General features: G+C 43.4%; 1 protein-coding gene across 1 annotated transcript; it reads right to left on the bottom strand.

The window, feature by feature from the left end:
- Positions 1-26241: 26241 nt before the first annotated feature.
- On the bottom strand, positions 26242-48282 carry LOC116510953 (transcription factor SOX-5-like). The gene is made up of 4 exons (XM_032220630.1): positions 48178-48282; positions 47165-47338; positions 38839-39055; positions 26242-26849 (listed from the first exon to the last, which is right to left on the bottom strand). The coding sequence occupies exons 1-4, from the start codon at positions 48209-48211 to the stop codon at positions 26543-26545; spliced, it is 732 nt and encodes a 243-aa protein (XP_032076521.1). The 5' UTR covers positions 48212-48282; the 3' UTR covers positions 26242-26542.
- Positions 48283-72089: the final 23807 nt, after the last annotated feature.

Genomic DNA, 72089 nt, shown 5'->3' on the forward strand with positions numbered 1-72089 from the left:
TCCATCCTTCCGAGGTGGGTAAAATGAGGACCCGGATTGTTGTTGGGGGCGATATGCTGACTCTGTAAACCGCTTAGAGAGGGCTGAAAGCCCTATGAAGCGGTATATAAGTCTAACTGCTATTGCTATTGCTATAGATTTGCTTAACAGCCTCGCTTAACAGCTGCAGGGGTTCAGAAGAGCCGAGGTGGCGCAGTGGTTAGGGTGCAGTACTGCAGGCCACTTCAGCTGACTGTTATCTGCAGTTCAGCGGTTCTAATCTCACCGGCTCAAGGTTGACTCAGCCTTCCTTCCATCCTTCCGAGGTGGGTGAAATGAGGACCCAGACTGTGGGGGCGATATGCTGACTCTATAAACCACTTAGAGAGGGCTGAAAGCCCTATGAAGCGGTATATAAGTCTAACTGCTATTGCTATTGCTACTTAACAACTGTGGCAAGGAAGGAGGCAAAACTCACTTCACAACTGCCTTGCTGTCTTTATACCCTCTGCAGGCAGCTGGTCATTTGCATTCTTTTAGAGAGTCATTGAGGCCACTTGGAGGTTCATTTACATCCCCTGAGTAGTGCAAATGGCTGTGGAGTGGCCTCAAGGACCCCCTTAAAAGAATGCAAATGACCAGCTGTCTGCAAGGAGGTTAAATCCTTCCATTCCCAGCCAGAGTTGAAGAAGCTTCTTGGAGGAGAAGCGAAATGTCTTCCAAGAAAAAAACAACAAGAAAGCCAGTAGCCTCCTGTGGGGGAAAAAAAGCACTTTTGGGTTCCTTCCCTGATTTTTTTAAAAAATCTCATTCCTGTCATAATTCACAAAGAAACAAGCTGGGTATTCCCCCCCACTCCACCCTCCCTGCTTCCAACTCGGCGATATTAAAATGTTGCAAGGCTGACAGGCTGCATCAGCCTCTCGAAGCTAGATGACACGAAGAGAAGCTGCAGCCTCATCGAAAGACAACGATTGCATTGCTCAGATGGCTATGAAACAGATCCCATGCCAAAGGAATGACAGAGAGTTAACACTAATTCCAAGCGATTAAATCAAGAGCGACGGGGCTATTGCTGGCTACTTTTGGCGGGCTGCTTCTGATTGACAGATCGTACGATTAGGCTGAACGAAGAGAATTTGCACATAGAGATGTTCCCCCTCCCCACCTCCATCAAGAGAAATGGCTAAGGGTGAACTCCAGTTTGCCACCGCACGCCAAAGGCTTTCCGAATTCGGAGGGTTTTGCCAATCGTCTTGGGCTTGAAGGATTGTCCGATGGCGGGTGGGCAATTAAACATCCCTCACATAAAATCAAAAAAGTTGGAGGGACGGCAAAAAAATACAGCAACAAAAAAACAGGCTGCTTCTCCTCTCAATTGGCCACAATGGTGTGCCCGAGTTTGAAGGTCTTAATGGTGACCATGATTAGGTCGCACATCAAATCACCTGGATGTTGTTGAAGCATTTTGGGGAGGAAAAGACACAAACACAAAAGGGGCAATTCTTTGTAACCAGGTCTACAACTCGGGCAGTGGTGGGTTTCAAAAATTGTTCGAACCTACTCTGTGGGTGTGGCCTCCTTTGTGGGAGTGGCTTGCTGCCCATGTGACCGGATGGGAGTGGCTTGCCGCCCATATGACCGGATATGAAGATGCCGACGACACTTGTCAGAACCACCTTAAATTACCTCACACACAGCACTGGCATGCATAAGAATATGATGTAAACTTGTTTTTTAAAAGGCATCTTTGCTTTGTGTTAAAACAACTTCAACACACGCAATGTTCTGATTGCACCACAAACACAGTAGTCATCCTTACCTTTCACAGAGGCACTGAGTTTTATAAATGTGAGCATGATAGTGTAGAATAATCCTATCCAAGGACCAGTGGTGGGTTTCAAAACATTTTGGACCCTCTTCTGTAGGTGTGGCCTGCTTTCCGGGTCCACTGGTGGAACCTCTTCTAACCGGTTCGGTAGATTTGATGAACCGGTTCTACCGAATAGGTGCGAACTGGTAGGAACCCACTTCTGAACTCGGGCAAAAATAGGCTGTTTTTTTTTTTTAAAAAAAAAAGCACAATGACTATATATGTATACCTTTTGTTCTCTCTTTTTTTAAAGGAGGAAGATATATGTCAAAATTAAATGGAATTATAAACACCATTTAGATAAAATGGAGCTCGCTCAGAAGCTGAAATATACCAAGTAAATGAGATGAAGATTGGGAAGTAGAGGAGAGAGGTCAGGGAAGAAGAGAGGGATAGGAGAGAGGGCAGGGGGAGGGAGAGGAGGAGTGGAAAGGGGAGAGAGGAGAAGGAGAGAGGAAGGGGAAGTAGAGAAGGGAAGGGAAGGATGACAGAGGGAAGAAAGGAGGGAGGGAGAGGGAGGAGAGAAGAAGAAGAAAGTGGTGGATAAGGTACAAATATGGTGTATGGAGAGCAGAAGAGCCAATATTGTTTCCGGGAGTTGATGGTAAGGTAAATTGATGTAAACAGTTAATGATACAATGTGATGTTCCCGATGTAACAGTATACGTGTGATTATATGTTATGAAAATGGAAAAATAAAAAAACTTCTTTTTTAAAAAAAGGGTCAATTCTTCATTGCTAATGGCTTTTTATTATTATTATTATTTGCTAGCTTGGTCAAAAGAGTGGGAATTCATGACATCTTGAAATGCCCTACCGTTACGATAACCATCAAAGCACAATATTTATGACTATAGGATTCATTTTCTCTCTCCCTTTCTTTCCAAAATATGCGTGAGCTCATGTTCTCTTGAAAAAAAACCAATGTAGCTACATCGGCCATGATTTTTTTTTTAATAAAAAGATTAAATTGGGAAATACTTTATTATGCCCATCAAAATGTCACAACACGACGCGCAAACTCTTCAATTTCTGAGATGAAGTGTTTCCAAGTGCTTAGATGTTTGGACTCGGAGACGTTTATTTAGTCTAATCCTTGGGCGGCACCGATAGAGATTTGTAAAGTTTCGAACGCATATGCCAGCTCCATGTTTGGCACATCCCCCTCCTTCTTTTCTCATTTGTATTTCCTACTAGCTCATAACCCAGCGTTGCCCGGGTATTTATTTATAGGGGGAAATGTCTGGACCAAATGTAAATTTTTAATGTTGGATTTTCCCCCTTACCAGAGGGAGCTCCTTTGTGGAGCACTGTGAAGTTGTTACCATGGCAACTCCACTGCACTGTACAGTAGAATCCATTTTACAGAAGTACAGTAGAAACCATTTTAAGGCACAACAGGCTGTATCTTAACAGAACACACACCTTAAGGGGTGTTAGGGGTGTCTTACCCCCCCATAGTATTTTTCTCCATAGTGTAAGTCATCTGTGTAGCAAGTTTGGTTTAAATTGCCCTAGGTGTTCCAGAGTTAAACTGGAACATACATACATACATTCATACCTACATACCTACATACATTTTCAGCTTTTTAAAGTATGTTTTCTGCACACCTCTGCCATTTATTTTGGGCCTGTTTTGTTACTTGAGCCACTTGCTAAGAGAATTTGGTTTTCTTCGCCTAGAAATGCTACAGAACAGTCGGCCTCAATCTTTTCTTCACCACAACCCCCCTTTAAATACCTTTTTTGGCTACAAACCATGGCCATGGACCACTAAGACTTCAGATTGAAATCATAACGTTTCCTCAAGACTTTGTGGACCCCCTGTGATGACATCACGCCCCCTCCCAGAAGTCCATAGACCACATGTGGAGAACCACTGCTACAGAATGCTGCTCCACAGTGAAACCTATCATAGACAATTCATATACTCTGCCTGGGAAAAGATAAAGATGATCAGGTAGTTGGACTTCCACATCACTCATAAAATAGATTCATGGAATTCGAAGAGACCATTAGTCCTGTCTCTGGTGCTTACTGCAGAATCCAAATTAAGACATTCCCAAGACAGGGAGGCTACATTTCTCTGTTTTCAGAAACTAGTGGACCTTGTTTTAGCACTGGAAAGGAGTCTTTTGAATTTCAAACATAATCTTTTGCAAGGTTAGGGTTTCTTTTTCATGTTGCACCATTCTTCCAACTTCGAACTGCCATTCTGGTATTCAAAACTTTTTATTAAATTTAAAGCAAGTTCATTTATAATCTTTCAAGACAAGGCTTTGTTTTCACTCCACTCCAGCTGTCAATAAAGCTCCGGAAGAGTACTTGTATAAACAATCCATGCTCTTCTCACTATCACTCTCTGTAAACAAGCTGAGGAACCTTGAAATGCAAAGTCAAATGATCAAAGAGAAAAATGAAACCACAATATTTCCAAGCCTTCCAAGTCTCCAGCCTCCAAGTGGCGGTGTTACTTCCTTTCCCTCTGTTATTATAGCCCTCGTTGTATTCGTTTTATATCTTCTTTATATTTTAGGCTTAAAGAAAACAAAATTCTTAAATGGAGCAAAAAAACCCCCATCCAATCCAGCATTATAAAAATAAGGAAAAAGATTTTAATCCATAGGTATAAAAAAAAAAGAATATAAAAAGTAGTAGAAGAAAAACTAATCCGTTCAATTTAAAGAATAGGAAACATTTGCAAAAGTTCCATCCGTAAAAGAAAATTTAAAAGGAAGGATAACACACTGTCTAATGTAGCTTACTTTCGCCGCTTGTTCTCTTCTGTTTTCAAATTTAATTTGGCTTTATTTTTTGCGGGGGGGCAAGTCTCTTTTATAATAATAAGATTTCCTCACCAGATGGACACACTTTCTCTTTCCGTTTTCCTCCTGTTCCAGAGCTGTCCCAACTTCAGCAGCTTCAATGGCTGCGCTTTTGTCGCTGGCAAAAAGAGATTCTCCTGGATCAATCAGGGACTTTGCAGTGTCCCTGAGAGAGCAGGATGTACTCTTTCCTGTCACCATCTCTTTGGGACGGTTTAGGTCCAAAAGGACCGTCCAGTGGCAAAAGTATTGACTGCGATCTTGGAGCTCCAAGATGGCACATTGTGTCGTTGCGACGTCAGCTCCTCCTTCCCATATTTATTTGTTTATTGTGGCTTTCCCCCCCTTTACTAGGGCTCTGGATTGTGTTTTATTGCTTTGCAAATCCTAGCTTGCACAGAATAGTGTGAGCAAAATTGGCTTTGGTTACATTTGTGGACATCCTGACCAGTGTCTGCCAGAACTAACCAATAATTACGTTCATAAGCTGTATGCCCTTCATCTTATTAAAAGATAGCTTGCAGGTTTAATTACATTTCTTGTTCTCTCTTCTGTCATGCATCCAGTGCCTTTTCCTACTTTGAATTTTTTCCCTGTGTTTTGTGTTATGTTGTGAAGCCTGAAAGGGAATAGCTTGATAGGCAGGTGAATAGGTAAGCATTTTTTTAAAAAAAAACAGCTTTAGATTGAGTTGAGACTGTGGCACTGAAGAAGCGGGGAAAATACACATAATTATTTCCAAATTTATAAGCTTTTCTTAACGGGTCATTTAGCAGTGATTTACAATAGATCAATAAAATCTCAGATTTAGGACCTTTCCTCTTCCTTAAGTGCAATTGTTCTTTCCTTTCCGTCACCTCTGCTTCCCTCCACTTGTTATAACTTAGAGGCAAAAATTGAGTCATACTTTGCAGTAGAAATATTTTAAAAGTTTTGTCAGTAAAGTGTCAATGTAGGACAATTTAATATGTTCACCTAAAACATATATCATCTCTCTTTCTCATTTATCTACCTAGATCACCTATTCTCTCTCATCTATCAATCATTTATCTATTCTCTATCATTTTTCTCTATTTCTCTCTCTCTCATCTATCTATGGCATCATCTATCTATCTATCTATCTATCTATCTATCTATCTATCATCTATCTATCTATCTATCTATCTATCTATCTATCTATCTATCTATCTATCTCTATCTAGTGTAAGTGTCTAACATCAATTTTGCCATCATTTATCAATCATCACCATCTTCTTTCTTTCTTTCTTTCATCTCTACCTACCTACCTACCTACCTACCTATCATCTATCTATCTATCTATCTATCTATCTATCTATCTATCTATCTATCATCTTTCTTTCTTTCTTTCTTTCTTTCTTTCTTTCTTTCTTTCTTTCTATCACCATCATCATATATCTATCTATATCTATCTAGTGCAGGTATCTAACCTCTATTTAGCTATCATCTATCAATCATCATCATCATAATCTTTCTTTCTTTCTTTCTCTACCTATCTGCCTGCCTGCCTGCCTGCCTGCCTGCCTGCCTGCCTGCCTGCCTGCCTATCTATCTATCTATCTATCTATCTATCTATCTATCTATCTATCTATCTATCTATCATCTATCTATCTATCTATCTATCTATCTATCTATCTATCTATCTATCATCCTATCCTATCATCTATCTATCTATCTATCTATCTATCTATCTATCTATCTATCTATCTATCTATCTATCTATCTATCTATCCTGTCCAATCATCTTCTATCCTTATTGGCTGTAAAACTTTTATGTACTTTTCCCTAGGATCATCTGAACAAAATGAGGCTCTAATTGTTCTGTTTTCTCATTGTCAAGCTGAATTCAGCAAGCATTTTGCCTTGCCTGTCTTCTGCACAAACACACACACACACACACACAAACACACGCCCCACAAAAAAAGTAGCAGGCGCCCGGAGAAAAATGTAAGAAGTCCATCATCAGCCTTCTTCAGCTGTCACTTAAACATTGATATGCCTGAAAGAAAAGCAAAGTTTGATGAATGTTTTGATCCGGCTGTCAGAACTGCTTTTATTGTCTGCCAGGAAGTTGTCTGCATGATTCGCCCCTCCCTGATAGGATAATAAAGATTGCCCCTTTTCCTATTCATCTGGGGGAATGTCGGTTATCTACTCAACCTGCCTCCTACACAAAGCCGAACTCAAAAGAAGAGCTAACAAAGCATCAAAAACATTGGGTAAATAAGATTGGTCCCTGGTGGTGGGATTCTAAGCGTGCTTGTCAAGAGCTGAATTCTGTGAAGCTCACTAGCGGTTTACATCATTGTGGGCATCGCTGTTTAACCTTGTGTTTCACCAATCCCCAGGCACGGAGACTTAAAGACTACCTACCAACCTATCAAAAGATCTAACTACAGTCATCAACGTACAACCATTTGCATAATAACTGAAGTTACATCCTGCCAATTCTAACCTCTTCTATAGAAGAAGTTCCACAAATCTACAGTGCCGTTTAGAACTGGTTCCAGCTCCCTCCCCCCGCCTGTCCAAACATCATCAAGATGAAGAGCGAGAGGAGGAATTCTGGGAGTTGAAGTCCACAAGTCTTAAAGCTATCAAGTTTGAACATCCCTGGGGTTTTTTCCCCTAAAGGGTTAGGGGTGCAAGGGTCTTGTAACTTGACAGCTTTAAGACTTGCGTGCTTCAAATGCCAGAGTTTCTGAGCCAACATTTTGGTTGTTAAGCAAGAGCGTTGTTAAGTGAGTTTCACCACATTTTACAAGTTGGCCACGCCCACCCAGTCACATGGCTGACAAGCCACTCCCACCCGGCCACATGGGCGGCAAGCCACTCCCACAAAGCAGGCCACACCTACAGAAGAGGTTCTAAAAAAATTTGAAACCCACCACTGATCAGCACTGCAAAAAGTGAGTTATAACCAGGGGTGGGATTCAGCCGGTTCGGGTGAATCTGTAGTTCCGGTGAGTCTTTGGCCCTGCACTTTCCTGTCCTATCTTTCCCTGTTTTTTAGCTCAGCTGATTCACGGGGCACAGCTAATTGCCACCTGTTAGTTGTTTTACTCATAAGCATTGACATAGGCGGTAAATTTCAAAGCTTAAAAAGGTCCTTTTTTGAATGCTTCACGCATGCCCAAAGTGCGCACTCACCGAGCCAGTTGTTAAACCGGTTGCATCCCACTTACAACTGTTAAAGCATCCCCATGGTCACATGATCAGAATTTGGATGCTTGGCAAACTGACTCACACTTATGACGGTTGCAGAACCATCTTTGTGTTGCATTTGTGCTGATAAATAAATAAAGGGAAACTAGTATAGATCTATTTCAAGCTATTTAGCTCTCATCAGCTAGCCATACCCTTACTGGGATTTGAACCTGGGCTGTATTATATATTAGGCAGTTGTATTAGCCACTAGGCCACAGGCTCTCCTCCTAAAGAGTTTCATTTGAATAATTACTTAATTTTTAAATCAACTAGTACAATCCAAAATTTGAAAAAAACAACTATTTATAAAAATATTATTGTATCAGAAGCCTATGAAATTTACTTCAATTAATCGACTAGCCTATTAAATTATCAAACTGTTGCTCAATATTGCAACATTTAGGGATATCAATCCGCACAGTCACCTTCAGCATATAATAACTGACATCGTTAATTCTAGCGACTCTTCTCCTCAAATGGCTTCTGTTTGTCAAATAAGGTGAGATAATAGTTCCAATACTGAATGAAAAATAAAATGCGATAAAAAGCAGTTTGACAAAGCACATCGCAATAGATGAACAGATTATTCCCACTATAATAACCTTGGGAAAGGAGGGGAAATGCCCCATAGTGTGATTCATATCCCCAAAAGAAAAGAAAAGGAAAATCCATATTTAAGCAAAACTTGCTTCAAAAATCCAAAGGCCTTTTTCATATTCAGAAGAATTGCCACCATTAATTACAAGTTTTCTGAAAGGGCATCCTGAATATCAATTGGGTATCTAACACAATGAGATGCTTGGCAAACTATTATAAAACCAGATTCTACAGCTTAGATAATCAAACATAATATCTTGTTTAACCTCTGTGCCAAGGTGACTGTCAATACTTTTGAGTCAATATTTAACAAGGAAATTGAACAACAGTTTACCCAATCAGCAGCCTCTTTATCTTTAGCCTTTCAAAACCACTCTTATATAAACCTTACTGAAGGACGTTGGGAAAACGTTATTTAAAAAGAAATTGTTATAGACTTCCAAAAATATAGGGCCAAGGACTCAATATTCAACTTATAACAGTCAATGAGATAATCACTTGGACCAGGAATGTTTTCTGTTTTCATACATTTAAGGATAAATATTATTTCTTGGCAAGATAGAGGTAAAGGTTGCCCTCGCACATATATGCTAGTTGTTCCTGACTCTAGGGGGCAGTACTCATCTCCGTTTCAAAGCCAAAGAACCAGTGCTGTCTGAAGAAGTCTCCGTGGTCATGTGGCCGGCATGACTAAACACCGAAGGCACACGACATGCTGTTACCTTCCCACTAAAGGTGGTCCTTATTTTTCTGAGGTGATTTTCAGCCAGTTCTGACAGTTTCTAGAGAACCGGTAGTGGAAACTTTGAGTAGTTCGGAGAACCGGCAAATAGGCTGGCCTCGCTCCCGCTGCCTCCCAGCTGATCTTCTTTGTTTCCCTGAACAGGAGAACGGAGCTGGAAAGCCGGTTAGTGGGGTGGGATGAGAATGGGATTTTGCAGTATCCTTCCCCCAGGAGTGGGGAGGGAATGGGGATTTTGCAGTATCCTTCCCCTGCCACACCCACCAAGCCACACCCATAAAACCAATAGTAAAAAAAATTGAATCCCACCACCGGTTGAATGGTGTATCTGCTATGTCCTTCAGATCGGTCTTAGGGCCAGAATTAGTCCGCCTTTATATTAAAAACCTGGATAATGGGATTAATGAGCTACTTATCAAGTATGGTGGTGATAAATTCATATTGAGGCAATGTCATGTGTGTGTGGTGGGGGAAAATCAGATTGCAGTTCAGTCTGAACAAATAGGGACCCTGGCTAAGAGGAAGATGTCCATCAGCAAGGAGAAATATAAGGTATGATATTTAGACAGGAAATATGTAGACATAATTGAAGGGATTCATGGTTTGGAACAGAGATGGGTTGCATACCCTTTTTTTGAAAAAAAAAATGGGGCCGTTTTCACGAAAAACAGGCCATTTTTGGGAGGTTTGCAGAGTGTAAAAACTTCTTTTTAATTTGCCGCTTCAAAACCTTGAGGCATCTTATACTCCGAAAAATACCGTAAATGTTGGGCTCCATTGTGATTTTAAACCGAGGAGTAGCTAATAAATATGTGAGCCACTTGTACTGTTGAGTGCAGACTGCAGTGTTGTTCCTACCTCATTGCTAACAAGTGAAGAGGTAAAGAATCAAAAGATCCAAGAGAGGAGTAAGACAGACCAATGGATTTCGTTTGTGATAAAACACTGGTGGAAATGCAGTGTCGCTGTGGCTCTCCAGATGTTGCAGTGCAGTGTTGCCCTGAAGCTGATGAACGGTAGTATCTAATATTCCCAACCTGTGACTATAGCACCGTGATGGCGAACCTATTCCATGTCTGCGGGTACTCCAGATGTCACCCCAGCCCATCTCCGCCATGCATGCATTGCGTGCCTACTGCTGGCCAGCTAGTCTTTGGCTCTCTGCCATGCATGCGTGGGGGCAGGGCGTATGCCTTCATGCACAGGGGGACGCATGTGCGGTGGGTGCTTGTACTGCATTTTATATCCTCACCCAGGCCCCCGCATCCCATTTTGGCTTCCACAATGGTGCAGGAGGCTTTCCAGGCCCAGAATGGGGCAAAGGGGGGGGGGTTGCATGTGCAAGGGGGCGGAGTGCAATGGGGATTGTCATGCAGGCATTGCACTATGGGTACAATGCTTTCTGCACACGACGACAAAAAGGTTAGCCATCACTGCTATAGCAATAATACCATACAATAGCAGAATTGGAAGGGACCTTGGAGGTCTTCTAGTCCAACCCCCTGCCTAGGCAGGAAACCCTCTACCGTTTCAGACAGATGGCTATCCAACATCTTCTTAAAGACTTCCAGTGTTGGGGCATTCAAAACTTCTGGAGGCAACTTCTGTTCCACTGATTAATTGTTCTCACTGTCAGGAAATTTCTCCTCAGTTCTAAGTTGCTTCTCTTCTTAATTAGTTTCCACCCATTGCTTCTTGTCCTGCCTTCAGGTGCTTTGAGAATAGCTTGACTCCCTCTTCTTTGTGACAACCCGCAAGATATTGGAACACTGCTATCATGTCTCCCCTGGTCCTTCTTTTCATTAAACTAGACATTCCCAGTTCCTGCAACCGTTCTTCATATGTTTTAGCCTCCAGTCCTCTAATCCTCTTTGTTGCTCTTCTCTGCACTCTTTCTAGAGTACCCACATCTTTTTTACATCGTGGTGAACAAAACTGGATGCCGTATTCCAAGTGTGGCCTTCCCAAGGCATTATAAAGTAGTATCAACAGTTCACATGATCTTGATTCTATCCTTCTGTTTATGCAGCCTAGAATTGTGTTGGCTTTTTTGGCAGCTGCTGCACACGGCTGGCTCATATTTAAATGGTTGTCCACTAGGACTCTAAGATCCCTCTCATAGTTACTACTATTGAGCAAGGTACCACCTATACTGTACCTGTGCATTTGGTTTTACTTGCCTAAATGTAGAACCTTCCTTTTTTCATCATTGAAGTTCATTTTGTTAGATAGTGTTCAATGTTCAAGTTGGTCAAGATCCTTCTGTATCTTAAGCCTATCTTAAGCAGAATGACCTCAGCTGTTAGAAGTATGAAGCCATCTTCCATTGGTAAATAGTCCTTCTGACAGTGGCCCAAAAAACTCCCTACTTTACTCCCAGTGGTTCAAAACCTTTCTATGTGTTGCATGGAAACTATGGAATAAGGAAATCCAATTCTGTTTATCTGTTAAATCTGTGAATCTATGTGTTGCATGGAAACTATGGAATAAGGAAACTCAACTCTGTTTATCTGTTAAATCTGTGAATCTATGTGTTGCATGGAAACTATGGAATAAGGAAAGTCAACTCTGTTTATCTGTTAAACCTGTGAAACATGGGACATGGTAATGCTCTCCCCTTCCCCCAAATCTACTTCTGGAGTTCTGCAATAGGAGGACACATTTCAGCACGAAGAATTTAGAAACAGACACACAGTCTATTTAAAGAACACATTTGCTGTTTTTATTGGTGCCTTGTTGGGCAAATAATACTGAAAAAAGGGCAATGAAAAAAATAAAAACAAACCCCTCCCCTCCCACCAATAAACCAGATTTCTAGCAACCCACATTTTTTTTTTAAAGAGTACATCCACTCTTAACTTTGTTATTTACTGTGGTGTGAATGATAACATAAAACCGAAAAAACATGAAAATATACAACTTATATTACACTATGTGTTATGAACAAAATATAAATCTATAACTCTATGTTATATTTACATAATTCTTTTTTTTCCTCTTTTCTTATTAAGTTTCAAGTGAGATGGTAGCGTCGCACACACTTTGTTTTAAGCTCCGAGCGTTTGATTGTCTTTTTTTCTCTTCTTCTTCTTTTTCCTGCAATTTTTCTTCCCCTCCCCCCATTTATAATAATAATAATAATAACAATAATAATTAATTAATTAATTAATTAAAAAAGTTTGGAGAGATAAGCGCTTTTAGAACCAACAGAGTTATGGAAATACATTCACCCGGATTAACACGCACGGCCAGTGAGACAATCTTTTGACTGCAACCCCCCCCCCCCCCGATTGATCTTCTCGATTGCTGATTAAAAAGAGACACGGAACAATCCTAGTTTGTGTTGTAGGGCCACCAACTCAGTTTAGGGAGGCGAGAGGGTGGGGGGGGATTTGCAGAAGCATCTTACTTGTATCCAATTCAGAAGAAAAATCCCTTGAGCCCAAGAAGACTTACTCCTAAGTAAGTGCCTATTGGACCAGGGGGGTGGAAAAATCACAGCCCAGATCTCCCAGCTCACCTCTCCCTCGTTCAGTGGTGGGATTCAAATAATTGAACAATTGGTTCTCTGCCCTAATGACCAGCTAGGGAGGCATGGCTCAGTGGTCATGTGCCCGGATGGGCATGACCAACTCAACGTCACTCAGGTCGATGGGCTTAACTGTTACAATGTAATAAGGGTTCATCGGAAAGGCAGTTTCTGTAAGCAGGGCAATAAAGATGAGGCTAGAAACAACACCAGAATTTCCTTCCTGCCTTCCTTACAGGATTAGCCCTGTAAAGTCGGGGTGGGAGGAGATTTCTTCCAGCAACCAGTTCTCCGAACTGCTTGGAAAGTTAACAACCGATTCTCCCGAATAGGTGCGAACCGGCTGAATCCCACCACTGGTCTCAGTGCTTGGCAGTGTTGATTGCCCAAAGAATAGAGTCCAAAAGGTGTTTTTTTTCCAGGAGGCAACTGGACTTTCTTGGTTTATTTTTCTTCTGAAAGTCCAGTTGCCTCCTGATAAAAAGCACCTTGGGCCAGCCATGACTTGGATGACTGAGACTCTCTACGGATCAAAGAATAGGGGGACATAATTTCTTGAAGAAACTTTTTTGTCTCATTCTGAATTCCCTAATCGGAATGATTACTGATAGGAGAGAATATTTGTAGCTCAGGGTTGTACAGTGGGGTCCTTGGTGCTCTCTGAGCTTGGTGGTTTTCTTGCAGACGTTTTATTGCCAAACTAGGCAACATCCTCAGTGCTGAGACGGAAGATGTTAGGACTGATGATGTTACCTAGCTTGGCAATGAAAGGTCGGCAACAAAACCACCAAGTTCGAAGAGCACCAGGGACCCCTGCAGGACAATTAACTCTGACTGAAGATGGTATCTTGCAAAAAAGAAAGGTTGCACCCACATGTTGTATAAATCTGTCCCGTGAGCCCAGCCATTGATGCAAATTGTAATTATTGAGTTTCCTTGGGGGGGGGGAACCCTACAATGGTATAGTCAGAGGTTAAGATCTCTTGGTGTCTTGATTCCTATGTCAGCTATTTATCATTGGCAAAAAGGAGCAAACACCAATTGACAGATCAAAGGAAAGGGAAATGGCAAGATCGCCTTTGTCAATCAAATCATGGAGGGAAAAAAACACCCACATACATAAAAATGAACACATGCACACACAGAGATAGACACATTCAAAGCAGGATGATGCAACATTTTCTGATTGTGCATATTACATGCCTTACATGTGGTGGCACTAATACCGGTTCATGAATACTGCCTCCTTAACTCTCTCTCTATTTCCCTTCCAACAGGATCTTTACACATATCCATGTGCTTGGACATGGTGGCTATTCCCTTCAGGTCAGGGGTGTCAAACTCAAGGCCCATGGGCTAGATCCAGCCTGTGGGATGCTTAGATCTGGCTTGGGTGGGGGCAGCCTGGAAACAGTGAAGGACCACTCCGCGGTGCCTCTGCCAGTGAAACCAGGCTCCCAATCTCCATTTTTGGCTGCGATGGACTCCGGCAATGCTCTGCCAATGAAAATGGAGCTCAGTTTTCACTGGCCGAGGGCTGCAGGAGACTGTCCCAGCTAAAAACGAAGAATGGGAGCCCAGTTTCGCTGGCAGAGCACTTGGGCCACCACAGGTACCCCAGACACGAGTGACGTCAAGCTGGCCGCACCTACCCCGGCCACACACACACCCTGTCCCCCCCCCCCGAGTTTAAACACAACCCTGATGCAGCCCTCAATGAAATCAAGTTTGACGCCCCTCAACTAGGATGAGAAGGAAATGGTAGGTCAATTCCAACATATTCGCTTAGATGGAAAAGTAACACGACTGAAACTGAATCCATATAAATAGACGGCACGCTTTCTTTTCCCAAACATCCATACTATCTCTATACAACATCCAGGCTCTCTATAGATACATTCACATACAGTGTAACTGGTTAATATGGAGAAATTGTCAAGATTTCAGGATCTGAGAAGGGATTTCACACAAAGTAGAGGAGGTCTCTCACACGAAATCCAGAATCTGCCTTTCAACCAGATAATACCCAGCTAGTTCTCAACATAATTGAACCCAAAATTTATTTAACTAAGCAAGACAACTGTGATGCCACAGTTGTCAAGTGAATCTGGCTTCCTTGTTGACTTCGCTTGTCGCAAAAGGGGATCACATGATCCCGGAACACGCTCACCGTCGTAAATATGAGCCTGTTGCCCAGGTTCTAAACTTTGATCATATGACCATGGAGAACCTGTAAAGGTTCTAAGTGTGAAAAATGGTCGTAAGTCACTTTTTTTAGTGCCGTTGTAACTTTGAACACTCACTAAACAAACTGTTGTAAATCAAGGACTACCTGTAATGGAGCTGGCCTGCAAGGTACATAATTTTGATTTCTCACTTCCTTCAGCATTACCCAACTATTACATCAATAACAGAAGGTCTTGTCTTTCCATGTTAATGACTCTAAGACAATTCTACTTCTGTCTTTCCATGTCTACAGTTGGAATACAACAAAGAAGAGGAATATTTTTACCCCCTCCCCACCACCCAGATTTTACTGCATTAAATTCAGATTATAATTATCCAGATTTTTTTTTTTTTTGAGGCAATGGATATGAACTGCAAATGGCTCGAGAGCTAATATTTCTACCTTAAATCAATGGGATAAACGAGTTGTAAATAATTTGAGCTTCACTGATTTTAAGCAGGTTTCAGTTTTGTTTTCAAACAGTACCACCCATCAAAACATCATTAATGTGGATTTCAGCTTAAAATTAACAGGAGCTACAATTGAACTGTTGGGTAATTTTTATTTGCTGAAGATAAGCCTCAGTAAATGGGGCTTTGTTTCCTATTTTTTTTACTTGGACACAAGTTTGAAGGTCTGGAAAAATACTACGAAGAACATTAGTCTTCCACACCATGACTATAAAATTGAAATAAACATGGGATTTTTTGTATGTGGGGTGAATTTGAAAAAATGAGATTTAGGACCTCAGAATTATATTTTTAGTTGATTTCTTCTTGTACTCAGCATTTCCTGATATAAAAGTTCAGAAAAATGTAAATACACACATATATAAAATTGCTTGATTTAAAAAGACTGATCAAAACTCAATTGGTACATCTGAACGCACAGGCCAGGCCAGCTTAAGCCTTTCCAACTTAAACATTTTAATAAGGAAACAGAAGCATTGTTCTAATGTTCTTCCATGATTCAGGTTTTAAAAAAAAAATACTTAAAATTAGATCTAGATCTTTTATAGGAGTTTGTGAAAACAATCAGTTAAAATAGACATGGAGGGGGAAAAAAGTCAGATTCAAATTCTGAAACACTGCACAAACTGTAAATTTCAGCAGAAACTTTTGTTGAAATCCTAACATCACTTTAGGATTCCAAAAATAGATCATGGGCGTGTCTGTATTTCCCAAATATAGATTCTGGGCGTGCAGTGAATTATGCATAGACTTGATTGAGAGGCTAGAAAATTGAAATTACTAAGCACATTTATAAAAACTGGGTATCTCTAAAAAGGACCAGAAATCCCAAGCAAATTATTTTATTAAGGCTTGGATGATTCTCCCAATCACTGAGATGATCTCATCTGCAGAGTTGCAAAGAATTCAAATAGTCTGCATATTATTTCTCATTTAAATAAGCACCTAAAACTTTCAGCTGATGTTTTAGTGAACTGAGCAGAAGCTGTAGTTTGTTGAAGCAGAGCAAAATTGGAGAGGTTAGGGGTATTTTGAGCAGAATAATTATCCTACTCCCCCCCCACCCCTCAGCAGTTGTAAATCCAATTTGTATGAAAAAAAGAATTTGGTTTTGGATTTTCTTGTAAAGGAGAAGAAAAACTCCAGGAAATTCTCCTGGGTGCAGGGTGATATTCCTGCAAGTGATTTTGTTACAAGATGAACAAAAGGTATTTAGGAGTAATCTCCAGGGGTGGAGGGGATTTGCAGGGGTTCGGGAGAACCTCTTAGCTAAGATTCTGGGCACTTCAGAACCCCCCCTCCTGGCCTGCAGCCATCTTTTCTTTCGGATCTTTGGCCTGCCACACTTTCTATTATTCTACTCTGCATTTTCTATTGTGGGAAAATCGGAGGGGGGGAGGATTGTACGGAGTTAGATGATATGCAGCCATAACAACGTTCTTTCTAAAAAGCCAAGGTTATCCTTCGTCTTTGCACCTCTGCACCTGACCGGAACTGGATGGGTGGAACTGCCAGCAACACTTTGCCTCAGTCTTTGATTTAATTTTGGATGCTATTTGGAACTCTGACATCTGGCTGGCCCCGCCCACCCCTCTCCTCCCAGGAGTCCCCACATGGCTCATTTTGGATGCAGGTAAGTTCAGGGCACTTGGAGAGGGTGAAAAACAGGCCTACCAGATGTTTGGAAGTTCCAGGGCGCCTCTGGAGCCTGGGAAGGCTGTTTTCACCCTCTGGGAGGCTCGAAGAAAGCCTCTGAAGCCCGGGAAGGGCAAAAATGCCCACCCCCCCACTATGGTGCAGGAAGCCGACTAGGCCATACCCACCATGGCCACGCCCACCCAGCAACCAGGCAGAGAAACCCTTGCTAAAAGTTTTGAAGCCCACCCCTGGTAACCTCCATTTCGTTGTACAATACCCTTTTAACAGCTCTTTTGCTTTCCACATTAATTCCCAAGGAAAGGAAAAAGAGAAATGCTCCGTCCTTTCGGAACTTTTCAGAACATCTAAGGAGGCCTTTGGATGGAGGAACAATGAGATACAGAAAACAACACTGACAACAGCATCCTCTGTCAACCTCGGACAATGCAATATACTGAAAAAAAAATGTCACTCCGAGACACGCAAAAGACATTGCCAAACATCCTGAGAATAAAAATAATGAACTTCCTCTTTCGCAGGACAGATTGAGTTTTTTAAAAAAGAAACCGCAAGACAGATGCAACCACATAATTAGATGACAACGAGATACAGAGAAGAGAGAGAGAGAGAGAGAGAAAGAGAAGACACAGCTACAAAAAAATCTAATTCAGCCAGGGTCTCGCAAGCTAACATTACAAACATCCTCTGTTTTACAAGTTGGGAATTCATCTGAATGCCTAGTGAATTCACTCATTCAGAAAAGGAGGAACTAAACAGTTCACCCTTATTAAGCCGTGTCTTTAAATAGATGCTATTGTCTGGTTGCCATTAATTCTAGGGGATAAGTTTTTTTGCTAAGAGAAGCTTACAATTGTATCGAGTATAATTATTTTCAACTTTAGAAGACAGGCGATGTCAGAGGCTTCCACAGGGACAATAAATGTTCATCTCATTTGGATTATGTTACAAATAAAATAAAATAAGAGGTCTGTTACAAGCATGCTGTAAGAAGGTTAAACACAATTTTGTTTGTGGAGGGGGGAAAAATGTGATGAAAAAGGGTGTATTGCTAAAACCAATCTCCCAAACGTTTCCTCCCATCCATGCAATAATGAGAAAATTTGATTACTCAACTAATTAGAGGCTGAAATAATAATAATTGTTAGCGACCCTTTTGGGATTAATACAGCAGAATGAAGATGTTAAAGTATTTAACGATCCTGTTTTGCAAATACAAAGCATGAGAAACTTATGGATTGGGCGGAGGGCAGCAAAAACGCATTCTGCGCGGTGCTCTACAATCATGCATTGAAGTTCGACAATCTGGTGGGTTGAAATATTGTCGGTCCCACTTTTGTGTCGGTCAAACTGCCCCGTAATATCAGAAGATAGGGGCCTCACTGCTATGGGTCCTGATCCAGCTTAGGTTAGATATGACTGCCCTTATGTTCCCAAAAATAAGACCTCCCCAGATAATAAGCCCAATCAGGCTTTTGAGCGCATGCGCTAAAATTAAATCATCCACCGAAAATAAGCCCTCCCTGAAAATATTGCAACACAGCAGCAGCCATGAAGTGACCACGCTCGTTGCCTCCTGCACCTCAAAAATAATAAGGCCTCCCCGAAAATAAGGCCAAGCGCTTATTTCAGGGGTCAAAAGAAAATAAGACCGTGTCTTATTTTCAGGGAAACACAGGTAGATCTAGCCCACTGATTTCAGTGGGTTCTACTGTTGAGTAGACATTATTTGATATTCTCACAATTTAGCTGTTCCACTGGGCTACGCGGTGCTCCTTGACCCGGAATTATGTCCTGCCATGCTCCGTGGAACTTGTAGTAGTATCCATCAGGATCAACTCTAGTTGAATCAAGACCACTGGCATGAAAACGTCAGCTCCCTGTACCAACATCACAATCGTTCGTACGACTTGCAGCCAAACAAGTGGAGTTGATGATGAAAAAGGAATTAGGGGTAGGAATGCTGAATATGACACGGGACTCCTTATTTTCACTGACCGAGCACAAATTAGGCAAAACTAAGTCACTTTAAAGTTCTCTCAATTGTCCTAGGGAATTTTAACTTTTCCACTGTGGCCTGGATGATTGCTCTGTGAATCTTAACATTCTTGGATTTAAAACAACGACAACAACAACAACACATCTCTCTACCTGATCAAAGTGATTGTTTTTTGGCCCATCTAAAATACCCACAAAATTTCACCCATGCAGAAATTTACATGACACCTTAATTGAAGATCCATCCTTCTAAGTTACAAACACGGAATTTGCTCTGGGACAGGATGTTAGCATATGAGTCAGACACAATCTCTAACTGGAAGGGAACGTCCAATGTGTGTTGCAGCTCTCTTGCCGCTATCTCTTGACTAAGTTGGGCTACTCGGGTATGCTTCTGAATATAAAAAGGCTCGGGTGCTTTCCCACATTGAAAAAAGGGATGTTTCATCTTCTCAAATTTGCCAGGGAGAAGATGAATGTTGAGTCTCAGAGATCGTTTCTCAGGCCTGTAAGAATTTTTGCATGCCTGCAAACCAGAGAGCTCCTTGATTCAAAGTGCATTTCTTTTCCAGCAGACTGATAACGGTGAATCCCCCAGGCCACGCCCACCATTGGCCATGCCCACCCAGCAAACAAGCAGAAGCTAAAGTTTTTGAAGCCCACCCCTGCATCTATCATCTATCTATCATCTGTCATCTATTATCTCTCTCTCAATCCATCATCCATCCATCCATCCACCCATCCAAACACCCATCTATCATCCACTGTATCTATCCTCAATTTTTCCTACAACCATCATCTCACTACATTCACTAATATTTTCTTCTACAGGAAATCTCTTTGCTCAAAATTATGAAAGCAAATTGGCTATTAAAGTAGCTTTCAAAGGAGTAAAAGAAAATCCCAACTAGGTGGAAATGTCAGCAGAAGAAGAGTGGCTTACTGGCATTTAAATGAGTCTATGAGATATCTAAAGCAGATGCAAACCCATTCCTTATAAACTTCTCTCAACAGCCTCTTTGGCTTCCCCAGCTTTTATTCCTTCCCAAGGGAGGACCTTAAAAAGAATGTCCTCTTTTTGGTCTTTTTTTTTTTTAAACTTGTAGGTATCTCAAGAAGCTTTTGAATTGAATCATAAAAAAGAGGTGTAGCAGAAAATCGTTTTGACAGTGGTTTTCACCAGCAATAAAATAAGCTCCAAACACTAGCAGGAGAAATTCTCCGTTACTTGGAGAAGAATGTAAGAAAGCAGAAATAGAATGAAACAATTTTTGAGAAATTGCAAGGAGGAATTTGGTGCATTGCTAGTTGGGACTACAAACCGTTGCAACCGTTTAGCATTTTGCATCACAGACATAGCTGAATATTTTCATATGTCATGTATTTATGAAGATTCCAACCTTGTAATTTAATGGAATCTGGAGTTGAAACAATGGTGGATCAAAGCCACATCATTAACCTGGGCAAAATGGTGGATCTCAAGAGTCTGAAAAAAAAATCAGAAATATTTTTGTTTAGAAAAACGGGGAACCGTCTGTTCTTTTTTTAAGAAAAGGAGAACAAAATATTCAGTTTTCACATTGCACATTTATAATATCTATTGAAAGGCTCAAGAGTATATTTAATAAAACAAAACCAAGCAATCAGAGGAAAGTTACGATCGATTTCAAGTCTCTTATAAATCATTTTATACTTGATGGCCCAGCATTAATTTAATTTAGTTTTTTTTACAGTGACGAATGGGCCCTGGTGAAATGCCAGATGTTTCTCTTAAATATATATATCAAAAAGAGGAAAGAATATATGTATGTATGTTTTTAAAATAGCTGAACAGCTGTACTTATGCTTTATGGTGACTGCCAAAACAAAAATAATGCAGAAAAAAAGAGAAATTAATTATGCATAATTGACGAGCTGGGACTGCTGATCGTATTGTTTGTGTATTATGATATGCATCTTTATGGCTTTAAGATAAAGAAGCAGTTCAGCTGGAAAAAAATGTGCACAATGATGAAATGCTATGATAATAAAACAAAACAAGACATCGCGATGGAGATGCGCTACTCTGAATAGCACACCAGAACAAGTTATTTGTGACGGGGAGATGAACAGGAAAGGCTTTGCTGAAATAAACACAGGAACAATGCCAATATGGTGCCCAAGAGAAGTGGAATCTCATGGTTGTTTGAGATAATTGGTCACTCTCTACATCTACAGCAGGGATCTCCATAGTTGGCAACTTTAAGACTTGTTGACTTCCCAGAATTCCCCAGCCAGCAGGGGTACCACCTCCATGACGCCTCGTTCTGTTCTGTTAGTTATCATTGCTTTTCATGACGCCTCGTTCTGTTCTGTTAGTTATCATTGCTTTTCATGGCTGGCTGAGGAATTCTGGGAGTTGAAATCCACAAGTCTTAAATAGCACTTAGACTTACATACCGCTTCCATAGTGCTTTTACAGCCCTCTCTAAGCGGCTTATAGAGTCAGCATATCACCTCCAACAATCTGGATCCTCATTTTACCGACCTCGGAAGGATGGAAGGCTGAGTCAACCTTGGGCCTGGTGAGATATGAACTGCGGAACTGCAGCTCGCAGTCAGCTGAAGTAGCCTGCAGTACTGCACTCTAACCACTGCGCCACCGGGGCTCTTGACATAAAGCTGTCACATTTGGAGATCCTTGCTCTACAGTAGGCGTGTCAAGCTCAAGGCTGGCAGGCCAGATACGGCCTGTGAGGTGCTTAGGTCTGGCCCTCCCTGGAAACAGTGAAGGACTGTGCCGTCTCTGCCAGCAAAAACCGAGTTCAGGTGGGTCATGTGCTGCTCTCTGAGCTCCATTTCTGCTGGCAGAAGGTTGCAGGAGGCCGTTGCAGTTGAAAACGGAGCTCGAGAGCCCCTTATTGCTAACAGAGTGCTCGGGCCACCACAGGCACCCCCGCCATGAGTGATGTCGAGCTGGCCACGCCCACCCCAGTGAGGGCAAACACAACCTGGATGCAGCCCTCAATGAAATCAAGTTTGACACCCCTGCTCTATAGTACCCCAGCATTTCCACCTGGTATAGAAAAGGCAGGGCAACCTTAGGACTTAAACTTAAGTCATAAATACTGCTGCTTTTTTTTAATACAGTGCAGATTAAATTTATTGTCGAATATCCCACTTAATTGTTGTTAATTCTATTGATGCGTATGTTCAGAAATAAATCTCTGCTGCTGCTCATTTATTAGATGGAGTTTAGGATGGTAGGTTCAGCTTGGCCTTTGTGCAATATCTTTTTTCTCCTTGCCACACATTGACTGCTCTTAATATGTTTTGTTATTTTATCGGTTAGATTTTCATAACTTTGTAAGTATTTTGCAGTTGTCTTCAATCTCTGAAATTCATTCTCTCTGTCTCTCTCTGTCTCTGTCTCTCTCTCTCTCACACACACACCTTCTCTACTTCTATTAGCAGTTTTGTTTACAAGATTGGCCAAAGCCAGTTATGATCCCTAAATCTATGGTCATCAAAGTGCTTCAAACTAATCTTGAGAGAGAGAGAAAGGAGAGGAGAGAAAGAGAAGGGAAAAAAGAAAAGAAAACAAGAGAACATTAAACCCACTTGTTCAAAGTTTTCCTTCCATCTTCACCGCAACAGACAGCCAAAGTTTACACAAGCCCAGGCAACGGACTCTGGCGGTCAATTGTCTTTCAATCAGGGCCACCAAAAATTTAGGGTTATGCAACCAGATTTCCTTCGATATTGGATTAAGGGCAGGAAATCTTGCATGCTAGTAGGGGCTTTTGAGCAGAAGGTACATCCCAACACGTGTCTGAAATGCCAACGCTTAGACTGGGTTGGTTTGTGAATCAATTTACTCTGGATGAATAGAAGTTCCCGGAAACCACACCAAAAAAAGTAGCCGGTGAAATGAAGGCATCTCCTACGTACGTTTCTTCAAAGCCATATTTCATACCACAGAAAACAGGGCAAAAGCTTCAGCTTTTGCACTTATCACAACACGAGGAAAGCAAGAAGAACAGATTAAAGGTCAGGGGTGTCAAACTCAAGGCCTGGGGGCCAGATCCGGCCCATGGGGTGCTTAGATCCAGCCCACAGGGTTGCCCTGAAGGCAGCAAAAGACCGGCCAGTGAAAACGGAGCCCTCCCAAACTCTGTTTTTGCTGGCAGAGGGCTGCAGGAAGCCATCGCCACTGAAAACGGAGGTCAGGAGCCCATTTTCACTGGCAGTGTCAAGAAGAAGTGTCACTCGCGCCCTACAGAAGTGACGTTGAGCTGGCCATGCCCCCCTGGCTACCCCCCCCCCCGAGGTCAAACACAACCCTGATGTGCCCCTCAATGAAATCGAGTTTGACACCCCTGTGTTAGGTGAATCACACACAGGGTCCATGAGATTTCTACAGATCACACAAAACGTTATGGGGGTGACATTAAGATATAGACTCGGCTCTCCTCCTATTCAAGATGTAACTTTGGACAGAAAGTTTTGGCCAATCCTTTTCTTTTCATTCCAGTGATCTAATTACTGCGTCTTCCTTTTCTGTTCCTCTGGGGAAAAAAATCTATGTTTCTATACCTACCTATTTGCAGATACTATACAGACTCAAACTTTTTGTGAATACAACCGAGTTATTCAATTTTGCTCTCACAATCGCCTGGTAATTGTTCCCCTTAAACCACCCATCCAGTCACATGACCACCTAGCCACGCCCACCCAGTCGGTACCGCCTCCCCACCAGTCGGAGGGACTGTGAATTGGCCCCCGTTTAAAACTTTTGAGGACCCCTGCCTCAAACCATTGACACACAACCCATTCACGTACACACATACACACCCACACACACCCACACACCTACACACCCACACACAAACACAAATCCATTTGCCTGTCTCTCTATAGATTTGATTCACCTGAGAATCATTTCAAGTTTATTTTTTTTTTTAAAAGGAACAGGAACTAACCTTATCATGTGCTGGCAATGGAACTTCTTCAAGGGATTGTCTAAGAAGACACAATGCTTCCCTAATTTAAGACTGAAGACAAGATGAAAGGAGGACAATCAAGACAACCAATGAGAAAAAAATAATAATAATGAAACAGACATCATTTCTCACATTAGTACAGATTTGGCACTTTGCTCAACATTTGATCTGGTCTGCAATTGGTGAAAAGTAAAAGGAGGACTTTCCTAGGAAGGAAGAAGAGGCTGATGGGCTGGTTGTTTGGGGATAGCTACAACAGAGATATCTCTAACTGCAGCCCCTGTAGCAGAATTTGCTCAGCTAAGGATTATGAACGTCAAATTAAAGGAACGGCCGAGAAGATCGAAATGGGAAGAGATTGATGGGAATCTTTCTAAGATATCTAAGATTTGGAGACCCAATCGCTTTTGGATCCTGTCCAAAAGGACACATAAAGAAGAATATATGTGGCTCAGGGGTGAAATGAGGGATCCTTGATGCTTCTCTGGGCTTGGTTGGTTTTCTTGCTGAGGTTTCATTACCCAACTGAAGGCTTAGCGTTTTGACGGAATGACAGAATTGGAAGGGAACCTTGGAGTTCTTCTAATCCAACCCCTTGCTTGAGCAGGAAACCTTCTACCATTTAGGTAATGTCATCAGTGCTAGAAGAGAGTAGAATTTGGTTCCAGCACTGATGTTATTTCCTAGTTTGGGTAATGAATCATCTGGGGGGGAAAAACACATCAACCAAGCTCAGAGAGCACCAAGGCCAACGGGCTGAAAAGACCTTTGTAAAGATGATGATAGAACAATCACGAAGGATAGATATCTAGTCAACCAATTTCATTTGGGATAATTAATTTAGGTCTTTCTCTCTGAAAAGACCATCACCGAATGCTGGAACATCAACCGATTTGCAAAAAGGCTGAGATTAAGAGTTTGGGTGGAGTTGAGAACCCATTGTCTGCCAGACTAAGACGAACCGATATAGATGAGCTACTGGACTGGGCAACCTTTATTCAGTCAAGAGTTACATTCCCACTGGACTAATAAGGGGGTAGGACCACACAGCTGACCTCAGGTGGGGAAGAATCCAAACTGGAGACTGTCCACTTTGAATGAGACCTTCTCGTCCTGCCTCATGCAGAGAGCTTTAGGAAGGAACAGGTCATTTTTATTCTGATTTCAAGACTGAGAGCCAATTCTTGTTCGGTGGCCTGGCCTGGCGTAAGGTACATCGATAAGACCAAAAAGCGTGGGCTGTAAATGATAGGATTAATGCAAATGTTTATTGCATCCTGCACAGTATTCCATTGACACTGGCATAAGACACTAAAGCAGGGCTGGGATTCAGCCGGTTCGAACTGGTTCGGGTGAGCTGGAAATTCTGCTGAGTATTTGGCCCAACCGCCGCTGCATTTTCCTGTCCTATATGTCCGTTTTCTTTTTTTAGCTCAGCTGATTTGCATGGCACAGTGGATTGTTGTGCGTCAGCTGCTTTTTTTACTCACCGGAGCTGACATAGAAGGTAAGTTTTTAAACTTTAAAAAGTCATTTTTTGATTGCGCGCACTCACCGAACCAGTTGTTAAACCGGTTGCATCCCATCACTGCACCAAAGGCTCTGAGCAGATCCTAAATGTTCAATCTCCAGCATCTCGATTTTTCTACACAATAACCCTTAGGGTCCGATTCCCTGCTGCAAAGCCACCACGATTCAGATTCTGCATGGGTTCCAACACGGCTTGGTCCCTGCCAGATGCATTAAACGTGCTTTCAAGTCTAATTCTGGAAAGGTGGAAGAAAAGATGGCGGAAACAGGAGGAAGGGGAAGAATTCAAAGAAGCGTATTTCATTTCTCCCTCCCCTCTTACCAGATGCATCATTATCTCTCCCGACCCCAACCCCCACCCCACCGCAAAAATCTTAATTTTTTTTTTCTTTAAATTGTACACAAAACAACAGAACACATTCACAAGCCACTTGTTGGCACTGTGTACCTGAGTGAGAATTTTCTAGAACATTATAGAACAAATAGCCATAAAGTTTATTTGAAAAAAAATAATAATAATAAAAGGTCAAACGGGTAAGACTTCAGTGCTTGGGTATAGCAGCTGAATTACTGGCATTATGTTACCCATAGCTTATTTTTTTTTGTCCTTTTTTTTTCTCTTTCGTCATGATTGACTTCCTTGATAGGGTTTCTTCCTCTGAGCCTTTTGTGGTCTTTTCTTTTAGAATTCCTTTCTTGTTTTTCCAAAGTTCTCCACGTTGGCTGATCTCTCCTGATCAGCTGATGTCCCAACTAGTTAAGACTAAAAAGTTTTAAGTAACAGTCAAGTGTGTGAGGATAAAGTTCGTGTGCTTGGCCACTGGGCAAGAAACCGGATTTTTTTGGGGGGGGGGCTCTCCGTTAAAGTCCTCCGAGGTCAAAACCAAGAATTTGGGATCCCTCCCCCGATCAGTTGGCTTGTCCCGCAATGTGGTTTTCGCTTTCGCTGCCGTAGTCCACATCGCGATCGTCGTCTTCATCCTCGTCGTCTTCGTACATTTCGCCATTGATGTCCTCGCTCTGGATCTCCTCTTTGACGTGAGAAGTCTCCTCGTTTTTGATGCCATAAGTGCTCTGGATGATGGGCATCCCAGGTTCTGGGCTACTAGATACACTTGAATGCTCGGAGGGGAGATGTGGGGAGGGCATTCCCGTCATGGCGATGGCTCCCGGGTAGACGACACCGGCTGCCGCAATAGGAATCTGTGCTTGCTGTCTGTGGGCGAGAAAGAAAAAACGGGCATGAGCAGCGGTTAAGATACGGGAAAGGGAGTCCGCTTGTAGAAAGTTAGCACCGCCCCTCTCCTAGAACAGGGATCAGTAACTCACGGCTCTGGAGCCACATGTGGCTCTTTTATCCCTCTGTTGCGGCTCCCTGTCACTCAAAATATGTGTCACCAATGTGCGACACTAGCCAGCATGAGATTTATTGAGTTATTTGACCACCGGTAGACCAACCATACATAAATCCAAGCAAAGTTTCAGAAGAAAACAGAACGTTTAATTCAACTAATTAAAAGTAATTCGGGGCCCAACCCATGCAGCGGGTCACATGCTCGACCTCGTATTTCTCTCGGAGCAGTGGATGTGTGATCTTGGTCTGAGGGGTAATGAGATCATACCCCTGTCGTGGTCAGACCATTGCCTACTGAGGCTTGACTTCCGGAGGCCAAACCCCCACCGTAGGGAGGAGGAACCGACCAGGTGGTTCCGCCCCAGGCGACTTATGGACCCTTTGAGGTTCCAGACGGAGCTTGGGGTTATTCCTGATACCCTCGCCCACAGTTCGGCGGAGACTCTGGCTGCCGCCTGGTACTCGGCGGCGTCGGAGTCTCTCGACCGGATTGCGCCACTACGGCCCCTCCGGGTCAGTGGATCCCGGAGAGTTCCCTGGTTTACCGAGGAACTCCGGGAGAAGAAACGCCGGAGGAGATGCCTAGAGCACCAGTGGAGGTCCGATAGGTCCGAGGCAAACCGAGCACTCTTAACTACCTGCACCAAGGACTATGTCCGAGCATTAAGAACTGCAAAAAGATCATATATTTCTTCCTTGGTTGCGTCCGCCGAGTCACGCCCAGCCGCCCTGTTCAGGATAACCCGCTCCCTCCTTAATAGGAGGGATGCGGGAGACCCCTTGCAGGGTAGGGCTGAGGATTATGCTCAATTCTTGGCGGACAAAGTAGCTCGGTTTCGATCGGACTTGGACTCCACCGCAGTAGATCCAGCTGAGACACAGGAGGATCATTTGCCACATCAGTTCTGGGTTGAGTTCCAGGAAGTTGCCTCTGGGGATGTGGACAAGGCCATCCGAGCTGTAAGTGCCTCCACTTGTATTTTGGACCCGTGTCCCTCCTGGCTGGTGGCCAACAGCAGGGAGGTGACACATGGCTGGATCCAGGCGGTTGTCACCGCCTCCCTTCGGGAGGGGCACTTCCCCGCCGCGCTCAAAACGGCGGTGGTGAGACCCCTCCTAAAGAAACCATCGTTAGATCCAGCCATCTTAAACAACTTTCGTCCTGTCTCCAACCTTCCCTTTATCGGGAAGGTTGTTGAGAAGGTGGTGGCCTTTCAGCTTCGACGGGCCTTGGAGGAAGCCAGTTATCTTGACCCCTTCCAGTCCGGCTTCAGACCTGGTTACAGCACAGAAACCGCTTTGGTCGCATTGACCGATGATCTCTGGAGGGCCAGAGATGGAGGCTATGCGTCCATCCTGGTTCTCCTTGACCTCTCAGCGGCTTTCGATACCATCGACCATGGTATCCTTCTGCGACGACTGCGGGAGGTGGGAGTGGGAGGCACTGTTTTGCGGTGGTTCTCCTCCTACCTCTCGGACAGGTCGCAGTCGGTGTTAGTAGGGGGGCAGAGATCGTCCCTGAGGCCCCTAACATGTGGAGTACCTCAGGGTTCGGTCCTATCCCCCCTACTATTTAACATATACATGAAACCGCTGGGCGAGATCATTCGGAGGCACGGGATAAAATACCATCAATATGCGGACGATACGCAATTGTATCTGTCCGCCCCGTGCCAACTCAATGAAGCGGTGGACGTGATGAACCGGGGTCTGGAGGCCGTTAAGAACTGGATGAGTGCTAACAAACTGGTGCTCAACCCGGATAAGACCGAGTGGCTGTTGTGTTTCCCCCCCAATAATTTGGCTAATACACCAACGCTTAGGCTGGGGGGTCAAATTTTATACCCCTCAGATAGGGTCCGCAACTTAGGAGTCCTCCTGGATCCACAGCTGACTTTTGACCACCAGCTGTCAGCTGTGACCAGGGGGGCATTTGCCCAGGTTCGCCTGGTCCGCCAGTTGCGGCCCTACCTAGATCGGGGGGCCCTCACAACAGTCACTCGAGCCCTTGTGATCTCTAGACTGGAATACTGCAATGGGCTCTACATGGGGTTGCCCCTGAAGTGCATCCGGCGACTACAGCTAGTCCAAAATGCAGCCGCGCGAGTGATAGTGGGCGCACCTCGGTTCGCCCACGTTACACCTGTCCTCCGCGAGCTGCACTGGCTGCCTGTTGGTCTCCGGGTGCGCTTCAGGATAATGATGACCATCTTTAAAGCACTCCATGGTAGTGGATCTGGGTACTTGAGAGACCGCCTTCTGCCGATTACCTCCCTAAATCGACCAATCAGATCGCACAGACTGGGCCTCCTCCGAATCCCATCTGCCAGTCAATGTCGACTGGCGACCACACGGAGGAGAGCCTTTTCTGTTGCTGCCCCGACCCTATGGAACGAGCTCCCCATGGAGATCCGCACCCTCACCACGATCCAGACCTTCCGCGCAGCCCTCAAGATCTGGCTCTCCCAGCAGGCCTGGGGATAGGCTTCTAATTACCCGCCCGAGTGTTTGATTGCTGAATGAAAGTTGTGTTTTATTATTTTTCTTTTGTTCACAAAGTGTTTGTTTTGACCTTGCACTTCCCCTCCCCTGTGGTTGTAAGCCGCCCTGAGTCCCCTCAGGGAAAAGGGCGGCATATAAATCCCAATAAAACCTAAAAACCTAAACCTAAACTACGTATCCTAGTTTTGTGGCCGCTCAGGAAATAGTCAGGGACCGGAAGGGTTTTGTGGCTCCCGGTATTTTCTCTACTGTGGGAAACGGGTCCAAATGGCTCTTTGAGTGTTTAAGATTGCTGACCCCTGTCCTAGAAGAATGAAATATTTTGAGAAATATTAAAAAGGCAGGATAAAGTATTTCCCCTGTAGAAGAGAAATAAAAATCCTAAGGGAGACAGAAACTCAGAGCCCCCAAGCAGATACTAAACCGAGGCCAGCTTTTGTAAGAGCCAAGGTGGCGCAGTGGTTAAATGCAGCACTGCAGGCTACTTCAGCTGACTGCAGTTCTGCAGTTCAGCTGTTCAAATCTCACCGGCTCAGGGTTGACTCAGCCTTCCATCCTTCCGAGGTGGATAAAATGAGGATCCGGATTGTTGTTGGGGGCGATATGCTGACTCTGTAAACCTCTTAGAGAGGGCTGAAAGTCCTATGAAGCGGTATATAAGTCTAACCGCTATTGCTATTGCTATTGCTTTTAGATTTGGTTTCCATTGCTCCCTGCAGCAAGTTCTGAACAAAGGTAGGATTAGCCCCCAGCCGTAATAGGGTTGTGTTTGACTTTGGATGGGTGTGGCCATCGTAGGCATGGCCAGCTTGACATCCCCCATGTCAAGGGCGCCAGTGGTGGCCTGAGCACTCTGTCAGCAAAAACGGGCTCCTGAGCTCTGTTTTCAGCTGTGACAACCTCCTGCATCTCTCTGCCATCAAAATTGGAGCTTAGGAGGGACGCCCACAGCCCTTGCAAGCTCAGTTTTTCTGGCAGAGGCACCATGGGCCAGATCGAAGAATTGCTCTGGGTGGCCCCACGGGCCAGATCTAAATACCTCACTGGCCAGATGCTGCCTGCGGGCCTTGAGTTTGACACCTCTGTTATAGACCATCTGTAGGGGTTGATGGTGGGAGACCCAATATTGTGATTGTTCTCCTTCATTCATGGCTAGTCCCAGCTGGTGCTAACGGGACGGGGAAGAGGTTAATGCCCTTGCATTGTGGGGTACCTCAGGGCGTGAGACACTTCTCCCTTCTGCTTAACATCTACATGAATTTTCTGGACGAGGTCAATACCAACGGGTTGATGATACCCAGTTCTGTCTTTTAATTGTGCCGGCTGAGTAATGATATCAAGATGCCTGAAGGTTGTTAGGGTCAGGATGGGAAGGAAAAGGCTTAGGCTTAAAGCAAATGAGTCTGAATGGATATATACAGTATTTCTGGGTCTGGCTGTAGATTTAGAGATTTCCTGTTATTCAAATTAGTTTCTGTATCAATGGCTTTTATTAACAAATCAGATTAACTGCAAGTGATTTGAATGAAGCATTTTGGCAATAGTAATTAGCTTTTCTCTCTCTCTCTCTTCCTCTCTCTTTCTCTCTCTCCCCTTTCTTCCTTCCTTCCTTTTTCTCCCTCCTTCCCTCTTTCTTTCTCTCTTCTTCCTTTCTTTCTCTCTCCTTCCCTCTTTCTTCCTCCCTCCCAATTTCTCTCTCCCCTCTTTCTTTCTTTCTTTCTTTCTTTCTATCTATCTTTCTTTCTTTCTTTCTTTCTTTCCTTCCTTCTTGCCTTCCTTCCTTCTTTCCTCCTTTCTTTCTCCTTCCTTCTTCTCCCTCTCTCTCTCTTTCCCCCTTCCCCCCTCTTTCTTTCTCTCTCTCCCTCCCTTCTCCCTCCCACCTCTCTCTCCTATTGTTGCCTTGATCTCTTCTCAAACCAGTTATGATCAAGGAGCTGCTTACTAAGCGCATGTTTCTATTTGCAAAGCTAGCTAAAACATGTACACAGAGAAAGAGGGCTGATGCTGTGCTGTTTCCAGGGTGGCTCTATCCAGCCTGCAGGCCTTGGCTGGATGGGCGTGTCCAACTCAATGCCATTCAGGTCGATGGGCGCTTCACTTTATCTGTTACAATGTAATACGAGTTAACCGGAGAGGCCATTTCTGTAAGCAGGGCAACAAAGATTAGGCTAGAAATAACGCAGAATGTTTCCTTCCTGCCTTCCTTACAGGATTATCCCAGTAAAGTGGAAAAAAACAAAAGGAGATTTCTTCCAACAACCAGTTCTCTAAACTGCTTAGAAAGGTAACAACTGGTTCTCTCGAATAGGTGCAAACCGTCTGAATCCTATGCTGCCCTCATTTCCTCTCTTCTCTTTTCTCCACCGACAGACTAATTCCTCTGTGATAATATTGTGTTGAACATGCTTTAGCCTCATAATACCCTCAAAAATCTGTCCATCTGGAAGGAGAAACCTCACCGCGCGCGAGAGGAGAGAAACATCTTTAGAGAGCAGCAGATTTGACAGGGGAGCCAAGCCATACACTGGCCCATCCGGCTGAGCGTACAATAAGCTTTTGACTCATCCTGGAAAGCTCTAGAGAGGCTGCCTTGGCTCTCCGTTCTTTGCCACATGTCCAAAATATCTTGCTTTTGTCAGCCAAAAGGTGGCGGTTTGTTTGTGTATTATTCTAAGACAAACAGAGTTATCCAGGGAATAAGGGGCGGATTGTCAGCGATCCCCTTCCTTCCCTTGAAGCAGAGAAGCCAAGCGTTTGACCATCTGTTCCACAGCCATTCTGATCAGGGCCCTCAGATCAGCGTTTCTCAACCTTGAGAACTTCCAGTCCACACAACCTTCACATTCACGAGGTTGAGAAACATTGCATTAGATATGTGATGGTGAACCTATGGCACACATGCCAGACAGAGGTGGCAAGCAGAGCCCTCCCTGTGGGCACATGTGCCGTTGCCAGCCACTCTTATGTTTTCCAGCGCACTCACTGGCCAGCTGGTCTTCATGGGTGCCTGAAAATGCCTCCAAAACGGCCAAAGAACAGGCTGTTTTTCGGGCCTTTGGGGGGCCTTTTTGAGGCCAGTTTTCAGGCCATTTTCTGGTGCTCTGGTGCCCGCAAAGACCGGCTGGCCTGAAAACAGCCTAAAAACAGCTGGAAAATGGCCCAAAACCAGGGGTTTTCCAGATCATTTTCAGGCCGTTTTTCGGGGTGTTTCCGGGCCAGCTTTGTGGGTGCCAGAGCACTGGAAAATGCCCCCCAAAATTACAAGAAATCCAGCCAAAAGCAAGCATATGCATACCGGCCAGTTGGTTTTCAGGTTTTCAGATGCACACGTATTCCAGTTTGGGCCCTCATTGCCGAAAAGGTTCGCCATCACTGCATTAGATGATAGCAATAGCACTTAAGACTTATACACCGCTTATACACAGTGCTTTACAGCCCTCTCTAAGTGGTTTACAGAATCAGCCTTTTGTCCCCAACAATCTGGGTCCTCATTTTACCGACCTCAGAAGGATGGAAGGCTGAGTCAACCTTGAGCCTTCGAGGGTGAGATTCAAACTGCCAAATTGCAGGCAGCCGGCAGTCAGTAGAAGTAGCCTGCAGTACTCCACTCTAACCACTGCACCACCGCGGCTCATTGTTGACCATTATTGCTCCTTCTTGGTACAGAAAGAACTACCTCATTTTTCTTCTGCCCGACGACCGGTTTTGGCTTTGAGGGACAGACCTGTGACTACCTTTCTGATTTCATTTCACTGAGACTAAATCAAATAAATAAAGTAAATCTATGACCGATAATCCTCGATTTACCACCACAATTGAACCCAAAGTTTCCATCACTGAGCAAAAGTGGTTAAGCGCATTTTGCCCCATAACATTACCGCAACTCTTCATTATGGGGAGGCGTTGCCGATTGAACTGGAGAATAAAGCTGATTGAAGAGTTCCCCACAAACATCAACCAGACAAGCAAAATGAAATAAAGATAAACAATCAAGTGAAATCCCTGCGTCTAGAAAGCTGTCAAGCTAAATTGAATTTTATGCCTACAGAAGGTGGGCTTGGCGACACGGAGGCCCCTAATACAGCTTTGCCACCTCTGAGAACTTAAGACTGGAATGTCCTTGAAAACAAAAGCAATGTGAAACCGCTTGGATAAATGTATTTGAAAGGCCCCCATCCTGTATAAAGACATTTTTTTGGCTTAAGAACAAATGCCAAGAAAGAGATTTTTGCACTCCGAAATCACTCGGTTAATGTAGAACAAGATTGATTTTTCGGAACCCATCCGTTTCCATTGTGGAAAGTCCCTGACTGTGTTGTTTTACTTAAAGATAAAGATTCTCCTCATACATATGTGCTAGTCATTTCCTACTCTATCTATCCATCCATCCATCCATCCATCCATCCATCCATCCATCCATCCATCCATCTATCATCTATCTATCTATCTATCTATCTATCTATCTATCTATCTATCCATCCATCCATCCATCCATCCATCCATCCATCCATCCATCCATCCATCCATCCATCCATCCACCCACCCACCCACCCACCCACCCACCCATCCATCTATCTAGAGCCGAGGTGGCGCAGTGGTTAAATGCAGCACTGCAGGCTACTTCAGCTGACTGCAGTTCTGCAGTTCGGCTGTTCAAATCTCACCGGCTCAGATTTAGATTTAGATTTTATTTGTGATTTATAGGCCGCCCTTTTCCCTGAGGGGACTCAGGGCGGCTTACAATTCATGGGAGGGGGAGTGCAAGACAAAACATAAGACAATACGTGAATGAGAAAAAAATAAAGCAATAAAACACACCTTTCATTCAACATTCGGGTGGGGCGAATTAGAATCTTATCCCCAGGCCTGACGGGATAGCCAGATCTTAAGGGCTGTGTGGAAGGTCTGGACGGTGGTGAGGGTGCGAATCTCCACGGGGAGATCGTTCCAAAGGGTCGGAGCTGCTACTGAGAAGGCTCTCCTCCGCGTAGTCGCCAGTCGGCACTGACTGGCGGATGGAACTCGGAGGAGGCCTAATCTGTGCGATCTAATAGGTCGAAGGGAGGTAATCAGCAGGAGGCGGTCTCTCAAGTACTCAGATCCACTACCATGGAGGGCTTTATGGATGGTAAGTAGCACCTTGAAGCGCACCCGGAGAGCAACAGGTAGCCAGCGCAACTCGCGGAGGATAGGTGTTATGTGGGCGAACCGCGGTGCGCCCACGATCACTCGCGCGGCCGCATTCTGGACTAGCTGAAGTCGCCGGATGCTCTTCAAGGGCAGCCCCATGTAGAGCACATTGCAGTATTCCAGCCTAGAGATCACAAGGGCTCGAGTGACTGTTGTGAGAGCCTCCCGGTTCAGGTAGGGTCGCAACTGGCGCACCAGACGAACCTGGGCAAATGCCCCCCTGGTCACAGCCGATAAATGATGGTCAAGAGTCAGCTGTGGGTCCAGGAGGACTCCCAAGTTGCGAACCCTATCTGAGGGGTGTAAAATTTGACCCCCCAGCCTGAGCGATGGAACACTGGCCAAATTATTGGGAGGGAAACACAACAGCCACTCGGTCTTGTCTGGGTTGAGTACCAGTTTGTTAGCTCTCATCCAGTTCTTAACGGCCTCAAGACCCCGGTTCATCACGTCCACCGCTTCATTGAGTTGGCACGGGGCAGACAAGTACAACTGAGTGTCGTCCGCGTATTGGTGGTATTTTATCCCGTGCCTCCGAATGATCTCGCCCAGCGGTTTCATGTAGATGTTAAATAGTAGGGGGGATAAGACCGAACCCTGCGGCACCCCATATGTTAGGGGCCTCGGGGACGATCTCTGCCCCCCAACCAACACCGACTGCGACCTGTCCGAGAGGTAGGAGGAGAACCACTGCAAAACAGTGCCTCCCACCCCCACCTCCCGCAGTCGTCGCAGAAGGATACCATGGTCGATGGTATCGAAAGCCGCCGAGAGGTCAAGGAGAACCAGGATGGACGCATGGCCTCCATCCCTGGATCTCCAGAGATCATCGGTCAATGCGACCAAAGCGGTTTCTGTGCTGTAACCAGGTCTGAAGCCGGACTGGAAGGGGTCAAGGTAACTAGCTTCCTCCAAGGACCGTTGAAGCTGGAAGGGTTGACTCAACCTTCCATCCTTCCGAGGTGGGTAAAATGAGGACCCGGATTGTTGTTGGGGGCAATATGCTGACTCTGTAAACCACTTAGAGAGGGCTGAAAGCCCTATGAAGCGGTATATAAGTCTAACTGCTATTGCTATTGCTATTGCTATCTATCAATCTACAGTATCTCCCTCCCTCCCTCCCTCCCTCCCTGTCTGTGTCTGTCTGTCTGTCTGTCTGTCTGTCTGTCTGTCTGTCTGTCTCTATCTATCTATCTATCTATCTATCTATCTATCTATCTATCTATCTATCTATCTATTATCTATCTATCTATCTATCTATCTAATCTCCCTCCCTCCCTCCCTCCATCTCTCTCTCTCTCTCTCTCCCCAGTATCTCCCTCCCTCCCTGTCTGTGTCTATCTGTCTGACTGTCTGTCTGTCTATATGTCTGTCTGTCTGTCTATCCATCCATCCATCCATCCATCCATCCATCCATCCATCCATCCATCCATCCATATACATACATTTATAAAAAGGTAAAGATTCCCCTCGGACATATGTGCTACTCGTTCCCTACTCTAGGGAGCGGTGCTCATCTCTGTTTCAAAGCTGAAGAGCCAGCGCTGTCCAAAGACGTCTCTGTGGTCATGTGGTCGGCATGACTGAACGCCGAAGGTGCACGGAACGCTGTAACCTTCCTACCAAAGGTGGCTCCTATTTTTCTACCTGCATTTTTACATGCTTTCGAACTGCTAGGTTGGCAGAAACTGGACAAGGAACGGGAGCTCATTCCGTTACGCGGTGCTAGGGATTCGAACCACCAAACTGCCAACCTTTCTAATCGACAAGCTCAGTGTCTTAGCCACTGAGGATGTGTAAGTGTTTACTTACACGTCCCAATTGCAACAGATTAGGATCTCAGCCATACAATCTGATCCTACGCTGGAGTGCAACAAGCTGGCTAAATCCTTGTTAACAGCCACTGCCTTCCAAGGGCTCCCGACTTAACCGCCGCTTCCAGAGGCATAATTGCACAATTGGACAAACATTTCCAAAAAGCCCAAATCAGCTTCGGCTAGATAAAGACTTTATCCGGCGTTTACTGTTTTTCTCTAACCGCGGAGAAAGACCTCTCCTTGGCAAAGTCCGTAAAGAAGTTGAATAACTGTTTTAAATCTTGCAAGATGTTCCTTCCCCTCTTCTCACATTGTCAAGCATCAGTGTCAGGGAGATAAGTGGAATTTGGGAGGCTTTGTTGTCTCCTATTCTTTCTCCCAAAAGATCCTCTCTCCCTCCCTCTCTCTCTTTAATCTCCCGATGCCAAGGTTTGGCTGGCATCCCTGTGTTTGATTCATTGTATACCGGGGGGGGGGGGGGAGGAGAATCATTCAAATTGCCTACACCACAGGGTTAAGCGGCTCAGATTGCTGGGCTGAGAAATCTGCTTATTATTACAACACACACTGTCGCTTGTTTAGAAAAAAACTGCCTTCTGACACTTAGCAGCCACTGGACAAATTCATCTCCATTCATCATTACTGACACCCATTAGCCAAACTCCAAACAAGTGGCTATCGGCTATCGTTCCAAACACACGTGGCATGGTCCAGCCACAAATACCACTCACTCATCACAAAATCTCCAGAACTGTAAAATCTACAAACGTGAAATTTGGCACATATGTTCCACTTGGCTTCTAGGTGCTCACTAAGAAAGGATTTTTCAAAATGACCATCAGATCATTAGTATTTCTTATACAGTATTATATTAACATGCTCTGATTCTAAGGAGTTAGACATTCTACTCCCCCTCCCCACCTGAAAAGAACTCTATTCCAACTGCCAGTTGCCTTAGATTAACATGCTCTGATTCTAAGGAGTTTGACATTCTACTCCCCCTCCCCACCTGAAAAGAACTCTATTCCAACTGCCAGTTGCCTTAGATTAACACACTCTGATGCTGCCCCTTTGCTAGACCGGACATAGGAGTGGCCAGTGGGTGATTCATCCAGCCCGTGGAAACATGGGAGTCCTGTAATGCCATACAAGCCAGCAAATATCACCCAGTCTTGCAATGCTGCTCAAGGTAGTCCTTGACCTATGACCCTAATTGAGCCCAAAATTTCTGTTGCTGAGGGAGACGGTTGTTAAGTGGATTTTGGCGCATTTTATGAACTTTTTGCTATTCATATTTGTTAAGTGAATCACTTCCATTGTTAAGTGAATCCGGCTTAGACTTAGGACTTAGGTCCTGGATCTGAAGTTCCGATGGTCGCCATCCCACCTGGTCACTAGGCCACAGGGCTGCATTTATGACCATTTGCAGCATCCTGCAGTCACATGGCTGTGTTTTAAGATGGCTTTGGCAAAGTAGTAAATGCAGTTGTGCTGGTTGATTCCAGTACTGGTTTGGTCTGGAAACTTGTAGTAGTGGTAACTTGGCTGGACACGTGCCTGAAGTAGTTCTATCCTTGGCGCTGCCATCTTGATTTCAGGTTCTGTGCATGCACAGAACAATCTTCATTGCAAAAATGTAATTTCCCCCCCTTTCCTGACGTTGTGCGTATGCGCAGACCTTTTTAGGCGTAAATGTGTCTGGTGCGCACACAAAACATTTCGAGTGCCAAACCAGCAGTAATGCTGGCAGCAAACCGCCCCTGAGTCATATGGCTGCAAGAGGGGAGGAGGTTGACCATCAAAACTTCAGATATTGGCTGCAAGTCCCCATTGCCACTGTGAACGTTTGCTAAGCGACCCGTCATAAGCAGAGCACCTGTAATGGCTGGTGTAGAGGCCCAACGGAACTGGTAGAGTGGCAGATCCAAATTCATCCTAGGGAAATTCACTATTAATGATTGCTTGGACCTCCAGTTGCCAGGTGCTAGGTAAATGCTGTAGCTGAGAATCAATTTTGCAAATATTTCAACACAGAAAATGATTTTTTCCCCTGTCATGAGCCAAATATATGCCGTACGTAAAGCAGCATTAGATGCACAAATGGAGGGATAGCAGGGGAGAGGGGATGGTTTCACGCATGTGAATGCACCACTTTCACAAATGCAGCTTCACACACGTGGGTGTGAGAATTAGTGCTCGGCCAACAATTCTGAGACCCGGTACCGCAGGAAAACTAAGATTCATAAAATCCGCAACTTGCAACATAAATCACAAAACATGCACCCCGCCTCCTCCCGCCCTTCCCATGGGGCTGAATGCTGTGGAATGCAAAGGGCTCCTACCCCACATTGAAATATTGCCTCATCTCTTGGCGCCGATTCCTCATGATTGCCTTATATTCGCCGATCCGTAACTTCTTGCCATCTACTAAGCACGTCCTCTTCGGCCTGGGCTTGTACTTGTAGTCCGGGTACTTCTCCAAGTGCTGCTTGCTGAGGCGAGCCTGCTCCTCGTAGTATGGCTGTTTTTCAAGGTTCGTCATAGCTTTCCAACGAGACCCTATCAAAGAAAGAGGACAAGAAAATCAAGTTAAAATATTCATGACTGGGAGAGACATGGGAACAAGGTCAGCCAATGAATAGGCATAGCAGCTAAGTCAGTCAATGGGAGATCTGAGTCTGTGCAGAGAACTGAAACAGAAAGTTAAGAAGAAAGCAGTCTGCTGCTCTGAGAAGTAAACTAGCAGTCTGACTGGGCATGTCTGCTGAAATGAATCTAACTGCTTACGTTTGCCTGTAACTCTCCTGCCTTGTGTTTACTTAGAAGAACCACCTGTTGGTATTGTACATTTATTCATCTATTCTTATCCATTTGAATCAGTTATCTGTGTGTGCTTCTAGATTTGAATTTATGCAACAAACTAAGAATACACTGAAACCGCTGCAAAGTAATTACAGTAAGTGGTTAAAACCTCTTTTCAAGATTTTAGTGCATGAAGAGTTATTAAAATGATAGCTTTACAGTAAAGGATTGTTTTTATGGATTTATTGGGGAAGTAGTTTCTGTCCAAGCCAAATGTCTACTAAAGCAGAATTCACATGGTGTAGAATTTAAAATTTATAGGCATCACATACATTTTGCAGAAGGTCCCTAATCTATGTAAAATTTAATGTATGTCGTGCATGCAATAATTACGGATTAATTAATTAAAGAATGGTGATTCAAATTTGTATACTGTCTCTATTGTATTACATAACTGCGAAACTGACGCCTACAAATTAAAGGATTAGTTACTGAGAATCAAATTAAGATTGGGTCACTGAACAGGTTGAACTCAAATGACTCATTTTATTTATGTACTTAGTTTTAAAAAGTACATTTCCCCTATTTGACCATCTCTAGTTAGTATAAAACAAAGGAGGTAAAACAAATAGTGAAAAAAGGAAGGCTCTACATTTAAGCAAGAAAAACGAAATGCACAGGTACAGTATAGGTGGTACCTTGCCCAACAGTAGCAACTGTGAGAGGGATCTTGGAGTCCTAGTGGACAACCATTTAAATATGAGCCAGCAGTGTGCAGCAGCTGCCCAGAAAGCCAACACATAAACAGAGGGATAGAATCAAGATCACATGAAGTGTTAATATCACTTTATAATGCCTTGGTAGGGCCAGACTTGGAATCCTGCATTCAGTTTTGGTCACCACGATGTAAAAAAGATGTGGAGACTCTAGAAAGAGTGCAGAGAAGAGCAACCAAGATGATGAGGGGACTGGAGGCTAAAACATATGAAGAACAGTTGCAGGAACTGGGAATGTCTAGTTTAATGAAAAGAAGGATCAGGGGAGACATGATAGCAGTCTTCCAATATCTCGGGGGTTGCCACAAAGAAGAGGGTGTCAAACTATTCTCCAAGGCACCTGACAAGACAAGAAGCAATGGGTGGAAATTAATCAAGGAGAGAAGCAACTTAGAACTGAGGAGAAATTTCCTAACAAAACAATTTATCAGTGGACCAATTTGCCTCCAGAGGTTGTGAATGCTCCAACCCTGGAAGTTTTTAAGAAGATGTTGGATAACCATTTGTCTGAAGTAGTGTAGGTTTCCTGCCTAAGCAGGGGGTTGGACTAGAAGACCTCCAAGGTCCCTTCCAACTCTTATTCTATTTCTAAATCCTACCAAAAAAGCTGTACAGGTTGTTTTTATCTGGTGTCCACAACTGAGCCCCAAATGTCTGTTTGTTAAACAAGACAATTATTCTGTCTCCAGCAAAAAGCCTTTTTTTTTTTTACATTCTACAAATCAAGAGTTTTACACGCAAGCACGTGTAGAGTTTGTGGGGCTTCCTCAGAAAAACCCATCGTGTTTGTACTTCAGACATTTGATGTAAGCCAAGAAGAAAAGAAGAAAGAAAAATATATTTCTTGGAAGAAAAAAAAAAGACCCCCAATATTTGTGAGACACTCTCAACCATTCCAGTTATCGACTTTTCCCTGCTAACAAAAAAATAAAAAAATAAAAAAAAATCAACAACTGGCTTTGGACAGATCAGAAAAGTCTTCTGTGATATATTGTATTTTTCGGGGTATAAGACACACCTCCCCCCCCCCCCAAAGAGGCTGAAAATCTGGGTCCTATACACTGAATGCAGCATTTTTTTGCCTCCCGAAACCCCGCCCCCTCCACCAAAATGGCCGTGCATAGACTTTAGGCGGCTTCTTTTAAGAACGAGGCTCTGAGGTAAAACAAATCACTTTTATTGAGCGGAGAGCAAGCAACAACTCAGAACACGAACGGAGAACGAAGCCCGCCTGAGAGCTATTTATACTTGACAGCTGTCAGGCGGGTAACTAATCGGCGGTGAGCAATTTTCCCGCCAGCCGGCTGGCGCACCAAAGCCAATCAGGGGCCTGAGGCTCTGGCCACGCCTACCGGCTGTGTCGCAAGAACACAACAGCTTCCAAAGTGCTCCCGGGGGCTGGGGAGAGCAGAAATGGGCAAAAACCACACCCTAAGGCCCCTAGGAGCACCCCACAAGCCTCCTAAAGGCTATCCATGGCCTCTTTTTTTGACAAAAAAGGCCCGTTTTTGTTAAAAATGGGCTGTTTTTGGCAGTTCGGCAGAGTGCAGAAACTTTTTTTAAAAAAATTGCCTCTTCAAAATCTGGGTGTGTCTTATACTCCGAAAAATACGGTAGGTAGTCCTTGACTTACAAAGGTTCAATTTAGCAACCGTTCAAAGTTATAATGGCGCTTGCAAAAAGTGACTTGTGACCTTTTTTCACATTTATGACCGTTTCAGCTTCCCCATGGTCACATGATCTAAATTCCAATGCTTGGCAACTGACTCGTATTTATGACGGTTGTGGTGTCCTGGGATCATGTGTGATCTATGTCAGGGTTCCAAGTAAGACCCCCAACGAAAGAAGACTCCGAGACTTGAGTTTCCTCAAAGTTCCATTTTATTAGAGATGTCATATTGGCACAGCTGGGAAAACCCGAATCTGAAAGTTTCCAGGTTTTCCCCACCCAAGTGAAAGTCCAAGTCCCTGCCCAGCACCCACATGTCCATCACAAGGTCCAATCAGGCACCGTCCCAACTGGAGATGCCTCCCAGTCACACCATTCCAGCTGCAGGGCGAGACGTCCTTGACTCTCTGAGAAAGGAATGTTATTTTGACTATATCTATCCCACTCCATACAATACCCCTCCCAATTTCCCACAGCATTAAATGTGGCAGGCCTAGAGGCCCCATGCAAAAGATGGCTTTCAGGCTTGACAAGCCACCTTTTGCAACCTTCCGACAAGAAAAGTCAATGAGGAAGAGAAATTCACTTAACAACCTTGTGACAATCTTAACAACTGCGGCAACGAATGTTATAAAACGGGGCAAAATTCACTTGACAACGGAGCAACAGAAATTTGGGGCTCAATTGTGGTCATAAATCGGGGGCTATATCTGCAGTGGTGGGATTCAGCCAGTTCGCACCACTTCGGGAGAACCGGTTGTTAACTTTCCAAGCAGTTTGGTGAATTGGTTGTTGGAAGAAATCATTAGGGCAAAGAACCGGTTGTTAAATTATTTCAATCCCACCACTGGTTTTCTGGACAGGCAGCTGACTCCTCTTCCTTCCCTTTTTCTTCCTTGCCAAAAAGGCAGGAAATTTCCCTTTCAATACTGAAGTTCAAATAATAATAATAATAATACTTGGAACAGCTTATATCCTCCAAGGTTACCTTAGCAGTTCCTAGGTCCATGGTTAGGACTCGAGCTGTTGAGCTACCAACCAGCCCCAAAGGCTGTGAATTTCACCAAAGATTAACAACAACAACAATAACAACAACAACAACATCATCATCATCATCATCATCATCAAAATCTCGCTTCCAGGTTTGCAAACCTCACCACTCTTTCAACAGGGGGAAGCTGATGGCTAACTGGGGCTGTCAACCCTGATAGAATCTGGAACGAATTTGCACATTATAGTTCACCTACTGTACATTTAATCAGACAAAGATGCCGCCAAAGTGCCCGTTGCATTCTTTCTCCTCATTCCCCAGCCCAAATCCAGGGTGAAAACAGTAAAAGACGATTCCTTATGGGGTTTTTTTTTTAAATCAGCTGAAATGGCTTATTAAAACCAGATTTGGAGGGTATTATAAAATGCTTACAAGCCCTTTAAAATGTCAACACAGACTCTCCAGAGACTTTTTTTAATTCAAAATGTTAGTCTGGTTCAACAGCTATTTTAAGCAGAATGAATTAGCCGTCGACCGCTTGGTGGTTGTTATCTAAAACAATCGGGGAAACTTTGAGACCCTTGTTGTGGCCTGCCAGGTGGCTGCAGATTTGGACAGTGGGGAGGTTGGGGAGGGACATGGGCCAGTCCTGGAGTCTGAGGAAGGCTCTGATGAAGGCTCTGCGTCGGAGGCAGAGAGGAGGCCAGAGCCGTATGCTGGTTATCAGCTGCCTTCGGACTCAAACATCAGTGAGGCAGATGAACAGCTGGAGCCTGTTCCCAGTGTGCGCATGTGCAGAGTTGCCAGACGAAAGGAGCAGCTAAAGAACAGGGGTCGACTTGGGAGTAAAGCCACAGGTGGACGATGAATGGCCCCTCCCAGAGGAAAAAAAAGAGGAGCGAAAGGGGAGTGGAGTTTGCAGGAGACCATTAGTTTGCTTCATTGGTTCGTGACTCTCCGGGACTTCTTGCCAAGTTTTGCAGATATCGGTCTGTCAGCTCTCCAAACCAGATAAGGTCTGTGACTGTAAATCCTCCCTTGAAAGACTTTGCTGGATGTGAATGAGCAGAATCCACAGTCAATTAATAAAATTGATTTTTGTCAGGACAAGGAGTTTGCTTCATGCTCTCGGGAAGCCTCGGTCAGCACAATCCCTTTGTGCTTTTATATATGTAAAAATGGGGGGGGGCAGCGAAGGGGCGCTCCCTCTGCTCAGACCAATTTCGGAAGACGATTATTGGAGTATGGCAAGTTTAATCAAGAACACTGTTTAAAGGAGAGTGGACCAAACTGTTTGCCTCTTGAATCACAGGCCTAATCTTGTGGCCATAACCAGTTTTAAATCCTCTTGACTGGCATATATAAATTTTATCATCCCCGAAACAAATGTACTCTCGCCTTATCTCACTTTCTTCTGACTAATCTAATCAATTCAGGCGCCTTGTTAAAACTCCACGACCTGCCGTCGAGCTCGGATGTGGGATTCTGTGAATCTGTTTGGCATGAAATCAATAGCTACGGTTAATCCTGCTCTTAAAAGCGTTTCTTCAATGGCTGGATTTCGCATTCGGTAGGAGATATTGACATAATACTTGGAGAGAATTTTGGGATTACGCATTGGAATGCAAAGATTAGAAGAAAACAAAACTCTTTGAAAATAATTATTCAGGGAGTTTATAAGGTTTATAAAAAGCCATAAGGAGGACTAGGCCGATCTGCATCTCAGTGCCAATGAATGATATGAGAATTACGAGGCAGTTGTCAAGAGATGGGTTGCATTCTTTATAGAACACAGAGGAAGAGGGTTGGAGGGGACCTTGGAGGTCTTCTAGTCCAACCCCTGCTCAGGCAGGAAGCCCTATATCATTTTAGACAAAGGGCTGTTCAGTCCAGAAGTGGTTTGCTGCTGGTTTCACTATCAACTCGCAACCCCGGAGCAATGGGCTCGCTCTCTTTGCTCACGCATGCGCCATTCAATGTAAATTGTTCTTCGCACATGAACAGAACAATTTACATTGAACTGTGTATGCGCAGTCACTAAAATCCAAAATGACGGTGGCCCAGCATCAGCCAGGGAATTGGTTTGTGGGCGTGGCAGGCCTGGGTTGCTGCCTGTTCTGCGACCCAGGCCTGAATTCCACTACTGGTTCAGCTGAACCAGGCCGAACCGGGAGCAACCCACCTCTGGTCCAGACTCTTCTTAAAAACCTCCAGTGATGGAGCATCCACAACTTCTGGAGGCAAGTCATTCCACTGATTCCTTGTTCTAGCTGTCAGGGAATTTCTCTTTAATTCTTCTTTGTTTAAAAACATTATTCAGAGAATGATGAATGTGCAGGGGTGAAATGCTACCGGTTTGCATCGGTTCATAAATACATGCCAGTTGCCAAGCGTCAAAATGTTGATCATGTTAAGAATATAATCTAACGGTTGGGTTGGCAATATATAAATCATGTAACAATGCTGTACCTGTTTCTTTAAATCAGGGGTAGTCAACCTTTTTATACCTACCGCCCACTTTTGTATCTCTGTTAGTAGTAAAATTTTCTAACCGCCCACCGGTAATGGTGATTTATAAAGTAGGGAAGTCAATTAAATTAAAAAAAGGAAAGTGCTTCAGTATCGGACAAAACCCCTACCGCCCACCATAAAAGCTGGAACGTCCACAGGTGGGCAGTAGGGACCAGGTTGACTACCACTGCTTTAAATCATGCTGTAAAATGTGATTGGCTGCTGTGTTTCCCAATCGACCATAAGAGGGAGCCAGAATGACTGTTAGCTCTCTGTTTGTTAGATGCTGGGCTGATCTGATCTGAGTGTTTTGGAAACTGGCTGTTAGAGGTGCCATGATCAGCGTGAGCTATTGTAAGTTTTGCAACTGCTAGCAAACTTTGAGTACCAGACTGTTTGTATGATACTGGACTATGTTATTTGGATTATCCCTTAACTGAAAGATGTTGATGACTGACTGTCTTATCCGTGTATGACTTGGACTGTTTGATAGACTCTGATACCTCTATTTCCACGAAAGTAAAAGCCTATTTAAACTGCAGTGTCTCTGTATGCTGGTTTGTGTGTTCTCCAACACAACTCTCACAATGCTTCTCTGAACGCACTCGCTCTCCCAACGGGGAGCTTACCTAACAGATCATGTGATCAAGGGGATGCTGTAACCATCATAAGCATGAAAAAATGGTCGTAAGTCACTTTTTCCAAGTGCTCTTGGAGCTCTGAACGGTCAGTAAACAAACTGTTGTAAAATGAGGACAATCTGTATTACTGCAATGTCTCTGGAAGCCAGAAAGAGTCTTCTGGGAGACCACAGGCACATCTCCACTGCCCATCTCTGAGACAACAATCCCCCCCCCCCCAAACCCAATCAGATCTTCGTTGGTTTGGTCCTCTCATCCACGATCCAGATCCTGGAGGTGAGAGGTTTAATTATAGCTAAACTTGATATTCAATGGCCGCGGCAGGGCTTCTGAGAACCTGACAGCTGGACACAGAGGAAAAGCCCTGGATTCTGGAACATGGAACTGACCAAACACACCTCTCCTGCAAGCAGGCCACAGTGTTCTAACGTAGGCTGCCCCCAAAAGCACAAAGCAGAGTCCTGGTCCCAACAAAACCTCTTTTGTTAAATGAATGTGAATTCCTCTCGTTCACATTCAGCAAGGCCTGGCAAACAGTCTTTTGAAGGAATATTTAGGACTACAGACCTTATCTATCTTGGAAAGCTGCCATGTAAATATTTTCCAAATGAGGTGCTGCGCAAGGAAAGACTGGGCACAGAGTCTCTGAGATTCACGGACAGATCTTCACACTCCTGAAACTAATCTAATGACCGAACGAATGAATTGTTTCCTGCAAAAGCCCCCTCCCCTTTCACTCCTCTTTTATCTCCTATGGGAGGGGCCAATCACTTTCGACCTGTGACTTTACTCCCAAGTCTACCCTGATTTCTTAGTTGTTCTTTTCTTCTGGCAGCTCTACGCATGCGCACACTGGGAACAGGCTCCAGCTGTCCCCCTAACTGCTGTCTAGCTCCGTAGGCACCTGATCACTGCCAGATGGCTTCTGCCTCCGATGCAGAGTCCTCGTCCAAGCCTTCCCCAGCCTCCAGGACTGGCCCATGCTCCTCCCCAACCTCCTCACTGTCGGACTTTGCTGCCAGCTCTGCTGGCAGGCCACAACACACAGTTAGTCCCTTCTGCCCAGCACTGGTGAGTCATCATTCTGTACATTATGATGGAATTTGAATTTTGTGTTGCTCAACATTTCCTCCGAATTGTACTCTAATCTACTGAAAATTCTACTACGAACATGTTGAAAATCAAACTGAAAATAATGTTTTAGCAAAGACATTTATGCTCAAAGAAAACAAATACATGAAGAACTACACATCTGGCAGTCCCGTTTCCTACCCTTACCCAATATTTTGCTGATGTTGGAGTTGTGCATATCAGGGAAAGCCTGCAGGATCTTCCGCCGTTCGTCTTTCGCCCACACCATGAAGGCGTTCATCGGACGCTTGATGTGTGGCTCGTTGCTCCCACGCCCTCTGGATTCTCGGTAAATCCGAGATTCTGAGACCCCCGCACTTCCTAAAACGTTGGGTGAAAAGAGGGATTAGGCAAGGAACAAATATTATTTCATGGTATTCATTCTCCCATCATTGACATCTCTGTTGTGGCCTGCCAGAGGCCAGTGTAACTGGCAGCAGATTTGGACAGTGAGGGGGTTGGAGAGGAACATGGGCCAGTCTTGGAGTCTGGGGAAGGCTCTGATGAGGGCTCTGCATCGGAGGCAGAGAGGGGGCCAGTTATCAGCTGCCTTCAGAGTCAGACATCAGTGAGGCACATGAACTGCTGGAGCCAAGGACGTACCGTATTTCCCTGAAAAGAAGACTTCCCTCAACATACAGGTCAATGCTCTCAGCATCAGCAATTGGCCAAAAGAATTAGGAAACTGGTATTATTACATAACTGGGACACAATTAAATGATTTCCCACGCTACTGTGTTTTCCCCAAAATAAGACAGGGTCTTATTTTCTTTTGACCCCTGAAATAAGCACTTGGCCTTATTTTCAGGGAGGTCTTATTATTTTTGAGGTGCAGGAGGCGGAGAGCGTGGTCACCTCATGGCTGCTGCTGTGTTGCAGTATTTTCTGGGAGGTCTTATTTTCAGGGGAGGGCGTATTTTAGCGCATGCACTCAAAAGTCCGATTGAGCTTATTATCCAGGGCAGTCCTATTTTCGGGGAAACAGGGTAAGAAGAAAATAAATAAATAAATCCACAGATCGAAAGCATCCCGCCCCCCCATCTTTGCTGAGTTAATGTTTTCTTTCCATGCTTATGGAGCAAAGATCTCAAGGCTGTTTCCTCACTGATTTTGTGGGTCCAGGCACAGCTGGAAAGAAGGCAAAAGGCCGGGCTACTGACCATCGGAGTCTCCGCTCATGTTGAAATCTATCATCGCGTGGCTAAATTTCCCGTCTTCGTGCTGTTTGACTGCCAGCTGTTGAGTCAGGTTCTCCAATGTCGTCTTGTCCTGGGTGAGGGGAAGAAAAGAGAATACAAAGCCGTCTTTTATTAATATGCAGCCAAACCGCAACATTAGTACGTCATTTGAAAGATTCCTTGGGGAAAGAAAATCAGCATTTAAGGAAAACGTGTTGAGGTGGGAGAAGAAATGAATGGGGGGGAAAGGAGCAATCTTTTAAAGAAAAGGCATTGGGAATTATAATTGTGGATATTCGTTCTTTTCGGCCAAGTAAGGGGTGTTTTTGAGCCGATGATGTGCAAATCCCGAAAATTTTGAGAAACTTGGATTGATATAATAACCAGGCCATCTTAACTACAAGGAGCTTCTTGGAGTCGAGTGGCTTTAACCAAGCTAATAAAACATTATTTTCTTTATATTGTGATGTTAGTATCTATCTATCTATCTATATCTATCTATCTATCTATCTATCTATCTATCTATCTATCTATCTCTATCATCCCTCCCTCTGTCTGTCCGTCTGTTCCTCTATCTATATCTATCTATCTACAGTATCTCCCTCCCTCTATGTGTCTGTCTGTCTGTCTGTCTATCTACCTACCCATCTATCATCCCACCCTCCCTCTATATCTATCTATCTATCTATCTATCTATCTATCTATCTATCTATCTATCTATCTATCTATCTATCTATCTATCTATCTATCTATCTATCTATCTATCTATCTATCTATCTATCTATCTATCTATCTATCTATCTATCTATCTATCTATATCTATCTATCTATCTATCATCCCACCCTCCCTCTATATATCTATGATATCTCCCTCCTGCCTCCCCCCTCCCTCCCCACCTACCTACCTACTTACCTACCTACCTATCTATCTCAATCATCCCTCTCTCTATCCGTCCCTCCATCTATATCTATCTATGGTATCTCCCTCCTTCTCTCCATCCATCCATCCATCCATCCATCTATCTCTATCATGCCTTCCTCTCTCCATCTATCCCTCCATCTATATCTATCCATCTATGGTATCTTCCTCCCTCCCTCTATGTCTGTCTGTCTGTCTGTCTGTCTGTCTGTCTATTGATTGATCAATCTATTTATACACACACTCACACACCCACACCACTGACCACTTAGAATACATAGCATAATTCCCATAGAATCACTCAAACTGGATGGCACTTTCATCTCCAAAACCCCAAACACTCTTCCAAGTTTAACATTTTTACTGACTTCCAAAATAAAATAAGATACACAATACGAAAGTAAACCACAACACCCTTGAAGGGCTGTCTGGTTAGGGGATTCTGGGATGTGGTGGACTTTCTCTGAGTAGGACTCCTGTAGTCCTAAGGCTAGAAGACGCTTTCATAGGCGTTTATATGCAGAACTGCCAAACCAGGGGTGGGTTCCTGCCAGTTCTAACCTCTTCTATAGAAGAGGTTCCATAAATCTACAGTGTCGTTTAGAACCGGTTCCAGCTCCCTTCCCCTGCCCGTCCGCACATCATCAAGATGAAGAGCGAGAGGAGGAATTCTGGGAGTTGAAGTCCACAAGTCTTAAAGCTGCCAAGTTTGAACATCCCTGGGGTTCTTTTTCTAAAGGGTTAGGGGTGCAAGGGTCTTGTAACTTGAACAGCTTTAAGACTTGTGTGCTTCAAATGCCAGAGTTTCTGAGCCAACATTTTGATTGCTAAACAAGAGCGTTGTTAAGTGAGTTTCACCACATTTTACAAGTTGGCCACGCCCACCCAGTCACATGACTACCAAGCCATGCCCACTCGGTCACATGGCTGGCAAGCCACTCCCACCCGGTCACATGGCCAACAAGTCACTCCCACCCAGTCATAGGCCAGCAAGCCACTCCCACAAAGCAGGCCACACCTACAGAAGAGGTTCTTAAAAAATTTGAAACCCACCACTGTGCCAAACGATCGCGTGGCGAGCGCCCGAGACCTTCTAGTCGCACAAGTTCAACTGGCATCGCTTTTAGCTGCCTTCCACTGCAGCACGACACCGGAGCCTCTGCTTCGGGGACAAGGTGACCCCCCCTCACCTCTCGCTACTAAAACATGCAGTATAATAAAATAATTCAATTAGTCGCCATCAAAAGGAAAGCTGAGATAATTCTCCGAGGTTGTCACTCCAAAACAAACCATGTCAACACAGCCAGCCCTGCTTTAATGGTGGCCCTCCGAGCCATGACTTGTGTGAACCTTCAGTCAATCTTGGTGCTGGGGAAAGGGAGGAAAATGGCACGTGGGAATCGGTGGTGGAGCGAGGGAGGTGACAAAGCGAATTGCAAAAAGCTTTAATTATAAAAACAAATCAGGCAGAGATGGCCCCAATAGTTACACTGAACCGATCAAGTAGCAAATAACACTGTTTTTCCTTCTCTCTCTCTCTCTTTTTCTCGCATGAGCAAAATACATTATTTGAATCAAAAAGAAAAGACCTGCTAGGCCATAAATCAAGTGATTTAAATCAAAGAGGGGAGAACCTTTCAAGCTACATCTCTGCTGGGATGTAGAAGGGGTTTAGAGAGGGAGGGAAAAGCATAAGTTTTTAAAAGGCATAATTAATGGGGTTACACGGACTTCACAATGCACATTTCAAGCAGGGAAACAGTAGAGTCTTTCTGGATCATTCCACAAAACCCACTGCTAGGAAGATGAAGAGCGATCCCTCAGCGGAATCACTGGCAGGAGAGATGTTGTCTTATAATAAGCTACACAAAAGAACACAGGTTGTTCTGGACTTACAACCACAACTGAGCCCGAAGTTTTTGTTGCTAAGCGAGACAGTTGTTAAATGATGCCCCATTTTTACAAGTGATGCTGGGTGGGGAACAATCATAAAACAATTAAAAACTGTTTCAACATAGTACAAATCTATCCATCTATCCATCTATCCATCCTCTATCTGTCTGTCTGTCCATCAGTCAATCCTTCCTTCCTTCCTTCCTTCCTTCCATCCGTCTGTCTATCCATCTATCTGTCTATCTGTCTATCTGTCTCTGTCTGTATGTCCGTCTATCCATCCTTCCTTCATTCCGTCTGTCCGTCTGTCCATCCATCCATCGATCCATCTATCTATCTATCTCCATCCATCTGTCCGTCTGTCTGTCTATACTTCTATCTATCTTATCTGTCTGTCTATCTATCTGTCTATCCATCCTTCTGTCTGTCTGTCTGTCTGTCTATCTATCTATCTATCTATCTATCTATCTATCTATCTATCTATCTATCTATCTATCTATCTATCTATCTATCATCTATCTATCTATCTATCTATCTATCTATCTATCTATCTATCTATCTATCTATCTATCTATCTATTCATCTATCTATCATCTATCTATCATCTATCTATCTATCTATCTATCTATCTATCTATCTATCTATCTATCTATCTATCTATCTATCTATCTATCATCTATCTATCTATCTCTATCTGTCTGTCTGTCTGTCTATTCTTCTGTCTGTCTGTCTGTCTGTCTCTCCATCCATCCATCCATCCATCCAGAAAAAAAAAGTTCCTGGGCTCCATTTTCAGCTGGGATGGGCTCCTGCAGGACCAGATCTAAGCCCCCCCCCCCAATCAGGCCATATCTGGCCCCCGGGCCTTGAGTTGGACACCCAGTGGAATGGCTCGCCTTCAAAAGTTGTGGGTGCTCCATCATGGGTGGCTTGGATGAACATCTGCCTGGCTGAACAGAGGCTTGGGCTAGATGACCTTCCAACTCTGTCATCCTAGTCTGAGGAGAGAATAGTAGGGGGCAATGCCCTGCTGAACTACACGCTTCACACGAGAGAATTTTAATTCATGTGCATGACATCCATCAGTCGACAAAAGGAACAGATCTGTTGTCTCCATCGTGTCCCACTCACAAATTAACTGCAGCTTGCTGACTGAGGGACAACCCACCTTCCTTTGGCAAAATCCATTTAGCAATTTCAAACGGGAAAGCACAATAATCGTTTCAGATTTGCCTATCAAAATGCATTCATTAATCACGGCAAACTGCATAGAACAGAGTCAGTTTTAAAGCATGTGGGAACTCTTAATTACTCCACTGTTGGATTGTGCCCACCTCCACAGGAGGGAACGTCAATTCTGACAATATTTGCTGTGCTGTTTGGACCACAACGTCCAACAATGAATCAAAGAGCTGGGCACTACCGCAAAATAAGTCCATGGATTTTGTTACAGCATGGAGCTGAACACCCAGGATGAGAAGTAAAAACTAGATCGGATGAAAAACCTTTCGATTCTCACGTAACTGTGAGAGGGATCTTGGAGTCCTAGTGGACAACCATTTAAATATGAGCCAGCCGTGTGCAGCAGCTGCCAAAAAAGCCAACACAGTTCTAGGCTGCATAAACAGAGGGAGAGAATCAGGGGTGGGTTCCTGCCAGTTCTAACCTCTTCTATAGAAGAGGTTCCACAAATCTACAGTGCCGTTTAGAACCGGTTCCAGCTCCCTCCCCCCGCCCATCTGCACATCATCAAGATGAAGAGCAAGAGGAGGAATTCTGGGAGTTGAAGTCCACAAGTCTTAAAGCTGTCAAGTTTGAACACCCCTGGGGTTTTTTTTCCTAAAGGGTTAGGGGTGCAAGGGTCTTGTAACTCAACAGCTTTAAGACTTGCATGCTTCAAATGCCAGAGTTTCTGAACCAACATTTTGGTTGCTAAGCAAGAGCGTTGTTAAGTGAATTTCACCACATTTTACAAGTTGGCCACGCCCACCCAGTCACATGGCTGGCAAGCCACTCCCACTCAGTCACATGGCTGCCAAGCTACTCCCACAAAGCAGGCCACACCCACAGAAGAGGTTCTAAATTTTTTTTGAAACCCACCACTGCATAGAATCAAGATCACGTGAAGTGTTAATACCACTTTACAATGCGTTGGGAAGGCCACAATTGGAATCCTGCATTCAGTTTTGATCGCTATGATGTAAAAAAGATATTGAGACTCTAGAAAGAGTGCAGAGAAGAGCAACAAAGATGATTAGGGGACTGGAGACTAAAACATAGAAAGAACGGTTGCTGGAATTGGATATGTCTAGTCTGATGAAAAGAAGGACTACAGGGGACATGATAGCAGTGTTCCGATATTTCAGGGGCTGCCCCACAGAAGAAGGAGTCAAGCTATTCTCCAAAGCGCCTGAGGGCAGGACAAGAAGCAATGGGTGGAAACTAATCAAGGAGAGAAACAACCTAGAACTAAGGTGACAGTGAGAACATTTCACCAATGGAACAACTTGCCTCCAGAAATTGTAAATGCTCCAATGCGGTAAGTTTTTTAGAAGAAATTGTCTGAAATGCTATAGGGTTTCCTGATGGGGGCGATGCGCGCAAATGGGCTGAGTCAGTGGACAACATTCCCCCTCCCCTAAAGTAAGACCTTGTGCCTTTTTTGGTGTGTGTGTGTGTGTGTGTAAAGTGTCATGTCAAAGCACCTGGTATGCCCAAATATGGGAGGGAGCATACTGCTTCCCTTTTCAGCTCCATCCTAGGATGCTCCCTCCCATATTTGGGCATACCAGGTGCTTTGACATAACACTTCATTTCCTTGGCTCAGCTGATAAGGGAGGAGAGCTTGTCGCTTAGAGGCTAATACAACTGCGTAACATGTAAAAAAAGCTCAGGTTCGAATCCCAGTAAGAGTATGGCTAGCTGATGAGAGCTAAACAGCTTGAAATAGATCTATACTCGTCTCCCTTTATTTATTTATTTATTAGCACAAATGTAACCCAAATAATAATATAAATATAAATAATATAAATAAATATAATAATATATAAATATAAATATAAATATAAATATAAATATAAATATAAATATAAATATAAATATAAATATAAATATAAATATAAATATAAATATAAATATAAATATAAATATAAATATAAATATAAATATAATATAAATATAAATATAAATATAAATATAAATATAAATATAAATATAAATATAAATATAAATAAATACAATATAAATACAAATACAAATACAAATACAATATAAATATAAATCTATCATCTATCTATCTATCTATCTATCTATCTATCTATCTATCTATCATCTATCTATCTATCTATCTATCTATCTATCTATCTATCTATCTATCCATCCATTATTCTATTTTCTGTCTGTCTGTCTGTCGCTAACTATCTATCTATGTATCTATCTATCTATCTATCTATCTATCTATCTATCTATCTATCTATCTATCTATCTATCTATCTATCTATCTATCTATCTATCTACCTACCTACCTACCTACCTACCTACCTACCTACCTACCTACCTACCTACCTACCTACCTATCCTTATTTACGGGGAAGCAAAGTCTTATTTTCGGGGAAGCATGGTATAGACATGACATGACCATCCCATTTTCATATTCTGACTTGTATGGCCTTTCTCGTTGTTGGCCTATCCAAAGAATCTCCATCTCTGGTGCGCCTCCAGTTTTGCAACAACCTCGGCCCTCCTCACTTCCCCCGGAGGACTCCACAACCAACAAGAACGCAGGCAAAAAAAAAAAAAAACCCACTCTATTATTAGAGTGAACCATATGGAAGATGTCTTTCAAATGACATGGCTGCCATGCGGATTTCTCATTCGCAGTCATTCCCCCCTTCCCCCCTTTTCCAGCACCACTGTAGGCTGTAGCACCGATCTGGGTTTTGGTTGAATTAGCTGGATGTACACAGAAGTCGTCTTCCAGATTAACTGGATGAGAGATCAAAGTTTAAATGCATCCTTTCCACCACCCCCTCCCCTCCCGCACCTCCCAGGCCACACACATACTTCCAGTCCAGGCCAATAATATTCTGCAACATGGCTGGGCCAAGTGAGAGCTGCACTGGCAGTTGCAACCCTTCCTTACTTCGACGTGCTATTTTGGCGGGCGCGCTTGGCAAAATCATACGAGAGTGCGAACTCAGTCGGGGCAGAGTTTGCCCAAAATGCAGACTTTCCCAGCTGCATAATTCAAGGCTCAATTTTCATTTCAGCTTCGTTCGTCCACAAGGCTGAACTCTTTTCTGACGCTGCACCATTCCAAAGATGGGTTGCACGTGCCACTCGTATTTATTTGCTCAAGGAATGGGGTGGGTATTTTCCCCCCCACGCTTATGGGAACAACATGCCAGCCTGCCTGGAGTGTGCCAAAGAAGCTCCCCAAACTTCATGTTCTGTTCTGCTTGATGCCAGATACACTGTGACAACAAGCTAAGAAGATTGAAGGAAGTGGCTTATGGGGAAAGTATCGGCAAAAAGCTGACTTCTAATCTGCCCAAACAGAACTGGGTTAGGCTTAACCAACTGTTGTCTTGTGATCGCATCTTGAGAAAAGACTGGACAGTTTCTGAAATGATATAGGGTCTCCTGCTTGAGCAGGGGGTTACTCATTACTGCTGGTTTGCTTGTGGGTGTGCCATGAGCGCGCATGCTTGATGCCCGCTGCACCCCATGCACAGAGCAATAAAAAGCGCTCTGTGAATACGCAGAAGCAAAAAACAAAATGGTGGTGCCTATGGCGCTGCCATGAGAACAGGTTTGGGGGTGTGGCAGGCCTGGGTTGCTGGCGGTTCCAGCGATCCAGGCTGCCAAACTACTACTGGTTTTGGCCGATCTGGTCCGAACTGGTAGGAACCCACCACCTTTCAGACCTCAGGGACCAATAAATTCATAATTTTAAATCCCACGGACCACTAATATGATCCGCCTAATGACTGACTGGCTGGGCGTGGCTAGGTGGTCATGTGACCGGGTGGGCGTGCCCAACTCAATGTCACTCATGTCAAGGGGCGCCTCGCCAGCCTCTACTCGGCCCTCCCAACCACTCCTCACCTGCCTGTCCTGGCTCCTTAGGGCCCCAACAGGAAGCAGCTGTTGGAGTTAAGCAGCCACCACGAGGAAGAGTTGGCAAAACAGCTCAGTTCAAATTGGATCTGACCGAGAAGGAAGCTCAGCAGAAGCACCTCACTGAGGACTACGAGCATAGGCTTTCCAAACAGAGGGAAGACCTGTGGGAGTGCAAGGCCAGGTGCCAGCGTCTGGAGGCTCAGCACACTTAGATGGTCAGCCAGTTCCAGGCCATGATGCAGTCCCACTGGAACAAGGTCCTCCAGCTCTTCACCACCAGCGGTGCTTCCCTCCAACCTTCGCCCACAGCCGCACACCTGGAGGCTGAAGCAGACCGCAAGTTGGCATTTCTGCTCCCCTCCGACCCGCACAAAAAGACCCTGAAGTGGGAGCCTCTTTGCAGCAACACAAACGTTCATTGCACGTATCCGTCCCAGGGGCCGTAGTTTGAGGACCCTGATTTAGTGCAATATAAACAATGCAAATGATTTTTCTGCGGACCACCAAAAATTTTTCCGGGACCACCAGCAGTCCACGGACCCCTAGTTGGTGACCACTGGACTAGAAGACCTCCAAGGTCCCTTCCAGCTCTATTCTGATTAACTGGATCCTTGCACTTATGAATATCACACCTTCCTCACAGGCACACCATCAAAATGCGATTGCTTACAACAGACATGTAGTTATAATGTTCACAGCTTCCCGGGATCGTGTGATCACTAGCTACGATGTTCCCAGCCGACTTCTAACAAGTGAAGCTCATGGCGGGAAGCCACATTGGCTCAACAACCACACGATTCATTTAACAATTGCAATGACTTGCTTAAAACCATGGCAGAGACAGTAAAAGTTGTGAAATCGGGTATCACTCACTTATCAACCGCCTTGCTTAGCAACAGAAATTCTGGTCTTCGTTGTGGCCCTATGTTGAGGACTACCTATCTATGCTTTGTGGACTGGGATTTCATGCCCACAGCCTCAAGAGATGAGTACCACCAGGCTGCCATCTTTTCCGTTGTGTTAATAACGAATGTTTCCCTCCGAGAGAATCAGTTGTGGCCTTGCGTTCCAAAGCAGTTCACAGGGTTGTAAAAGCCATGGACAAAATGATAAAAAACGCTTTCAGCTGTTGACTCAGTTATTATCAGGGTCTCTTCTGGCAGCCTTTCTTTATTGTTTTCCACTGTACTAATGAACAGGGAAACAGCAACAAAGAAGGACTTTAACCTTTTGATTGTATAAACTCCCCAGACCACCAAAGCAGAAGAAAGATTATTTTTTAAATGTAACTAAGATTTATCAGCCAGGGGATTTTTTTTTGTTTGTTTGTATTGAAGTTGAAAAAAAAAACAATGCCTTTTCCAGACCTTCAAACTCACCCTTACTTAACCACAATCTCTGACAGTCGTACACACAATCATACACAGAGGGGGGGAATAGGGAAGGAGGAAGAGGGAGAGAGAGAGGAGGGAGGAAGGGAGGAAGAGAGAGCGGGGGAGAGAAGGAGAGGGGAAGAGAGAGAGAGAGAAGGAGGGAGGGAGAGGGGAAGAGGGAGAAGGAGAGAGAGGGGGAAGAGAAAGAGAGATGGAGGGAGGGAGGGAGGGAGGGAGGGAAGGGAGATGGGGAAGAAGGAGAGAGAGAGGAGAAGTGGGAGAAAGAAAGTGAGAGGGGGGGAGAGAGAGGGGAAGAGAGAGAGAGAAGGAAGGAGGGATAGAGGGAGGGAGGAAGACGAGGAGGAGGGGGAGAGAAGGCGGAGGGGAACGACGAGAGAGAGAAGGAGGGAGGGAGAGGGGAAGGGAGACGGGGAGGAAAAGGGAGAGAGAGAGGAGAAGCGGGAGGAAAGAAAGTGAGAGGGAGGGAGAGAGAGAGGGAAGAGAGAGAGAAGGAAGGAGGGATAGAGGGAGGGATAGAGGAAGAGAGAGAGGAGGAAGAGCGAGAGAGAAAGAAAGGGAGGGAGGGATGGAGGGAGGAATATTCTATTCTATTCTAAATATCCATGTGTTATGCCCTATAGATTCTATTCTATTCTATTCTATTCTATAAATTTTAAATAAGCTTTTCCTGGGCAACTTTTCTTTAAAATAGAAATTTTCTCTCACTTATAGAAGATGAGATATCATTCCTGAGAAGAGCATTATGATGAAGGTAAACCTTGACAAAGGCAGCGACATAGCTGACCTTTGACATTAAAAGTACAGTATTTAAAAAGGGTGAATTATTATTATTTATTTATTATTAAATTTGCATGCTGGCTGACTCCAAATGACTTGGGTGGGGTGGGCTGGAGGGGCTATATGGAATAAAATACAGAATGCATCACAAATGTAGTTGTCAGATGTTTAACTGATTGCTAAATGCAATCCATTTTATGCTTTTACCCCAAAGGGTAAGCCACTGAACAATATAACTGAATAACAAAGTTGGAAGGGATCCTGAAGGTCTTCTAGTTCAACCCCCTGCTCAAGCAGGAGATCGTAGACCATTTTGCACCAATGCCTGTCCAATCTCTTCTTAAAAACCTCCAGTGTTGGCAACTTCTGGAGGCAAGCCATCCTGCAATGTGCCAGGTTAAATCGGTTAAAGCTTAACGTGTCGCACAATTGCAAGGATGTAGGCTTAACAGATATTTTGGTGTGAAATCACAGCTCTCAGGATTCTTCCAATATGACATATTTTTTCCCCAGATGGGATACTAGGGGCTCGGTTGCATGATATTGTTAGGAGTGTATTACATTTCTTTTGTCTATAGATATTTGAGTTGTTGGTTTTTATTTTGTTCTATGTTTCTGGCATGTTTTTATGTCTTGCGAGATAGGGGATGACATAAATTAAATAAAAGATAAATGATGGATGGATGGATATAGATAGATGATCATGATAGATTATAGAGATAGATAGACAGACAGACGGGCAGGCAGACAGACAGATATAGGATGGATAGATAGATAGATAGATAGATAGATAGATAGATAGATAGATAGATAGATAGATAGATATGGATGGATACAAAGATAAACTATGACAGATAGATAGATATGGAGAGATGACCAGATAGATATAGATAGATGATAGATAGATAGATAGATAGATAGATAGATAGATAGATAGATAGATAGATAGATAGATAGATAGATAGATATAGATAGGATAGATGTTACACGAGAGAGAGAAAGATGATATATAATTGATAAATGATTGATGGATGAGGGACAATAGATAGGGGAGATAGATAGACAGACAGACAGACAGACAGACAGACAGACAGATAGATAGATAGATAGATAGATAGATAGATAGATAGATAATGGATGGATATAGAGATAAACTATGATAGATAGAAAGATATATATGGAGAGATGATTAGATAGATAGATAGATAGATAGATAGATAGATAGATATAGAGATGGATGAATGGATATAGAGATAAAGCTTGATAGATAGATAGATAGATAGATAGATAGATAGATAGATAGATAGATATAGAGAGATGATCAGATAGATAGATAGATAGATAGATAGATAGATAGATAGATAGATAGATAGATAGATAGATAGAATAGATGTTACATGAGAGAGAGAAAGATGATAGATAATTGATAAATGATTGATGGATGAGAGACAATAGATAGGGGAGATAGATGATAGATAGATAGATAGATAGATAGATAGATAGATAGATAGATAGATAGATAGATAGATAGATAGATAGCAGATGGATGGATGGATGGATGGGCGAGCAGGCAGGCATACAGGCAGGCAGAAATCACAGCTGCATATGCTGTACATTTAAGCCCAATTAGGACCTGTGATACTTGAATGCAGTTAATATTCTCCCCAATACTGTTATCTTCTTAAAGCGTAAGCTGTAGAAAGGATCCACCTGCCCTGTTTCGTCCTCTTGTTGAGATGGCAAATGCCACAAAAACCTTTTGACACGGAAGGGTTAACTGCTTCAACGAGAAGCACTGGCCTGCCTGCCTGCCTGCCGAAAGAAAGAAAGAAAGAGAGAGAGAGAGAGAAAGAGCGAAGAAAATTGCAGCCCACACAGGATAGGCAGTCGTCACTTTCATGTAAACAGGAGGTTAAGACCCAGGCTGCGCTTTGCTGGTAATTGTTTACTAAACAATGGAGTGACTCAGTTACTTAGCCATGCTTCACATGTCAGACATGGCTCGACATCCATTCTATCACCCGCATGGCTTCTCTGGAACATGTTAAAGGAATGGCACGTTTCATTTTTCTCAAGGCCTTTATGGTAACACTCCCAGGGCCTGATGGCTTTGGCTTGGATCCTTTAGGAAATTCAAGGCTTTTTTTGCTTGGGTGAGAGTGAACTCTTTCAGCTCTGTTGCCAACCAGGATTAGCTGATTGTCTCTGGAAATTGACCAGTCTACATTGAGATCCTCATGATGATAATAAGAATAAGAATAATAAAAAGGCAGGAATGATTTGCTCCTTAGGTCCGTGACATTCTTTTGAGGCCTTTGTGGCTTACAAAAAGACACCTGTAACTACTTGCGAGACTTCCTGTTGATGCAGAGAGCTTTAACAAACACTGTACAACAGGAGCACGTGAAATCCTGAGTAGCTTACTCACAAGACCAATTCTCGAAAACAGCTCGTCTGCCTGGAATCCACACTGTACATCGGACATTAATACGATCGAGCGGGTCCAGAGGTACTTCACGAGAAGAGTCCTCCACTCCTCTGCTCACAACAGAATCCCTTGTGCCACCAGGCGTGAAATTTTGGGCTTGAACAATCTGGAACTGCGCGTATGATCTAAGCACAGTACACAAAATTGTCTGCTACAATGTCCTACCTGTCACGACTTCTTCAGCTTCGACCTCAATAATACACGGGCGAACAATCGATACAAACTCAAGGTAAACAGCTCCAAACTTGATGCAGAAAATACGACTTCAGCAATGTCTGGAATGCTCTACCCGGCTCCCTTGTTACACCCTCAAATTCTCAAAACTTTAACCTTAAACTGTCTCTACCATGGACCTCACCCCATTCCTAAGAGGTTGGTAAAGGGGGCGTGCATAAGTGTACCAGCGTGCCTAATGTCCCTGTCCTGCTGTCCCCATCTTTTTGTACTCATTTCCTTTGTTTATATTTATACCTGCTATCCTGTACATGTTTGACAAACTAATAAATACAAATATAGAGCTGCAGTTGGAAGTCACAGCAATAGTTCCTGGTTTTGGATTGAGTTCTGGTTATATGGAAGGGTTGTTTTTTTAAACCTTCCTGAGTGAAGTTGTACGTGTTCACATCGACGCCAAAAAAAGCCGACACAGTCCTAGGCTGCATAACAGAGGGATAATACCAAGACCACATGGTGTTAGTATTGTTAGGAATATAATCTAACGGTTGGGTTGGCAATATATAATCATGTAACAATGCTGTACCTGTTTCTTTAAATCATACTGTAAAATGTGATTGGTTGCTTTTTCCTCAATCGGCCATAAGAGGGAGCCAGAAGGACTGTTAGCTCTCTGTTTCGTTAGATGCTGGGCTGATCTGATCTGAGTGCCGTGAGCTATTGTAAGTTTTGCAACTGCTAGCAAACTTTGAGTTCTGAACTGATTATATGATACTGGACTATGTTATTTGGATTATCCCTTAACTGAAAGACATTGATGACTGACTGTCTATCCATGTATGACTTGGACTGTTTGATGGACTCTGATACCTCTATTTCCACGAAAGTAAAAGCCTATTTAAACTGCGGTGTCTCTGTATGCTGGTTTGTGTGTTCTCCAACACAACTCTCACAACGCTTCACTGAACGTATTCGCTCTCCCAACGGGGAGCTTACTTAACACTGGTTATGGGCCCCAGAGTATACCAGACGTAGCTAAAGAAGAGTTGGTGTTGATACGCAATACCGTATACAGACAGCTGTTTATTGTAGCGATTGTTACTATCCTGGAGAAGATGGCAAGCGAACAGCAACAAGCAACAGGCCCTATTGATGATAACCCGGTGGATGGAAACAAACTATGTTTCCTGGTCTATGAAATGCAGTCTACTCCTGCGTGGGGAAGGTTTACCTTAACAAGTATCACTTTATAACACCTTGTTAAGACCACCCTTGGAATACCGCATCCAGTTGTGCTTGTCGGAATATAAAAAAAAGATGTTGAGACTCTAGGAAGAATGCAGAGAAGAAGAACAAAGATGATTAGGGATCTGGAGGTTAAAACACATGGCACAGTCACAGGAATTGAGTATATCCAGTTTAATGAAAAGAAAGGCTAGGGATAGTATGATAGCAGCGTTCCAATATCTCAGGGGCTGCCACAAAGAAGAGGGGGTCAACCTATTCTCTAAAGCACCTGAAGGCAGGACAAGAAGCAATGGGTGGAAACTAATCACATAGAGAAGCAACCTAGAACTAAGGAGAAGTTTCCTGTGAGTTAGAGCAATTGATCAGTGGAACCACTTGCCTCCAGAAGTTGTGAATTCTCCAACACTGGAAGTTTTTAAGAAGAGATTGGCCAACGATTTGTCTGAAACAGTATAGGGTTTCCTGTTTGAGCAGAGGGTTGGACTAGAAGACCTCCAACGTCCCTCCCAATGCTGTTATTCTGTTATTGGTCCCCTATGCTGGAGACTGAGACTCTGACTGTTTGGTCTTGCTAGCTGAGAACATTGGGAGTTGCGCTCTCAACACACTTGGAGTGCATCAAGCATGGAAGATTGGCGGAAGAGGTTCTCCAAAAGCAAACAGAGAATATTCGTATCGTACCATCCAGATCTGAAAGCTGGAAGGGCCCCTTAATGATATCTATATACCACAAGCTCTTGATTTCTCTTGTTTGCACCCACAGTCTAAACTCTTGAACAAATAACAATTTCATATAAAAGAAGATGGGAAGGTACTCTGAAATTTAGAGACTATTGTTGCGTCTTCAATGAGAGTGGATGCTAGCATGTTCTCTGTTTTTTCTTTCCAAACGCCATCGTTTTGCTAAACAAATAATTTCTTCATCACGGTGAAACTATTCACTAAGGCTGCATTACTATTACTATTAGTCTTCTCATCATTCCTATCACCCATCTCCTCCCACTTATGACTTCATGACTGTAACTTGGTTCTTGTGTCCGTACACTTTATATTGATATTGTTTCCTAATTGCTTATTGTACCTTATGACTATCGTTAAGTGTTGCAACTTATGATTCTTGATGAATGTATCTTGAGAGCAAATGCACCAAAGATAAATTCCTTGTGTGTCCAATCACTCTTGGCCAATAAAGAATCCTATCCTATCCTATCTTATCCTATTTCTATTTTATTCATATTCTATTCTATTCTATTCTATTCAGTGCAGCATCACATGGCTTAGTGGTGAATCTGATACACACTTAAGGCAATCCAAGGCGTGATTCGTTACTGATTTGCCAAAAAAAATAAATGGTCTGAATGCACCCATCTTTTAAATATACCGTTCTAGAGTCCAGAAAAGCAGAGGAATTTTTGGAAGGATAAGGTTGGTCTTAATTACCCCTCCTACCCCTGGAACGTTTCTGAACAAGGACTGCTCGATGTCGCCTGCCATTCAAACTATTTCCAACTAACGGCAGAAGGTGACAGACTGACAGCTTGTGAAAGGGATGCCAAACCCTCCTTTCACTCTACCAGCTTCTAATCTATTGCCCTAGATGGCATAACAAAGAATGCTCTGAGGGGGGTGAAGGGAATGGAATGACACTGCTTTGCAGGCAGGAAGACACAGATCAAGAGGGAAGAAAATCAGTGACACCCTAAATAAAATTAATAGTTCTTTAGCCAGAGGGCAAAAGGTCAAGGTTAAAAGCTCTCTGGTAGGGTGAATGTATTTTATGGCAGCATTACAAATGTTATGCATGCCAACCAGTGGTGGAATTCAATTTTTTTTTACTACGGTTGTGTGGGCGTGGCTTGGCGGGCGTGGCTTGGTGGGTGTGGCAGGAGAAGGAGACTGGGAGTTGGAGGGGGCAGCGAATATATTGGGGTTGGGGCCACCTAGAGGTGGTATTTTCCGGTTTTCCAAACTACTCAAAATTTCTGGTACCGGTTCCCCAGAACTGGTCAGAACCGGCTGAATAACACCTCTGATGCCAACCCATAAGAAACAGATCAACCCCTGCAAAGGAATCACCTAAACGTGTTACAGAATAGCAGAGTTGGAAGGGACCTTCGAGGTCTTCTAGTCCAACCCCCTTGCTCAGGCAGGAAACCCCATTATCATTTCAAAGAAATAGTTATCCAATCTTTTTTTTAAAAAAAACAAACCTGTGCGGTGTTTGTCCCGGGATTGCCATTTGCACACTTCACAATCGGCTTCCGACAAACAGAGTCGATAGAGAAAGTGACAATACAAAGTAGTGGTCGCAGTGGCGTCTCGCTTAATAACTCATGGCAATTCACTTAACAACTCAATGGAAAGAGGCAGGGTAAGTTCATGATGGCCGTATGATGTTTTGCTTAGTGATCGCATCGCTTAGTGCCAGAATAGCCAGTCCCAATTGTAGTTGTTCAGCGAGGACTACCTATAATCAGTGAGAGTAGTTGCTCCCAATTTAAGTGCAACTTTGTTCATTGTAACTTGTGAGTTTTCCTCTGGAGGTACTTGCCTGCCTCACCAACCTGCCTTCCATTGAGGGCCTGTACAGTGGACGAGTCAAAAAGAGGGCTGTGAAAATATTTACTGACCCCTCGCATCCAGGACATAAATTGTTTCAACTCCTACCCTCAAACGACATTATAGGGCACTGCACATCAGAACAACTAGACACAAGGACAGTTTTTTTTTCTGAATGCCATCACTCTGCTAAACAACTAATTCCCTCACCACTGTCAAACTATTCACTAAGGCTGCATTACTATTACTATTAATCTTCTCATCGTTCCTATCACCCATCTCCTCCCACTTATGATTATATGGCTTTAACTTTGTTACTTGTATCCTAACAATTTATATTGATATTGATTGTTTCCTGATTGCTTATTTGTATCCTATGACTATCATTAAGTGTTGTACCTTATGATTCTTTACGAACGTATCTTGTCTTTTTATGTACACTGAGAGCATATTTACCAAAGAGAAATTCCTTGTGTGTCCAATCACACTTGGCCAATAAACAATTCTATCCTGTCCTATCCTATCCTATCCTATCCTATCCTATCCATTTCCTATTCATTTCCAATTCTATTCTAATTTCCTATTCTATTCTATTCTAATTTCCTATTCTGTTCTATTATCATTTCCTATTCTATTCATTTCCTATTCTATCCTATCAATTTCCTATCCATTTCCTATTCTATTCTTTTCTCATTTCCTATTTTATTCTATTCTATCCTATCCATTTCCTATTCTATTCTAATTTCTTATTATATTCTATTCATTTCCTATTCTATTCTAATTTCCTATTCTATTCTATTGTATTCTATTCTAATTTCCTATTATATTCTATTCATTTCCTATTCTATTCTATTCTATTCTCATTTCCTATTTCATTCTATTCATTTCCTATTCTATTCTATTCTCATTTCCTATTCTATTCTATTCTATTCTATTCTATTCTATTCTAATTTCCTATTATATTCTATTCATTTCCTATTCTATTCTATTCTATTCTAATTTCCTATTCTATTCTATTCATTTCCTATTATATCCTATCCTATCCATATCCTATTGTATTCTATTCTAATTTCCTATTATATTCTATTCATTTCCTATTATATTCTATTCATTTCCCATTCTATTCTATTCTATTCCATCCTATTCTAAAACTGTTTTAATTACAGTAAAACCACGCTGACGGTCGCTTTTTTTAGGTTTTCAAATGCCAAGGCCATTCAGATGTTCCATTAATTCTGGATAAAGATATCTGAATCTGCAGGGAATTTTAAGCAGCCACTGCGACGTCTTTTTCTTTGGTCCTCTCTAAAAACGCCTCGACATTGGAAGGAAGGACCGGTAGCCTTCCTTCTGCTTCTATGTATTTTCCTTCTGAGATTTTTTTTTATATTATTGTTTTTTTTAAAAAAAGTGTTATTAGTGCCCCAGGGATGGGAGAGGCTAAATAAACAAGCAGAAAAGTGCGCCAATATAGATTGGGGAGACTCCCTCCGTTTTCTTTTTCTTTTTTTGAAAAGTTTGCTTTCTGCAAGAAAATAAAGGTGTCTGTTGGAAATCAGGAAAATGAACACACATACACACACACACACACTCAAATCCTCAGTCCCTACCATGCGCGTGGGCACTTACTAGCTGTGAGCAGTGGCAGTGTGACAAATATAGCAAAATCAAAATGCAAGTTACAGTGAATAGGAGGGAGGGAGGGGAAAAAAAAACCTTCCACTGACCATCTGTGAAAACAAGGCATGTAGCCATCAAACGCAGAGGTCGTAAATATGCACAAATGCTAAAACCAAATGGAATAAAGGAAAGAAAAATAAAACCCAAAAGCAGCACAAAAGGGAGTAAGATTTAAGCTCAAAAACAAATCAAAATGTTTAGAGCTGATGAAAAAACACAACCTCGATCTTGGTACTGTATCAACTTGACATCTATTTCCATTTGGTCTGCCCCCTCCTTTCTCTCTCTCTCTCTCTCTCTCCCTCTCTCTCTCCCTCTCTCTCTCCCTCTCTCTCTCTCCTCTCTCTCTTTTCTTTTTCTTTTAGGGAAAAAGCTACAACACAATGAAAGACGAGGGAAGATCAAACCACACAACAGCTCTTCAAATAAGCAACTCCTTTTCATGTTAACAAAGCCACGAAAGCTGCTGATTGGACATGCTGAAGAGTTTGACATTCAACGTGATGGATGGGTGATGATATAATATCCAACCTTCCTGTTGACGTGTTGTGTTACAAAGCTGTCTGCCACCGTCGATAGCACGAACGTAAAGCAGATCATACACTTTGCCCCACCATCTTCTCTACCCAACTGCGGGTCCCACTGCCAGTTCAGATATGACGTGCCAACACAGAGAAACTCAGGGTGGGAAGACATTCCCGTGGGTGGATTCACCAAAAGTTTCTCCCTCCAAAAAGTTTAGAAGGCAAAGAGGAATGTTCTATTCTTGGGTGGGTGGGGGGGAAACACCAGGAAGGATTTGAAGAAAACTTAAGGGACATTAATGAGAGTAGCACAAATTCCTTTAGGCAGGGGAGAAAAATCACAACTCAGGAGCATGGAGCCAAAGAGGACAACTCTTAAGAATGAAATCTGGATGTAAGCAAGAAAGATTTAACAGATTAACAGAGATGAAAGGGACCTTAAAGGTCATCTAGTCCACACACACCCCTGCTCAAGCAGGAGATCCTATACCCTTTCTGACAAATGGCAGTCCAGTCTCTTCTTGAGAGCTTCCAGTGATGAAGCTCCCACAACGTCCGGTGGCAACTTCGTTCCATTAGTTGATTGTTCTCACTGTCAGAAAGTTCCTCCTTATTTCTAGGCTGAATCTCTCCTTGGTTGGTTTCCATCCATTATTCCTTGTCTGGCCTTCGGGTGCTTTGGAAAATAGCTTGACACCCCCCCCCCCCCTTTGTGGCAGCCCCTCAAATATTGGAACACTGCTATCATGACAAGAAACAAAGGATGGAAACTAATCAAAGAGAAAGGGACGTGGCGGCTCAGTGGCTAAGATGCTGAGCTTGTTGATCAGAAAGATTGCAGTTCAAATTTCTAGCACTGTGTAACTACTTGTCCTAGCTTTGGCCAATCTAGGAGTTCGAAAGCATGTAAAAATGCAAGTAGAAAAATAGGGACCACCAACAATTGGTACAAATGGCTGCAAAACAAGAATAAAATTAATGAAGCCGAAAAACAATACATATAGCTGATAAGGAGGAGGACCTGTGGCTTAATGGCTAAGATGTCTGCCTAAGATGTAATACAGCAACAGGTTTCGAATCCAGTAAGGGTATGGCTAGCTGATGAGAGCTAAATAGCTTGAAATAGATCTATACTAGTCTCCCTTTATTTATTTATCAGCACAAATACAACATTATATATATATATATATATATATATATATATATATATATATATATATGTATATGTATATGTATATGTATATGTATATGTATATGTATATGTATATGTATATGTATATGTATCTGTATATGTATATGTATATGTATATGTATATGTATATGTATATGTATATGTATATATGTATAAAGGTGTGCAAATATAGAAGCGAAATTATTATATACATGTACAGATATGATGACATAACAATGTTGATATAATGACTGTAATGTGTTGTGAAGGGAAAAAATAATAAAGAAAATCTGCTAATAAAAAAAAGAGACTGTAATATGAAAAAAAAATAGGGACCATCTTTGGTGGGAAGGTAACAGTGTTCTGTGTGCCTTGGCATTTAGTCATGCGGGGACTTGACCATGGAGATATCTTCGGTCAGTGCTGGCTCTTTGGCTATGAAACGGAGATGAGAACCGCCCCCTAGAGTCAGCAACAACTAGCACATATGTGTGAGAGGAACCTTTACCTAATCAACCGGAAAATATTACCTCTAGATAGCTCCGCCCCCCATCTATTTCCTGGCCTCCCGAATCTCAGCCAATCGGCTGGTTTTCTTCTGTTACCGGCACAGGAGAACGAAGCTGGAAAGCAGGTTAGTGGGTGGGGAGGGAATGGGAGATTTTACAGTATCCATCCCCTGGAGTGGGGTAGAAATGGAGATTTTGCAGTATCCTTGCCCTGCCACGCCCACCAAGCCACGCCCACCAAGCCATACCATGCCCACAGAACTTGGTAGTAAAGGTTTTTGAATCCCACCACTGATTTGGAAAGATAATTGAATAATAAAGGACAGGGTTAAAGCATTACTAAATCAGAAAGCAGATTCTGATGGATTTTTCTTTAAAAGGTATAACTTTCTAACAGTAACAACTGTTCCCCTGCAGAGGGTAGAACTAATTATCTGGGGAAACTGTGGAGCCGTTTTCACTGAATGGGAACTCCCATTTCCCAGAGATGCCTTAATTTGTTGTAGGATTCAGTGATTCCTTCCAACTTTGTGATGCTATAATTCTAAGTAAGGGTGGCAAAAATGTCACACTTTGTCCAGTCTGAAGTTTTTGCTACCTTTACATGTGGCAAAATGTGGTGTGCCACCCCTTTCTTGCCCTCTGCCCTGAAACTGTGGAAGCAAGCGCTCGTCCATGCAATTCAATAAGAGAAAAAAAAGAGATGAGAAAGAAAAGAGAAAAGAGAGGAAAGAAGAGAGAAGAAGGAAAGAAAAAGAGAGAAGAAAGGAGAAAAGAAAGGAAGAAAGAAAGAGAAAAAAAGAAAGGAAGAAAAAGAAAGGAAAAAAAAGAAACAGAAGGAAGGAAGGAAGGAAGGAAAAGGAAGGAAGGAAGGAAGAAGAAGAAAGAAAGAAAGAAAAAAGAAAAAGAAAAGGAAAAAAGAGAAGAGAAGGAAGAAAGAAAGAAAGAAAGAAAGAGAGAAAATTCACCTTGGCACAAATCTAATGCTTGAATGCAAATGCACTAAAGAAAATGTAAGTTCCATGCAAGAAAAATATTGTGCAACCAGCTTCCATTCAGCAATTTAACACTTATTTTTTGCCAGGCATGTTGTATTCCACCTCTGGCAATTAGGAAGGGATTTGAGTTTTAAAATATCCTGGGCCAATCGGCTTTGGAGATCAGAAATTCTTGTAAAACCAGGGCTCTTAGCTTGTTTCCCAAGGCTGAATTATTCCCTGTGCTCGGGGAAATTACACAGTTAGCACTGCTCATCCCCATCCATCAGGCAGCTGGAGAGGCATCAAAACATGATAGATGCGGAATTATCACAGGACTGCCACCCGGCATTTGCAACTATCTCAAGAATTGAAATGCCTTTTTTTTTTTTTTTACATTATTAAACATCTACATTAAGTCAGCATCGCTCACTGTCATTTTAAACCCAGCGCACTCTTTAAAGGGAACGGAAAAGAGGAGGAAGCACAGAGGCGAGGGAAGTCACCCTTCCTAGAAGACTGAAATGTTTTGAGAATATTTAAAAAGGCAGAAATATTATATTTCCTTAAAGGAGAAACATGTTTTTAAAGGCAGAAAGCAGCTCCTTCCCCCAGCAGACATTTGGTCTGCATTAAGAAAGACTGCGCCAGCCTTTTGACAAGACAAAAGACCTTGTACCTACAGTTGATGAGGTGACAGGTCCCCATGGACTCGAGCGAAGTAGAATCTCTTCCACCCCATTGTGTCACTCATAACCCAGTGTGAAAAACTGTCGTAAGTCTCTTTTTTCAGTGTTGCTGTAACTTTGAGTGGTCCCTAAACACACTGTTGAAAGTCGAGGACTACCGTATTTTTCAGACTATAAGATGCACGGAGTATAAGATGATTTGAAGAGATCTAATTTTAGAAGAGATCTAAGATTTAATTTTTTGAATTAAAAAAAAAAGTTTTGCACTCTGCATGCCTCCCAAACCCTCTGCACGCCTCACCTTTTGCAAAAGAAAAAATAAGGGGGGGGCATGCAGACCTTTGGGAGGCTTGTAGAGTGCTCCTGGGGGCCAAAAATTAGCAAAAGCAATCTATTTTTAGCCCATTTTTGCGCTCCCCAGCCCCCCAGGAGCACTCTGGAAGCCTCCTAAAGGCTATGCACAACCATTTTGGTGAAGGGGGGTGGGGTTTCTGGAAGCAAAAGATGCTGTATTCAGTGTATTAGAAGCACCCAGAATTTCACCCTCTTTTTGGAGGGGAAAAGGTGCGACTGATACTCCGAAAAATACGGTACCTGTCTTGATTACAAAAATCCAGTATGATTCCATGCAAACCAGAGGTGGTATTTAGCTAGTTCTCTCCAGTTTGGGTGAACTGGTAGCAGAGCTGCATTTCAGCATTGCACATGTGCAGGAGGCGGTGCGCATGCACAGATGCAGCATGGGCGCTCACATTTGTGAACCGGTAGCAGGGGTGGGTTTCTCGCCCCGTTCCAACCGGTTCGGTTGGAACGGGGCCGGCGGCGTCCTCATGCACACGCGCGGCGCACGCATGCGTACTAGCATCTGTGCGATGCTCCAGCTGCTCCTGGAGGATCGCGCAGGCGCTATATGCGTCCTGCGCATGCGTGGAAGCGCAGAACTCGTCAAAACCGGGTAAGGAGCGCGGGCGGGCGGGTGGGCCAGTTGCCATTCCTGGAAGTTACTTACTTCCGGGTTTGCCGACCAACCGGTTCGCAGGGACCGCCGCGAGCCAGTTGAAACCCACCCCTGACCGGTAGGGAAGGTAAGTGAATCCCACGCTGGTGCAAACATCATAAAGAATAAGAAGAATTCAGAATTTAGACGTGCAAAAATCCCAGCTTTGTCTTTGTTTGTCAATTCTAGCTACTGGCTCCATATTGGCGACCTGAAGAAGGGCTGAAAAAGAAATTAAAATAAAAGTCTCTATATTGTTTCATTAAATCATGAAATAATATATAAATAATCTATGTTGATGCCTAATCTGATTTTAGGTGTTAGGAAGCACAAGCCTTAGGGAGCCTCTCCCAATAACTAAAGCTACACACACTCAAGTAGGAATGGAAATAGACAGAATTCAGTTTCCTAATGTGGGTTTAAAAAAAAAAACCCACATTTTTAAACATGCAAACTGCTTGATCTGTAGTCTTTCATCAGGCACTATGGAAAAGTAGATATTTGCAGCTTTAGAAAGGGTAAAGCAACATATCTGTAACATGCCCAAGCTGTTTCCTTGGGTGTTAACTTGCACTATTGGAGAGTGACTTTTTTTTAAAAAAGTTATTTTGTTTAGATACAGCCAGCATCAAATTTAATTAATCGGAGGTGACAATTATAAATACAGCCGTGTCCCCAGGTTACCAAGAAACCAGAAAACACAAGTTATTCACTTGTTTCTCGCTTGGACTGAAACTTCCAAGAAAAGTAGAGAGATTTTTAAAAATGTCTTAT

Source organism: Thamnophis elegans, chromosome 7 (assembly GCF_009769535.1).
Source record: "Thamnophis elegans isolate rThaEle1 chromosome 7, rThaEle1.pri, whole genome shotgun sequence".
NCBI lineage: Eukaryota > Metazoa > Chordata > Lepidosauria > Squamata > Colubridae > Thamnophis > Thamnophis elegans.

Coding starts and splice junctions, on each gene's coding strand:
- LOC116510953 (XM_032220630.1), bottom strand. CDS start 48,211: ATGATAGATTTCAACATGAGCGGAGACTCCGATG. Junction 39,056..47,164: donor CAACATCAGCAAAATATTGG/GTAAGGGTAGGA, acceptor TTTCTTTGATAG/GGTCTCGTTGGAAAGCTATG. Junction 26,850..38,838: donor AGGCAATATTTCAATGTGGG/GTAGGAGCCCTT, acceptor TCTCGCCCACAG/ACAGCAAGCACAGATTCCTA.